Raw genomic sequence first — 72089 nt, 5'->3', positions numbered from 1 at the left:
ATCTGTGATGGCGTGAGAGAGAGAGAGAGAGGGTTTACCCTAATTCTATTTGGTCAAATATTTCGTAATGATACATTTCATTTCATGCTCCTTTATTTTGCAAGAGATCAACAGATACAAAAACACATATTTACATCAACGGTTCAAAGAAAAGGAAACATGATCGTGGCCAAAAACTCACCTAAACTAAAACCGCACACGCAATTGGCCATAGCTGTTAAAAGCTTTAGCCACGGCTAAGGACCGTAGATACTCTGCCACAGCCATAGACTGTGGCTAAAACTAACTTGTACCTGTGGCCAAAAGTCATTTTTCTTGTAGAAGAAAAGAAAAATACATCAAAAACCAAAACTCCAAAAAAATCAAAGGAGTCAAAAATTGAATCTCCCAAAAGTTCAAAAAAAAAAAAAAAAAAAAAAAAAGAGACGATATCAGAAAGAAAAACAAAAAGAAACAAAAGCAAAGTTAGAACTCCCAAAATTCAAAAGCCAAATGGCTAAATAATCACAATTCGGAAGCAAATAACAAAACGAGGTTTTTCTCTGGTTACATGTATCTTGAAGACCAGTTTCTCAACTTATCATATTTTTGTTTTTTCCTTCATTTTCTTTCTAAACCATCACCCTAGCCCTGTGACTCCTAATAAAATACCTCTAGCTTAACTAGGAATAGGATGGTGTGATAGTAAGTGGCAAGCTTGGTCAAACGACCCCGGTTTCTTTGGACGTCATTTGAGTATGTGAGGAATATAAATGCTCGCTGCATTTGAGAGAACGAAACTTGAGGGAATCTATCAGAGAGTTGTGATTACAACACACCCTTGTGAGAACCCACCTTAAGGACGCTCTCCAAAAGTCTCAGAAATGACTCTGCTTTTGCATTTCATTGCTCATGTTTTGCACATTTATCTTAAGGTGATTAAATTACTATACATATCTTATTCTAAATTCAAATGAGCTTGTCCTTATTCCCCGCTAATAATGAGATGTATGAACTTTGATAAGAGCCCAAAACTGTAGTTTTAACCCCTTAACAATAATACTTTTAGACCAATTATGCGATTAATAAATAAGAGTTAATGCTGATTACGTGCTTTTATGTATTTCAGGCATTGGAGTCAATTATGTGCAGAAATATGTCACTTTGGCGAGATAAAGGAGCAAGGGTTGGTTGCTAAGAAGTTCTGTGATTAAAGGCCAAGATTCAAGGAGAAACAACCTTTTTAAAGCCCGGTCAAAGCTGAAAAGTCAAAGTCAACGCGGGCAGAAATAACGCACAAAAGTTAGCAGAACTTCCGAAGGCCGTATCTTTGGACTCAGACCTCAGAATTGTGCATACCTTATGTCAAAACGACCAGCTCGGAAAGAACTTTCCAACGGTCCAAATCATGACCCAATCAGAGGAGTAAAGGTGGACGAAAAGTCTGTTGAAGCAAAATCTGGCTGAAAAGAGCTCTGTGGACTGAAGAAATTGGGTTTTAGGCACGATTTTCTGGCCCAAAACATGGCTCCTCAGCCCATGCACGAAAATGTGGATCTTGTCTCCTCATTTTCAACAGACAAGACTTAACTCTTAAGCAAGCAGAAAATTAGGTAGCCATTAGAGAATAGTTTTAGATCTAGATTTAGACTCCATTAATTAATTAGTTTTACTATCTTGTTTTATATTCAGTTATTGAATTATTGTTATTGCTATTCATTAGATCAATAAAGTTAATTAGTTCTTCATAATCTAGTTTCATTTTCATTAAATCATTGTAGTTTCAATTCATAGATTTAGTTATTTATCATTATTAGTTCAATTAAATCTTGCATGATTAGATAAAGATCGTAAATTTATCATCTTTATATTATGTCTTGTTTAATTTCAATGAGAAATGAAAGTTTAATGAATCAAGGCTAAACCTCCATTAGAGGGGTTTGATGAAGCCTTGATGAAAACTTGATTGTGTAGTGTAGAAATAGTTGTAAGAGTCTATTCCACTCTAGAAGGTAGTTCAATTGTATTATTCGATCTTTTCGTGCAATGACTTGGCAAGGGTGGAGGATACAACCTCATCAGGTTGCACCTTACACCCCATCCGACCAAGTGGCGCTTGACAGGTTAGCTATAGTAGATGATAAGTGGCGTGAAGCCTGGCAAATCATCATGGCGTGGCAGGACGGGAAGGAACCTCATTTCTTTATTAAAGAGGATGAGGATGATGATTAAACGGGAGTTAAGGTAAGTTTTTAGTTTTAGTTAGTGTTTGCTTATGTCCCAAACAATTTGATTCTTGTTAACCCCATAACGGGTGGAACTCATATAGAGTTGCATCTGTTTTTCTTTTTCTATATTAGTATGTTTTAACCTTGTTTTGCAGATGTTCCAGAATTTCACGCGTTTCTATGGTATTTCTCTACCCTTTTTATTTAAATACTTTGAGGACAAAGCATGCTTCTTGTTTGGGGGGGGGGGGGGCATAGAAATACGTGTAATTAAAGCATCTGTTAGAATATAGATATGTACAGTATGCACTTGTTTTATGGTAAAAATTCAAAATTTTCAAAAATATAAATAAAAAGTTATGTTATACACTTAGGAATATTGGTATTGTTTTCTTTTTCTATGCTCTAAATAATCTAGAAGTCTCACGTAGTTTTTGCATTAGAATAATTTTTAAAAACTTAGGTTAATATGTAAGTAATAATCTTTGCATCTATCTATAAATATCTTACATGAGCATCAATGATTGTTTGGCAGTAAGTTTCTTAAATTTAGGCTATAGTACTTATTCTACAAATCCTGTGAGAATATAGCCTAAAACTTTATATGAGTGAAACGTTTGAGAAATGACACAAATGAGAAGTAAAATCGGGATAGAGAAATCACACGTCCACTTGCTTGATCACTATACTATATCCTAAGCGAGAATTTAGGCCCTCTTTGGATCGATATAGCCAGAAATTCAAACCTATGAATTATTTTCCGCTAGTCGCCCTTCTGAGCCTTTCTTTAGCCTTTCATAAACCGCAAATCCTTTACCCTATTACTAAAACAAAACAAACTAAAAAAAAAATCAGCCTACCCATTCTTTGAATGAGTCTGAGAATAGAGATGAAGAATAAAAAAGAGAAAAACCTTTGAAATCAAGAATTTGTTTTTATTTATTTTTTAGTCGCTTCAGATAAGAAAAGATAGTTTCCATCCAAATAAAAATAAATAAATAAATAAAAGAAAATAAAGAGTTAGAACTCCAAAAAAAATAGAATCAAATGAGTCAAAAGCCAAAGAAAATGAAAAAAAAAATATGGCTAAGGATGGAAACAAAGTGTAGAAGCAAACGTAAAGAATAAGGTTTTCTCTAGTTACATAATATAAAGACTCTATTATCTCAGATTTGTCCATATTGAATATCCATTTCCTTCCTCCTTAAACCATCTCCTAATCCCCACAACACATAATAAAGACCTCGAGCTTAATTAGGAATAGGTTAGTGTGATAGCAAGTGGCAGATGTGTTTGATTGACTCCGGCTTCCTTGTGTGTCATTGAGATTGTAAGGTAAAGTGTGCCCACCGCATTAATCGGAGTAGCTTAAACTTGAGTGGAAAAATCAGAGTGGTTTTTGTCTTGACATTTATGTGAGGACCTACTTAAGGACACTATTCCGAGTTTTCAGAAACGGACCTGCTAGTGCATTTCATAGTATTACTTATTGTATATATGTTTATTCGTAGATGATTGATTATTATGCATATATTAGCTTAGGTTTCTACTTGATTATTCTGTATTCATTGCTAGTGAGATGTATAGATAGTTGAGGCATAAATAAGAAAACAATAGTTTTATTTCTTAGTCGTTGTAGTATAGATGAAGTTTGTAAGTACCTTCACTGGAAAACTCTCACGAGGCTATAACTCGTCCACTAGAGAATTCCTAGTGGTTTAAGGACTTGTTGCATATGGTCAATGCAATCTCACTCGGCGAAACAAGAGTAGTTAGAACTCCATTTTTGGTCACTTATTCTAATTTCTCATATTTGCTTGAGGACAAGCAAAATGCTATTTGGGGGTGGTTTGATAAGAGCCCAAAACTGTAGTTTTAACCCCTTAACAATAATACTTTTACATTAATTATGCGAGTAATAAATAAGAGTTAATGCTGATTAGATGCTTTTATGTATTTAAGGCATTGGAGTCAATTATATACAGAAATGTGTCACTTTGGCGAGATAAAGGAGCAAAGGTTGGTTGCTAAGAAGTTCTATGACTAAAGGCCAAGATTCAAGGAGAAACAGCCTTTTTAAAGCCCGGTCAAAGCTGAAAAGTCAAAGTCAACGCGGGCAGAAACAGCGCACAAAAGTCAGGTAGAACTTCCGAAGGCCGTACCTTTGGACTCAGAACCTCGAATTGTACCTACCTTATGTCAAAACGACCGGCTCGGAAAGAGCTTTCCAATGGTATAAACCTTGACCCAATTAGAGGAGTAAAAATAGACGAAAAGTCTATTAAAGAAAAATCCAGTTGAAAAGGGCTCTGTGGACTGAAGAAATTGGGTTTTTGGCTCAATTTTCAAGCCCAAAACATGGCTCCTCAGCCCATGTATGAAAATGTGGATCTTGTCTCCTCCTTTTCAACAGACAAGACTTAACTCTTAAGCAAGTAGAAAATTAGGTAGCCATTAGAGAATAGTTTTAGATCTAGATTTAGACTCCATTAATTAATTAGTTTTAATATCTTGTTTTAAATTCAGTTATTGAATTATTGTTATTGCTATTCATTAGATCAATAAAGTTAATTAGTTCTTCATTATCTAGTTTCATTTTCATTAAATCATTGTAGTTTCAATTCATAGATTTAGTTATTTATCATTATTAGTTCAATTAAATCTTGCACGATTAGATAAAGATCATAAATTTATCATCTTTATATTATGTCTTTTTTAATTTCAATGAGAAATGAAAGTTTGATGAATCAAGCCTAAACCTCCATTAGAGGGGTTTGATAAAACCTTGATTGTGTAGTGTAGAAATAGTTGTAAGAGTCTATTCCACTCTAGAAGGTAGTTGATTCACCATGAGAATGGGTTGAACTTCCTCACATGCTAGTCATTAGTTGGCCTATTGTCATGAATGATTAGGGATTAGAACGACCAATTCTTATCGTAAGAACATAATAATTGGATTACAACAATCTATGCTAGTTTATTAAGTTGGATTCAAGGTGGATTCAATCCCCCCTAATTCTTTATCTAGATTCAAACCTTAGTATTTTCGTCATTTCGTTATTCGTATCTTGTTTAGTATTTGAATTGACATCGTAGTATAATTCCCACATTACTCTCATTAACTTTGGATAGACCGATAACCATAGAAAACGCCAATACTAAAAAACTAGGAGTGGAATGAATCTTTTACTCCAAGTCTATTTCGATAGCATTCGAGAGTAGAAAAACTTTGATAAACATCACGTAAAGTTTAGTTTTAGTTTTAGTTTTAGTTTTACTTGCGTTTAAGTTTCATCATTTATTCGTAGGTAAAACTATCATTTTACTTTTATCAAATGGCGCCGCTGCCATCTTAGTTCCCGTTAGTATTGTTTTCTTTAGTATTGTTAGTCTTCCAAAGTCCCATAACCCACCCACCCTTGTTTGATTCTAACTGTGGTTGTTTGTTTCGGAACTGAATTTTTCCTCCCAGGAATACACGGAGCGCGACCCGCCCCCTACTAAGGCCAAACTCGAGCACCCCAGCTTTTTAAGCGCTGGAACTTGAGTTTTACCTCGAGCGACCGTGCGTTTTGCCAAAGCAAAACTTCGAGCCCCCGCCGGCTTGCTGGAACTTGAGTTTTACCTGAGCGCGACCCACGCCTTGCCAAAGCAAAACTCGAGCGCCCCCGCGCTGAAGCACCTGAAGCTCGAGTTGGACCTGAGCGCGACCCGCGCCCTACCTAGGTTGATTTTGAGCGCAACCCGCGCCCTCTACTCTGAACCGCCTGATTTCCACAGGGCAAATTTCCATTTCTTCAAGTTATTCAGTGTTCTAACTTGTTAAATACACTGAGCTCGTATAAACAAGACGTTATTCATAAGCGAAGCAAGGAGGCATTCAGGTACTTCTTTCTTCCACTCCTCGAATCTTCTGTCAGAGGAGTTCTTATACTAGCATATCAGGGTTATTTTGATTGTTGTCGTGTTTCTTAAATATTAGACTTAGCCTTGCATGAGATTAAGGTCAGGTAGAGAAAAAACAACTAATGTAATCTATCGTGAACGTCAACACACATACCTATCTAGTATACCACATACCACACCTCAAATAATGGCTGAAGAAAGAGAGTTTCCTCTCTCTAACTTTTACAAAGCCTCGAACGATAACCCAAAATCTTGCATCGTTCTATCAGACCTAGTGGGGGATTTTCGAATCCCCCCAAATATATTTAATTTGTTACCCGTTTTTCATGGGTTAGACCATGAAAAACCTTATCAGCACATGCGTAGGATTAACCAAGTCCTTACTACATTCCACCATCCTACGGTTGGTGCTGAACAAATTAAACTAAGGGTGTTTCCTTTTACTTTAGTCGATAAGGCGGCGTCTTGGTTAACTACCCAAGTGCCTAATTCTGTGGACTCGTGGGCCAAACTTGTTCAACTATTTATGAAACATTTTTACCCACCACTGAAGACCGATGAAATGCTTTCCAAGATTCATTTCTTTCGACAGAATCCTCATGAATCATTTTCAGAGGCTTAGAATCGTTTCACCGATCTTCTTATAGAGTGTTCACAACATAACCTCGCGAAAGACACGTTAGTTCGTGCCTTTTTCAAGGGACTGTTACACCACCACAAAGAGGTGGTTGACATAATGAATGGTGGTAGTTTCCTTAGTAAGGGAGCCTCAGAGGCTTATAAATTTTTAGAAGATCAAACAAAGCGTAAAATAACTTCGGTAGTGACGATATCCCGTTCCGCTAGTTCTTCTACAACAGTTAAGGCCGCCGGTATGTTTGAGATGAAACCCGATCTTGAACTTAAAAATTTAATCGAATCTCTCACTAAAAAGGTAGAGGCTATTTCTGTTCAACAAAAGCCTATTCCGGTCAAGAATGCAACACCAATTCATGTAATTTCTATTTGAGTCCTGAGCATCCTGACTCCTATTGTCCTCTTGCTTATGAACAACAAACATTACAACAAGATAACGTTTGTTCTATAAATACTTATCCTATTCCTAACGCCCCTTGGAGACAACATCCCAACTTCAGTTGGAGAAATAATCAACAAGTAACACCTCCAGGGTATAATAATCAAAATGTTAGGCCAGCAAACAATTACAATCCACCCATTAATTATAACAACCAAGCTCCACCACGTCAAGGACAAGGTCAGGGTAATTATAATAATTATAACAACCAAGCTCAACCACGACAAGGACAAGGTCAAGCACAAGGTTAGGGTAATTATAATAATTATAACAATAATAATTATAATGCTAATAGAGGTATCGTTTCGGTAAATAATAACTATCAAAATCCACACATTAATAATCAACGTGACATGGTTCCTGTCACACAACCTATAGCTAACACTCCTCCACAACCAAATCATTTTGATGCCTTTATGCAAACCCAGTAACAGATTTTACAAGCTATCCAACTTTCCTTACAGCAGATAGCACAAGAGAAGGTACAAACAAAAGGTGTGTTTCCAGGTCAAGCGATACCTAATCCTAAAACAACAAACACAGCTTTTGAGGTAAACGGTAATACTAGTATGGACAATGAAAACGTAGGTGAGCTAAATGTTATCACCACTCTCCGTTCTGGTAGAGTGGTTGATAACAACGTAAATATGCCTATAGTTACCCCACCAGTGGTCCCTACACCAGATATTGTACTAGATACCAATGTAGAAACTGAAGATCCTACCCCTGTAGAGGTACCAGTTAAACCACAACCTAAGAAACAGAAAGCCAAGGTTAGACATCCAGTTGATCCATATACTAAATATAGAGAGAAACCACCGTTTCCCTAGAGATTAGCTATATTGAACAAGGATACAAATTACGATGAGATTAGGGAAGTTTTCAAAAATCTAACAATAAACCTTCCTTTTCTTGAAGCAATTAAAAAGTTACCTTACCACGCTAAGTTTCTTAAAGAATTGTGCACTACTAAGCGTAAGACAAATATTCCTAAAGACGCCTTCCTAACTAAACAGTTTCCAACTTTATCAGAACATAATGGAATCGTTAAGTATAAGAACCCTGATTGTCCTACTATACAATGCACCTTAGGAGATTCCCAAACGACCACCGCTTTATTAGACCTGGAGGCGAGTGTTAACTTACTCCCATATAATCTATACAAACAAGTAGGTCTACAGAAGATGCAACCTACTAAAATGACGTTGCAATTAGCGGATCAATCTATTAAGTATCCTAAGGGGGTGGTTGAAAACATGCTTGTTAAGGTTCAGGATTTCTACTATCCTACTGATTTTGTTATCCTCGATACATAAGTCACTAACGACTCTGTTCCAATCATTTTAGGGCGTCCTTTCTTGGCTACTGCAAACGCGCTCATAAACTGTCGCGATGGTTCGATGTCTTTGTCTTTTGGCCATCTTTTTGTTAAGGTAAATGTTTTTAAAATGATGAAACAGTTACCTGATTCGTATGTAGATGGAGAGGTTAGCATGATCAAGAGCTTAGCTCAAGATTATTTTAACAACACGTTTCCAGAAAACCATATGCATAAATTCCTTTATTTTGGAAGTTCAGATTTCGCCGATGACTCCTACTCAGAGGAAGTCAACACCATCTTCGAGTCTACACCTATTGTAGACCCTTCTATTGTTCCATCTACTGAATTTGAAGACCTACTACTTAAGCAAATATTCATTACTCAAGATGAGGACCCTCCATAAGCATTTATCAACATTCCCACCACCCCGGTGCTTAAACCTCTTCCGTTTGAGTTAAATTATATTCAACTTGATCCGGATGGTAGTCACCCGGTAATAATATATTCTCTATTATCTAAGGATGAAGAGGCACGTTTGATTAGGGTGATTAGGGAACATCGTTCTGTGATTGGTTGGTCCCTAGCCGACATTAAGGGAATTGACCCTAATGTTTGCACTCATCGCATCCAATTGGAGGATAACGCAAAGACTTCTCGCGAACCTTAGTGTCGCTTGAACCCTTCCATGAAAGAGGCGGTCAGGGAAAAAGTCTTACGGTTACTCGACGCTGGCATCATATACCTAATCTCTGATAGCAAATGGGTAAGTCCCATTCATATGGTTCCTAAGAAATCAGGGATTACCATGGTACATAATGCCAAGGGTGAATATGTTGCCATGCATGGTCCTATGAAATGGAGGATCTGTATTGATTACAGGCGTTTAAATGCCATGACACAAAAGGATCATTTTTCCTTTACCCTTTATAGATCAGATGCTAGAACGTCTAACTGGTCATGCTTTTTACTGTTTTTTGGATGGCTACTCTGGCTATTTTCAAATTATTATTGATATTGATGACCAAGAAAAGACTACCTTCACATGTCCTTTTGGAACATACGCCTATAAACGAATGCCTTTTGGCCTTTGTAATGCTCCTGGTACCTTCCAGCGGTGTATGCTTCATATATTTAGTGACATGGTAGAGCGCTTCATGGAAGTATTCATAGACGATTTTTCTATCTATAGAAACTCTTTCAGTGACTGCCTATATAACCTGTCTAAGGTTTTGACACGATGTGAAGAGAAAAGTCTGGTTTTAAATTAGAAAAAATGTCATTTCATGGTGAAAAAGGAAATAGTGCTAGGTCACATTGTATCTAGTGATGGCATCGAAGTAGATAAAGCCAAACTAGATAAGATAGTGACTCTACCGATGCCACGGACTGTCCGTGATATTAGAGCCTTTCTAAGCCACGCAAGTTTTTACAGGCATTTTATCAAAGATTTTTCAAAAATAGCTAGGCCTTTGACTAATTTACTTTTAAAGGATGCCATTTTTTATTTTAATTTCATCTGTAAACAGGATTTTGAAACTTTAAAAGCTGCCTTAACCTCTGCACCCATTATACAGCCTCCTGATTGGTCTAAACCTTTCGAACTCATGTGTGATGCTAGTGATTATGTTGTTGGTGCTGTCTTGGGACAGAAACTAGATAATAAGTCTACTGTTATTTATTATGCTAGTAAAACTCTAAATGATGCTCAAAGGAATTATACAACTATTGAAAAAGAATTATTAGCTGTCGTTTATGTTTTAGATAAGTTTCGTCCTTATTTGGTCGGTTCTAAGACTCTAGTTTACACGGACCATCCAGCCCTTAGGTACCTTCTCGCAAAGAAGGATGTTAAGCAGAGATTAATCCAATGGATTCTTCTCCTGCAGGAGTTCACATTAGAAATAAAGGACAAAAGAGGGGTCGAAAATGTTGTTGCCGACCACTTATCTAGACTTACAAATGACGATGATAGTGATTCTGAGTCCATACCGAACTCTTTTCCTGATGAGCATTTGTATGCTATTTTTTCTACACCATGGTATGGTGACATTATGAATTATTTAGCGTCTAATATTATTTATGATGATTGGTCAAGAAATGAACGTAAGAAGTTCTTGGCCAGAGTTAAGTTATACTACTGGGATAAGTCGTAAGAAGTTCTTGATGATTAGTCGCTTCATATAAGAAAAGATAGTTTCCATCCAAATAAAAATAAATAAATAAATAAATAAAAGAAAATAAAGAGTTAGAACTCCAAAAAATAGAATCAAATGAGTCAAAAGCCAAAGAAAAAGAAAAAAAAATGGCTAAGGATGGAAACAAAATGTAGAAGCAAAAGTAAAGAACAAGGTTTTCTCTAGTTACATAATATGAAGACTCTATTATCTCAGATTTGTCCATATTGAATATCCATTTCCTTTCTCCTTAAACCATCTCCTAATCCCCACAACACATAATAAAGACCTCGAGCTTAATTAGGAATAGGTTAGTATGATAGCAAGTGGCAGATGTGTTTGATCGACTCCGGCTTCCTTGTGTGTCATTGAGATTGTAAGGTAAAGTGTGCCCACTGCACACTGGAGTAGCGAAACTTGAGTGGAAAAATCAGAGTGGTTTTTGTCTTGACATTTATGTGAGGACCTACTTAAGGACACTATTCCGAGTTTTCAGAAACGGACCTGCTAGTGCATTTCATAGTATTACTTATTGTATATATGTTTATTCGTAGATTATTGATTATTATGCATATATTAGCTTAGGTTTTGATTTGATTATTCTGTATTCATTGTTAGTGATCGAGATGTATAGATAGTTGAGGCATAAATAAGAAAACAATAGTTTTATTTCTTAGTCGTTGTAGTATAGATGAAGTTTGTAAGTACCTTCACTGGAAAACTCTCACAAGGCTATAACTCATCCACTAGGGAATTTCTAGTGGTTTAAGGCCTTGTTGCATATGGTCAACGCAATCTCACTCGGCGAAACAAAAGTAGTTAGAACTCCATTTTTGGTCACTTATTCTAATTTCTCATATTTGCTTGAGGACAAGCAAAATGCTATTTGGGGGTGGTTTGATAAGAGCCCAAAACTGTAGTTTTAACCCCTTAACAATAATACTTTTAGATCAATTATGCGAGTAATAAATAAGAGTTAATGCTGGTTACGTGTTTTTATGTATTTAAGGCATTGGAGTCAATTATGTACAGAAATGTGTCACTTTGGCGAGATAAATGAGCAAGGGTTAGTTGCTAAGAAGTTCTGTGATTAAAGGCCAAGATTCAAGGAGAAAGAGTGTTTTTAAAGCCCGGTCAAAGCTGAAAAGTCAAAGTCAACGCGGGCAGAAACAACGCACAAAAGTTAGCAGAACTTCCGAAGGCCGTACCTTTGGACTCAGACCTCAGAATTATACCTACCTTATGTCAAAACGACCGGCTCAGAAAGAGATTTCCAATGGTCTAAACCTTGACCCAATCAGAGGAGAAAAAATAGACGAAAAGTCTATTGAAGTAAAATCTAGTTGAAAAGGGCTCTGTGGACTAAAGAAATTGGGTTTTGGGCTCAATTTTCAAGCCCAAAACATGGCTCCTCAGCCCATGTATGAAAATGTGGATCTTGTCTCCTCCTTTTCAACAGACAAGACTTAACTCTTAAGCAAGTATAAAATTAGGTAGCCATTAGAGAATAGTTTTAGATCTAGATTTAGACTCCATTAATTAATTAGTTTTAATATCTTGTTTTAAATTCAGTTATTGAATTATTGTTATTGCTATTCATTAGATCAATAAAGTTAATTAGTTCTTCATAATCTAGTTTCATTTTCATTAAATCATTGTAGTTTCAATTCATAGATTTAGTTATTTATCATTATTAGTTCAATTAAATCTTGCACGATTAGATAAAGATCATAAATTTATCATCTTTATATTATGTCTTTTTTAATTTCAATGAGAAATGAAAGTTTGATGAATCAAGCCTAAACCTCCATTAGAGGGGTTTAATGAAACCTTGATTGTGTAGTGTAGAAATAGTTGTAAGAGTCTATTCCACTCTAGAAGGTAGTTGAATCACTATGAGAATAGGTTGAACTTCCTCACATGCTAGTCATTAGTTGGTAGAGATTGCCATGAATGATTAGGGATTAGAACGACCAATTTTTATCGTAAGAACATAAGAATTAGATTACAACAATCTATGCTAGTTTATTAAGTTGGATCAAGGGGGATTCAATCCCCCCTAATTCTTTATCTATCCAAACCTTAGTATTTCCGTCATTTCGTTATTCGTATCTTATTTAGTATTTGAATTGACATCGTAGTATAATTCCCACATTACTCTCATTAACTTTGGATAAACCAATAACCTTAGAAAACGCCAATACTAAAGAACTAGGAGTGGAACGAATCTTTTACTCCAAGTCTATTTTGATAGCATTCAAGAGTAGAAAAACTTTGATAAACATCACGTAAAGTTTAGGTTTAGTTTTACTTGCGTTTAAGTTTCATCATTTATTCGTAGGTAAAACTATCATTTTACTTTTATCAGACTTTTGAGAATAAATAAGAAAACAAGACCTTTCGTACTAAATAGAAGAAGTTTGTGAGTACCTTCATTGGAAAACTCTCACGAAGCTTAAAGCTCGTCCACTAGGAAATTCTTAGTAGTTTAAGGCCTTGTTGCATTTGGTCAATGCAATCGCACTCCACAAAACGAGATTAGTATAACTTATAATAAATTACTCATTTGTGATCTTAGTTTTTCTCTCATCCTTGCTTGAGGATAAGTAAGATGCTATTTGGTGGTGGTGATTAGCTCTTAAATGTGTGTTTTATTTGATAGAGTTATACACTAAAAGCATTACTTTTGTATTAACTCCAATTCTTTATATTTTGAATGAGAATCATATGGGCAAATGTTATGCATATTATATATGTTATTAGTTATATGCATGTGTCTAATACTTTATGTTGTAGATGATATAGTGTGAACACACAGAAGATCATATCATCAGTACCTTATAAAGTATAAGTAATCGTTCACAACCTAGATGGATTTGGACAAACCATTGGTGCGGTTGTAGTATAATCTGGTATTAGTCTATCTTGACTATAGGATTACACTAGTACACTTTGTGTGTATTGAATAGGACCAAGTGAGGTTGTTTCTCTTTATACTGACTATATAAGAGAACAAACGCCTCTGTTATTATAGATGTTTGTCCTCTTAATCCGGATATAATAATGGGCACTTACGTGCATTGTACATTGCATTAAATCATCAATGAGTGAGATTCATTTGTGAATCAACAAACTCGATGGATTGGGTAATGACATTGTATGTAAGGTGTGCTGTTGATTATAGAAGGAATCCGTGACCCGCAGGAAGTCGGGTTGATGATGTCCCCTTGAGGAGCTCAAAAAGATTGTCATGTAAACCCTGCAGGTGGATTTATTCCGACATGACAATGAGGTTGAGTAGTACTACTCAAGGACATAAGAAGTTGATTAATGTAGTTGTCAGTAACTTGACTTAATCAACGGACATTCGATATCTTAAACACGGGGAGATCAACGAGCATATAATATGGAGCCCATAAACGGTGACACGTAATTTGGAATTAGGGCGGTAGTGCAACAATGACCTTTAGTGGAATAAGCCATTTGTTAACGGACTTGGGATGTGTGTTCTGGGCGAACATGGGAAGCCCAAGCCCGTCAGGAGGCCCAACCCTAATTTCTCCTCATGGTCACTGTTGTAGCCTATAAATAGAATCCCTTCTCTCCTGGCCGAAATTCATTATTCATTTGAATTGAAAAAAGAGGCAAGGAAAGATAGATTCAAAATTGGTTCTAGCTTTGTGAGAAAGAAAGAGGTTGGTAGATCGTTTCCCACACAACGTCCAATCTATTGAAAGGAATACAACAGAAGATCAAGGGGTTGATTGTTGGTTTGGATTCATAGTTATTGGATTCTCAGAGATATCTAGAACCGGATTTACAGGTATGTTTTCTTATCCAAAACCGTGAACCCCATTAATTCCACTGCGCGTGGTTTTCACGGTTTGTAGAAATATTCATTCTGAAATAATAGTTCCTACATTATTACCCTTACATTACTGCATTACAACCTTTCTTACGCTTAATGAAAAGACAATTCATAGCTTTTATTGCCTTCTTCAGGTTATTGAGAAATTCATATCACTTATCATAAAAGTTGTGTCATAGCACCAAAATGAGCCTTAATTACGCTTATTATGAATACTAGAAGCTGCTATGAAAAAGTGCTAAAAAAGTCAAAGTCAAAGGTCAAGGACTCATAACCAAAGAGCTAAAATTCAAGTCCTCAACTCAGAAGACCAGAGATAGATGTCCTTAACACAAAAGATGGTTTTCTCTAAAACCTATCTTGATTAAGAAGAAATCAAAAAGCAAAAGGAAAAAGCAAAAGCAGAAAGCAGAAAGCAAGTGGTGAGGTGTCTCAAATATAATGAAAAATAGCAAATCAGTCAATTGCATAAAGTAGGGGTATAAGAACTAAAAGTTAGGGAGAGAGAAGGCACCTAGACTTAATCTAGTGTCATGTAGGATTTAATTTCTAGTTTTTTTTTTCATTCAAGTTATTTACTTTATTGTTCTTCATTTTCAATCTTGTTATTTGCTTTTGTTATTCAATCAATCAATCATCTTTCTTGTTGTTCTTGTTTCAATCTTTTCATTTCTTCAAGTTTGTGTTCTCCAATCATTACAACTTAAGCTTTTCAATATTATTCATAAACTAGTTAACCAATACAAGTCCTAAACTAAAGATTCTACCTTCCTTCATTCCTTCTAAAACTCCCAAATATTCAAGCTCTAAACAATTTATGGTGAACCTCACACGAGTACTGGGTAGTAATCTTTGGGCCAAATTTGGACTACTATAAAAAACTTAAGGACTGTGTACTGGGTCAGGGGGCATGCGCCCTCGAAACGAAAGTAAACAAGGGCGCGCCTCACAAGAGTAAATTGGGGGGGCGTGCACCCTCTAGATTACTCATAAGTCCTCCAAATTTCTTTGGGAGAGTCACAGTGATTCCAGGAGATGAATTCTCGATCAACTCGTATGGAACCTGTAACACAAAAATTAAAAACTCAATATTGAATCCAACAGAAAAATATATGAAAACAAGAAAAACAGAACGGAAACAACAGGGTGGGTGGGTGAATTTGGGTTGTTTCGCTTGAATGCAAATGTGGAATTCAATCTAGAAGCAATTAAGATGGCAGCGATGCCATTTGATAAAAGTAAAAACAACAATTTACTACTAATTAATACTAAATAACACTAATAAGATGCAATCATACCGTTCTTAGAATTATATCAAAGTTTCTTTTACTCTCTAGACATAATCATGCAATATACGAGTAAATATTCGTTCCACTATTAATTGTTCAAGAACATAAGCGAATTCAACAAATGGAAAACAAGGAAACAACGGTGAGAATAATGATTGTAACTTTAACTAATATGATGATATTTGGTTTGAACTTATACTAAATTAAATTAAAGAAAGTAAATAAAAACTATTTGAATATGGAGAAGATACTAAGAGAGTGAGAGTTCAAAATCCACCTTGATGTTTTCCTAACATGCCATCATAGAGTTGTTGAAAAAAAACCTAGTCTTTATATTTTCACACAATGTGCAAACATAAAGACTAAACTTTTAATGGTCCCTAATCACTTATGGTATCTCTAGTTATAACTAATTAGCATGAGAGAAAGTTTGTTCCCATTCTCATGGAAAACTCACTATTCCCTAGTCTAGGTTAACTCTCCTTATTTCTAAGTAAAGAAAAACCTAGACTTGAAGCTTTAAACAACTATTCTATACTAATAAACCAAGTCATCATCAAAACTTTATTTAAACCCCCTCTAATGGAGGTTTAGCTTTGATTTATAGGACTATCATGAATAAAAGAATAAGAAGAATACATGGAAATAATCATACTTGTATAAAAATAATAATTTGAGTGTTTGATGAAGTTGGAGGCTAAAAACATAAAACCTAAATTATATTAACTAAAAGGGGGTAATAGAGATATTATTTTGCCCTAAACCTCTTTATAAAACAAATGTTTATGTTACAATTTCGTGCATGGGATTGAGAGTTGTGTTTTGGGCCACTAAATCAAGCCCAAAACTTAAATACTTAAGTTCAAAAAGGTTTTAACTGCTGGAATTTATTGCAATACCTTTTTTGTTCACATTTACTACTCTAATTGGGTTGAGGCCTGGAGCATTATAAAACTCTTTCTGAGCCAATCGTTTTGACATAAAATAAGCCCAATTCCAAAGTTTGAGTCCAAAGATACGGCTCGTTGAAGTTCTGTTTACTTTCTGTTCTTTTTCTGCCCGAGTTGACTTTGACTTTCCAGCTTTGACTAAGCTTTAATAGGGGTTTTCTCTTTGAAACTTAGGTTTTAACCATAGAACTTCTCTAGCAATTATTTTGACTAATTTCTCTTGCAAAAGTGATGTATTTATGCACATATTTAACTTCAAGGCAGGTGCCTACTAGCAAAGTCGGTAAAACTTTTGGGTGATGATACCAGAGGTCTGGGGCTCGAACCCAACTAGCATCAAAGAGTTACTGATCTCATTTAAAGCATGCTTGCCAATAAAAAAAAAAAAAAAAAAAAACTTCAAGACCTGAAATATACAAAAGCAAGTAAATAGTAATAAACTCCTATTATTATAAACATAATTGCCTTAAATGGAATACTATTAAGGGCTTTAATTAAACTACAGTTTTGGATGCCTATCATTCTCCCAAAAAACTCAACCTATATGTATACGTAAATGCTTTATGATATCATGCATTTTACTGATCAAGCATACATGGAATGATTAATAAACAACATTATGCTTGTCTATTTACCAAACATGTTACGACTTGTTCTTCCTTTTGAGCCTAGGTCTTGGGATATCCAGTCATTAAGTTGAGTTACCATCACATATGTTAATCGTTCAACAGGTTTCAGTCCCTTGTTGTTGTTGTTTTTTTTTTGCTAACCGGGTGTCCGGGCCAGTTTACGCGCACCTCGACTAATCCCGGGGCCCTAGTTGGAAATTCGACTGGGTACTGCCTCGCCAGTGGCCTTCAGGGGAATTGAACTAGCTAGTGACCATTAGAGAACAAACCCAAGGCCGGACTAGTTGTGCTACCCCTTCCAAGGTTAGTCCCTTGCTTCATTCTTGAAGTCGTTCACACTTTTTCTTTTGCCAAAACTTTGGTAAATGAATTATAGACTCCCCCAATAACTGCACTCAATTCACAATGTATCAATGTAGTCGGTATGTGACTGTAATGAGAGGGGCACGTAACCAAGTAGCATCCTCACTCGTACTAGCCAAAGAAGTAAGCTCAGAATCCATAGTTGACAGTGCTATAATGATCCGCTTCTTGGACTTTTGAGACGCTACCTCCACAATGCTAAAGGCATGGCCACTAATGGCCTTGAGTCTCTTGAAAGGATGTTCCAATCAGCATCTATCGCTTGCCTTGCCATGCATTTGGGTAGGGCCGGCCCTGGGCCAATGTCGTCTAAGGCCTTGCATAGGCCCTTAAATATAAACTAAAACAAAAGGCCCATTAATCTAAAAAAAACCCCACTATAGTATTAAAAACCCACATAAAAAGCCCATTCTTTGAAAAAAAAAAAAATAAATAAAGGCCTCATTCTGCGGACCTTGTATTGGCCCATTCAAACGCAGGGCGACCCTGCATTTGGGTTATTAGCATTGTTCTAAAAATCGGTCTAGGCGGCCGCTTAGGCGCTAGGCGGCCAACTGACTCGCCTAGGCCCTAGTCGTTTAAAAAATCGGTGAACCGACTAGGCGGGTCTAGGCGGTCCAATTTTTTTTTTTTTTTTTTTTTTTTGATTAAATGTCGAAAAATAAAAACCCGTGTAGGCTTAAGATTTAAATGAGTTTAAAATACTTAAGTCTAATGTAAATTATGTCACTGTAACAATGAGTATGTTTTTATATGAAGTCAATATTCTTCAACTATTACATATTTTTGTAATAAGTATCTTTATTTGTGTTTATTTTTTGAATTATGGTAAATGATTTTTTCTTGTAGTATATGTGTATATTACTATATATATTAGAAAAAAAAAAAAAAAAAAAAAAAACCGCCTAGCGCTTAGCCAGTCTAGGCACTGCCTAGAAGGCCTCGGTCCGACTACCGCCTAGAGTTTTTTGAAACACTGGTTATTAGTGTACTCACAAAAAAATGCCTAATGATACTAGCATATTTATTACCCTTTTCCTTTTGGATTACTATTACCAGATAAGTAGACAACTGGAATATCAAGTCGGTAATGGGTAACAGGTCAATAGCGGCTGCTGCCCGCCTGCAGTCACAGAAATGTCCATTATTGATGTGGTCGAGGGTAGTTTGGTGAATTACCATACATGGTAAGACTCAGTAAGAGACATCTTAGCAGTGACAAAAACCTAAGTCAGACCAAAATCCGCAGAGGAGCTTTTTGCAGAGCGAGGAGAAAATGGAGCCAATAAAAATTAAAATAATAAAGCTGACTCTAAAACTGCTGAGTTTTCAGCTTCTCCTTCTTCTACTACCATCCGCTTCTGCAATAGCTGCTGATTACGTCAGACCATTACCTCGTGAAACTCTAGAATTTCATTGGCACCACAGACACCCTTCTCAACCTGAACAGGTAATTTCAATGCAACTTTTGAAAAGAATGTGCTAATATTTGTTAGCCTATTTTTTTTTACCAATCAATTACTTTAGAGTCCATTAGTTTAAGCTCTAGTGTCCATATGGTTATTTTATTTAGTGGTAGATAGTTATTTAGGTAGTGGGTAAATATTGCTACTATCTTACTATCAGTTTTAAATGGTCTATATTTGAAGCGTAGAGTACACATATAGTAGTAGAGATTAAATGGTCTATATTTGAAGCGTAGAGTACACATATAGTAGTAGAGAGTTAGTGTGATTCGTTTACACTGTTGTTTGGAATGGAAGCCTTGGTCACTCAATTGAAATGATTTTGAGGTTTTTGGGTTCCCTCGGAGTGACCCGGTTGATAAAATTAGTTTGGTCGTATTATTACTACTTAACAAACATGCTCATCAAAATGTTCAATTCAAGATGGAGCAAAAACCGATTAATTCTGCTCATACTGGCTCGTATATGATGATTGGGATAAGTAAATGGGTGGGATGATATCACAACATTAGTTAGTGAGAAGTTATCATACCCCCCATTTCGGTTTTTCCTTTAGGTGAATATTCTGAACAAGTTTTTACAGTCAGATTTTTCAAATGGACAGTCAGGACACAATATGTCCAGAACGTGGCTCTTTTCAATATTGCTCCATCATTCCCCTTTACACAGTTCTCCATGTGATCTACTGATTGTAGTTGTTTTATGTTATTATAATTATATAGTTGGTATACTCTTATTCCCATGCAATGTATTTGCAGGTTCACATCTCTTTGGCGGGCGATAAACGTATACGAGTCACATGGATTACTAAAGATGAATCATCGCCTTCATTGGTTGATTATGGAACATCGCCTGGGGTTTACACCTCTCTTTCACAAGGAGAAAGCACATCCTACAGCTACTTATTTTATACCTCGGGAAAGATACACCATACTGTCATTGGACCTTTGGAAGATAACACTACATACTTTTACCGTTGTGGAGGTCAAGGTCCTGAATTCAACCTCAAAACTCCACCCTCTGAGCTCCCAGTTACTTTTGCTGTGGCAGGTGATCTTGGCCAGACAGGCTGGACTACATCTACTCTTGATCACATAGAACAGTGCAAGTATGACATGCATTTGCTCCCTGGGGACCTTTCTTATGCTGATTACCAGCAGCACCGGTGGGACACATTTGGTGAGCTAGTGCAGCCCCTTGCAAGCACAAGACCGTGGATGGTAACGCAAGGCAACCATGAAAAGGAAAGCATTCCATTGCTAGAATCTGGGTTTCAATCATATAATGCCAGATGGAAGATGCCTTTTAAGGAGAGCGGATCAAGTTCAAATTTGTATTACTCATTTGAAGTTGCAGGAGTTCATGTTATCATGCTTGGTTCCTATGCAAGTTATGATGAGTACTCGGATCAATATAATTGGCTAAAGGTTAGTTTGTTGAATTCTCTTATCGTCATCTACTCCTACAGAAATATGTAGATTGCTTACGTTTCTTTTCAAGTGCATAGAAGCCTTCATCGTGAGTCATAAGTTCAAACTATAAAACTATACAAACTAGACGAAAATGCATCAACTCATATACATTGCTTGCAATGTGAAGAAGTAGTTTGGGGAGACCCTGTGTGACTTTTTCTTGATGAAGTTTGATGGAGTGAGAACACCCTTGTTGGAGTTTGGGTGACAATTGTTTCACTGTGAAATTTTTTATATGGCCACTGCAGAGAAAAGAACACACAGACACACATGTGGCTCATTCCACTCATAAGGAACTAGGCCCTTTTTGTGTGTCCGCTTCTTGAAAACTGCTAGGGACCATGTTCTTCAAATTTGTGATTGGGACCTTGAATTAATCATGCAACTATAAGTTATGAGCAAGAGGATGAATTCTTTTACCAAATAAATTGATGTCCATTCAGTTCACTCTCTTTACCGCAATTATCCAAAACATATCTTGTAACGAACGTCTATGAAAGTCCACATTGTCTTAGAAGTAGGATTTATTTTAGAACATAGTTATTAAATCATTGTATGTGGGTGTTTTACCGGGGGTTGAGGAGTAACAGGATAATCACCTCCCTTTGGTTCCCTCCAAAGTGAGAATCGCATGTAGCGAGCCAAGTGATTGCCTATATGACCTAGACAAAAGCAAGCACTTAAGTTGCTTCATATTACTTATTATTATCATTTTTATTATTATATGGTTATTTATTTGTCCTTCTCAGTCATTTCTTTTGTAGCCATTTTTTTTCTATATGTTCTCTTTACCTATTCGAAACATCTTTGGCTATTTTAATGATATCTAGCATACATAAGCGATGTTAAGATTACAAAGTTCTCTTTAGAAGTTGATGGTAAGACCGCAACAGTCCCATTTATTTATCTTGGCTATAGTTCAAGGAAGGTCCATTTTATCATAAAAGAAGATTTTCTTTTATTGTATAATTATTATAGCAATGCCTTTTGGCGCTTCAGCATAAAAAGGAAGACAGATAAAAAGATAAAAGTATTTCCCTCATTTCTCTTATAAGCTAATGAGGGTGTAGCTCCTTGCTACAAGATGTAGTTGTATCATATTGTTACTCTTGAGATATCAAAGAATTAATGACTTTTACTGATCGAAAAAAGAAAAATAAAACTTCCCTCACTTCATGTTTACTGATATTTTTATGCCTTTATATTTCCCTCTTTACATGTTTGAAAATTTTACTTTTAAGATACCTAAAATACTTCATATCATTTTTTTTTTTGGAAAGGAAAGCTGGGGTTAGGCAGATCCTACCTGTATGTTACTAAATAAGAATTAATCAAGTCTTACATACTGTTTCCTTGGGGCATCATCCTCTACAATCTCCTGCAAAAATTGTACTAATGGAGGATAAAAACCAACTAAAAACTTACACCTAACTTGATTAAGGGATGGCAATTTGTCAGCTGCTCTATTTGACTCCCGGACTGGCAGAGTCCTTGAATTGCTCTGACCAGATTCAGGCAATGCTTTTCTATTTCATTGATAGACGGTGCAACCTTTATTGAGTCAGTATCTAGCTCCACAGATCTGAACTTCTGCCCGATACAAAAGCTGAGACCAACTTTAATTGCTGTCAGTTCTTAAAGCAACTGAGTGCTTACTTAACATCTAATTTCCATTTAGATATCAACGGTGAAGCACTTACACAGCTCAAAGTTTCTTATGACTTTGTTGAACACGTCTCCGCCGTGGCATGTCCATCCCACTTCTCTTTTGGATGTCAGGGGGATCTGGACAGGGCCTAAAAGCTCAACCGTTACAAAATTTAGCAAAAAAATAACTCGGTCGCCGACAGGAGCTTATCTCAAATCATCCAACAACGACATGTATCTAGTGCATGGCATGTGAAAGGGCAACGAAAAAGTAGGTTTAAATTGTAGAGGGTAAGAGAAGGTACACACGTGGAGGAAAGAGGTTTTCTACTTTTTGCATTTCAAAATTCAAATTGTTGTAACTTTTTATTCATTGTCAGTTTTCCACAAAATTTATATTTTAAAATCATTCTCAATGAGACCTGTCAACAGGGACGGAGCCAGGAATCTGGATTTGGGGGGGGAGGGGGGGACAAAGTATATGAGGGGGCAGTAGTACAGTATCCTGAAAGTTTTTGGAGGGGAGAAGACTTATAGATTCAGGAATTTTTGTACTGATTGTAGTATAATTTCTTGGTTTTCAAAATGTTTTGGGAGGCGGCTGCGACTGCCCCCTTGTCTCCGTTCTTGGCTGTCAAATGAGGCCACACAGTAACAACAAATTTTGAAACATTTATTTATTTTCATCTGTAGGTGAATTGAGTTATGCTGAAAGGCATTGCTTTTGTGGGTGAGTGGTACCGAAGGCACCTCTCATGTCATGAATGGTATTGGTTGGCATGTCGTGGGGTTCTGAAGGCACCAGTGACGTCTAGAGTGGATTAGCTGTGGGCCCTAAGTTTGTGTGTGTGTTTGTGCGCACACATGTGGTTTGTGTTTATGTGTGAGTGTGTATTGTGCAATACAGTGCATGAAGCTTAGTTTGCTTTAATGTTTAAATTGAATATGTAGGCCGATCTTTCAAAAGTTGACCGACATAGAACAGCATGGCTTCTTGCACTATTCCATGTACCATGGTATAACAGTAATAAGGCACACCAAGGCGAAGGGGAGAGCATGATGGCTTCCATGGAACCTTTACTTTATGCTGCCGGAGTGGATATTGTGTTTGTTGGCCATGTACATGCTTATGAACGCTCGGTAAGTGTGTGTGTGTGTGTGGCTGGGCTGTGTGTCTGTGTTTTATAAATCTCATTTGCCTTGGATTTTATAAGCTGATTGGTTTGATGGGCAGAAACGTGTCAACGAGGGGAAACCAAATAGTTGTGGAGCTGTTCACATAACCATTGGTGATGGAGGAAACAGAGAAGGCCTAGCACAAAAGTATGCTCCTTTGTTTATTTAAGATTTTGTTTTTTTTAGTAAAAAAGAAGTGTGGCCCTGTTTTACTAACCATTTATGAGCTCTCATAGAGAGAGATCTCTGCTTTTGTGTAAAAACAATAGACAATGTCCAAATCATTTTTTGAGAAATATGTACCGGACAAAAAAAGAATAACCTCTACGATCCAATGTTCACATTTTTGTTGTTTTAAATGCAAAAAACACCCTTCTTCTTCTGGGAGAGTGGGAGCTGTGAGTAAATTGGAAACCAGTGTGTTTCTGTGTGATCTGGATTCGAATTAATTTATTTCTTAATATTCTTTAAGGAGAGGGGAAGTAAGCAAAGAATGTTTTCATGTGAAGCTATGCAGTACACATGCAGATTATTTACTTTCTCACATATTATGGATAACTTGACAGATATCTAAACCCAACACCAGAGTGGTCAGTTTTTCGTGAAGCAAGCTTTGGACATGGTGAGCTCAAGATCATGAATTCAAGTCATGCATTCTGGAGCTGGCACAGGAATGACGATGATGAGCCAGTAAGATCAGATCAGGTATGGATCACCTCCTTGCATGCTTCAGGTTGTCTCACAGACAAGGCCTATGAGTTGAGAAAGATTCTCATGTCTCCTTAGCAAGAAATTTCTAGTCAAACCTTTACTCTATTACACTGCAGTTTGTCTTCAATGTAATGCTATGTAAATATAATAGTATACATGTGTGAAGCGGTCATGTATGATTCGATTGTTGTTACTTTCAACATTGTAATCGTGTATATTCATAGTTTTGATGAGGTGAGCGGCTTCTCAAAGTCATCTTCTTGGGCATCAGCTTTCATTATTTTGTTTGTATCTAAACAAGCTCTGTTCTCTTGCATTGATAGTAAAGATGGTATTGTTATAGCAATTGTTTTGAAGAATCACGTTACTGTGTTTTCCGCTCTAGGTTTTTGTCCACGTTTGGTGCCAAAACCTTGTCAGCAGGAAAAACTTTTCTATGTAACTGGAAATAATATGCCAATCTGAATTATCTTTCCAGTTTTCCAGTAAGGGGTAGCCAAACCACAGTAAATTGGTCTAACAATTTCGTTCATAGTATGAGTAAACTGAAGCGCTGGAGCTGATTTCAATGACCTCCCGACTTGAAAAAAGAATATAGTTTTTCGATGGGAGTGCGGATATTGTCAGTGATGAGGGTTTTTTAATTGGGTTATTTAGCTTTTGGCCCCATTTTATATATGAATATTAGCGTTTGACTCTCCTAAGTTGGTTTATTCATTTTTGGTCCCAGTTCCGTTAGTTGACTCGGTCAACTTTAACTATTCAGTAGCATATTTTCAAAATAGCAACTTTACCCTTCACGTGAGTTGCGCGTGAATCTGGTAAATACTAGTTTCGTAAAATTTCGATTTTAAAGTACAATATAAATTTCATTTCAATAATATCGATTTAAAAGTCCATGTGGCAAGTATCTATGTTACAAACATTGACGGCTTTGATTAAAATGTTTGAGGATTTTACATATCAGGAGATCACTCCCCTTCTGATCACTCCCCTCCATTTGCGCTGCCACCAATGTCACCAGCTCCAACGATTTGGGCGCCAATGTCACCGCCTTCGCCTAGTAAGAATCAGTTACCAACGTCCCCTCCAGTCCACAAGACCACAACCATGTGCCAGGAAAGCCTGGTTCAGCACCTCCTTCTCATACTGGGAGTTCACCTCTTCCACCAACACATTATCATCACAGAACTCCACCATCAGCTAATCCTCCTACCAATTTGCCAACCCCATCACCATGGAAGGGTACTAGTACACCACCTCCAATTACAAACTATCAACATCATACGCACGCCTCCGCCTCCTCCAACCGATGGACATTACCACATTGCATTTCCTTTAATCTCTGCATTTGCAAGCAATGCAACAATCTTTGTTTGATTTCTTCTCTTGAGATGATCCCACTTTCATCTTGGTTGAAACCGATACCAATTTTCCAAACATAAAAAATGCATGCTTTATATCGTAAAAAAATGGCCAACAGAGAAAAGAGAAAGGGAACTCCAACACTAAGTCCCTCCATAATTGAGTTCCAGCCACAATGTGACAGGAAACAAGCAATAGAAGGTGTAGTGGGCAAATATCGTACTCACAGATATGTTTATTTCAGTATTTTAAAACTTGAGATATTGGCATAAGGGCCAATATCTCGATAGATGTCAGGGATATTTGAAACGTTTTGCAGGCATAAGGCGGGAAAGGGAATAGAAAGACAAAGGACATGTGGCGAAAGCAGATTGGGTCAAAGGCATTTGGGAAGACTATAAAAAGGCTGAATGAAGAAGAAAAAGATTTCATTCGATTCATACTACAAAAAATTGTATAAACAGGAGAGAGAGAAAGAGAAAACCAGAGAGAAAATGTAAAAGAGTTTTATCATCAATCAATAAACACATCGCTTTTCTTCAATTCTTGGAAATCTTTCATTCATATCTTCATCGTGAGTTGTGTGAACTAAGAACATTAGTTAGAATTAAGTGTTCTTGGTAATCACATTGACGCCGTCTATGTATCTAGAACAAGAAAATTTCCAATTTTCTTCTTCTAAGATCCAGAATCCAGAGTTTTCTACAGATTTGAGTGAAGGAAGTGTGATAGAAGAGTGTGAATTCGGTTACAATGGCTCCTAAGAAAAAAGCAAACAACAAAAGAATGGAGAACGATAATCAATCGTATACAAGAAACACAAGAGCTTCAGTAAGTTGAGGGGAGATGGAAGCAAATGTGGATGTGGAGGTGTCGCTTCAGGAAGTGTTGAAAAGATTGAAAGAAATAGAAAGGCAGAATGCTATTTTACTAAAGGAGAATCAAGAGATGAAGAAAGGAGAATCAATGTTGAATAAAGGATGTCCAAGTAACGTGGTTAGAGATTTTCAGGAGGAAGAAGAGGAGGAATGTAGTTCAAAATTAGGTAGTCATGATATGGGAAAGGCATCAATAAGAAATGAGAAAGGGGCAGAAGTATCGCCAGTAGCTGAAATGTCGATACCACAGCCCATCACTAAGGAAATGATACAAGAAATGATGTTAAAACAATTGGGAAATCAAGTGCTCGAGAAGACTTCAGTGTCAATAAGGAAACTGGCGGATGATGTTAGTAGGAATCCGATACATCAAAGTATCGAGATGATGCCTATTCCGCCGAAGTTTAAACTGCCTAAATTCACTCAATATGATGGGTCATCGGATCCGATGGACCATCTCTTCGCATACCGGCATCAGTTTTCGATATATAAGGGAACTGCATATCTGGATTCATTGCTATGCAAATCCTTTTCTTCAAGTCTGAAGGGGAAGGCATTGAAGTGGTTCCGTTCTTTACAAGAGAGATCAATATCATGTTATAGGGAGATTGAAGAAAAATTTCTGACCAATTATGGGCACCAACGAGTGAAACCAAAGTAGGTATCGACTTTGTTCCAACTTAAGCAAGGAAAGAAGGAATCTCTGAAAGGGTTCTTGTCGCGATTCAAGGCAAAGGCGCAGTTAGTAAAACATTTGGATGAGTAAGAAATGACAGCAGTAATGGCATTTCAGACAGGGCTCATTCCTGCATCCGATATGCACAAGTATATGCTTCGAAAGGATATTAAGACTCTGAGAGAACTCTATGATAAAGTCGAGAAAGACGTGCAAGTTGAAGAGGGTGTTCTATCAGCTTTAGTTCAACTTGTGTTACAAGTGTCTGAGGCAAGCAACTCGGCCAAAGAAGAGACCCATCATAAATCCGATAAGAGAAAGTTTAATGATTCTTACTCGAAATCTGAGGGTCAACCTTCACACAAGAAGAAATTCGAAAAGTCATTAAGACAGGAGTTGGATCCGTCCAATTATATCGCTATTAATACTACAGTGGAAGACATCTTGAGGAGGGTTGGGAAAGAGCCTTATTTCCAGCATCCAACTCACAAGCCTCGGGAGATAGCAGATAAACCCTTCTGTAATTTTCACATGGTAAAGAATCACGAGACAAACAAGTGTCTTCAATTGCTCAAGGAAGTAGATCGATTAATGAGAGATGGAAAACTCAAGGAGTTTAGAGCTGATGCTAGACCAGAGATGGCGACAGTGATGAATGATAAGCCTTTAGGGGTGATCAATATGATATATAAGGGGGTTATCCCACAGAAGAAAATCATAAGGGATAAAATTCGAAAGATATATCGATAGTCAAGGAGGTGCTGGAAGTAAATGTGGAACCAATACCAGTCGACCCTGCTCTCATGTCGGCAAGTATACCTGGAGCTATTATGTTTATAGTTGATGATCTGTCAAAGGTAATGTTACCTCATGATAATGCTCTGTTGATTACATTAAGAATATCAGGATATGATGTGTAAAAGATATTGGTGGATTGTGGTAGTTCTGTCAATATTCTGTTTTGGAAAGCGTATACAGGAATCAGATTTGATGAGTCCCATTTAAAAGAACCACAGTTTAATTTGTTTGGTTTCAATGGAACCTCAACAAGACCAGCGGGGGAAATCAAGTTGCCAGTAAGGGCAGGCCCACAGACTATTATGACTAAGTTTATAGTCATAAAGCATCATTCATATCATAATGCTATTTTGGGAAGAAAATGGATACATGCTATGAGAGCAGTTTTGAGTACTTTTTATCAAGTTATCAGATTTCCGACAGTGTATAGGCCACATGAGATAAGAGGCGACCAATCAGAATCTGAGAAGTGCAATTTTGTTACCGTGAAGGGTATGATGAAAGAGGAGAAAGTGGACACTAGGGGCGTCTCGGAAGTCGCCAGATAGCAATTAATGAAAAGTTCATCTCCAAAACCCGATAGGAAAAACCATCAGGAAGATTTTAGATTCACATCAGAGATGAAGATAGAGCCCAAGAAAATCCCAAGTAGTACAATGGAAGAAGTGCAAAAGATCAATATCGGACAAGACAATGAAAGTTGCTTCACTTTCATTGGAACAGAAATGAGTTCAGAAGTCAAAAGTGATTTGATCGAATTTCTAAAGAAAAATAAAGATATATTTGCTTGGTCAATGGCTGATCTTCCTGGTATCGACCCTTAGATATGTTCCCATAAGTTAAATATGTGATAAGGAGCAACCCCAGTTCATCAGCGGCATAGAAGGGTCAGGCCAATATACGCGCAAGTAGTACAAAATGAAATTCAGAAAATGCGAGAATGTGGAATCATCAAAGAGATTGATAATTCAGAATGGGTTGCAAACATTGTTGTGGTCCCAAAAAAGAATGGTAAAGTTCGGATATGTGTTGATTTCACAGATGTTAACAAACAATGCCCGAAGGACTATTATCCGATGCCTAGAATTGATGAACTGGTGGATATAACAGCTGGGTTCGAATTGTTGAGTTTCTGCGATGGTCATTCCGGTTATTTCCAGATTATTATGTCAGTATTAGATCAATTGAAGACATCATTTGTTGTTGAAGGGGGTCTTTACTGTTTCATTAGAATGCCATTCAGTTTGAAGAATGCAGGAGCAACGTATCAGCGATTGGTGGAAAAGATGTTCAAACATCTGATTAAGCATATTGTGGAAGTATACATAGATGACATGGTAATCAAATCAAAGAAGGCGAGTAATCATGTTCAAGATTTAGATACGGTGTTTCAAATATTCTGACAATTCTAAAGCTTAACCCCGAAAAATGTACTTTCGGTGTAAGTTTAGTGAAATTCCTCGGATATATCGTCACAAAGCGAGGAATTGATGTTAACCCAGATCAGATTCGAGCTATCCAACAGATGCCTTCACCCAGTACAAGGAAGCAAATTCAAAAGCTTACAGGCAGAATTGCAGCTTTGAATAGGTTTATATCTCGAACTTCCGATAGATGTAAACCTTTATTCAAATTGTTGAAGAAGAATACAAAGTTTGTATGGGGTGAGGAATGCGAACTCGCGTTCACCAAGTTAAAAAAGTATCTGCAAGAAGTATCAACTCTGATAAAACCAGAAGAAGGCGATATGCTATTCTTATACCTCGCCATTTCGGATTTCTCTATCAGTTAAGTACTCATCAAAGTGGAAGATGGAGCTGAGCAACCTGTGTATTTTCAATCCAAAACAATGCTCGAAGTTGAAACTCGATACTCAATGTTAGAAAAATATGCATTAGCTCTCCTATATTCTACTCAACGGCTAAAGCCTTATTTTCAATCCCATTCAGTAGTGATCATGAAAAATCTTCCTCTGAAGCAAACCTTAGCTAAGACAGCTAAGTCGAGGAGAATGGCGAAGTTGTTAGTTCTTATTGATGAGTTTGGGATTGAATATATGAATAGAGTATCAGAGAAAAGCCAAGTTCTAGCTGATTTCTTAGTAGATTTTCCTGCAGAAGATGAAGATTGGAAGGCTGAGGAAGATAATCTTCTACTGTTACAAGAGCCTAATAATGCAATGGATGAGGACGATCCTTGGTTGGCACAAACGGATGGAGGCACTTTATAGATGGATCATCAGTGCAAAAGGATGTGGTATCGGCGCTGTTCTGATAACTCCAGAAAACCAAAGACTCGAGTCAGCAGTTACTTTAGGTTTTCATGCTTCTAACAATGAAGCTGAATATGAGGCTCTAATAACAGGTTTGGAGATGGCTAAATCATTAAACGTCAAAGACTTATCGGTCTTCAGTGATTCTCAGTTGGTGATAAGCCAGATCAATGGAGGATATTATGCAAAATGTGATAACATGATAGATTATCTGTATGTGGTGAGAGTAAAGCTCAAGGATTTCAGGAAGATTATTTTTTAGCATCTCGATAGGGGAGAAAACCGACATGCTGATGCATTGGCATATGTAGCTGCTATGCTCGAAAATGAGGAAGGTCGTTTGTTGCATATCGGTGTTCATCAAACTCCAAGTATTAGTATAAAACATACAGAGGTGATGGAAATAGACACGTTAGGGGCGTCATGGTTGAGCAATTATTTGCTGTTTAAGTCAGAAGGAAAACTACCAGCAGATAAGAATAAGGCTAGAAGGGTAAAAGGAGGAGCTGAAAGATATCTATTAATTGACGATCAACTGTATTGAAAAAATCCAGGAGGACCGCATTTAAATTGTATATTGGCAGAAGATTCTCAAAAATTATTGCAGAAATGCATGAAGGGGAATGTGGGAATCATTCGGCAGGAAGATCGTTGGCAAGTAAGATTGCAAGGCAGGGATATTTCTGGCCACAAATACGGAGGGACTGTCTGCAATATGCAAAAAAGTGTATCCAATGTCAGAAGCATGGACATGCCATTCATGTGCCAGCAGAGGAGTTACACTGTGTCTCGAACCTATGGCTGTTCACTTTCTGGGGGATGGACATTATGGGTCCTCTAATACCTGGAAAAGGGAAGAAAAGATTCATGTTAGCAGTAACTAACTACTTCACTAAGTGGGTAGAAGCGATAGCCTTGCAACATGTCAAAGAGTAGGACATTATCGGTTTTCTGTTTGAAAGAGGGGTTTGTCGATACGGATTGCCATATGCTATCATATCGGATAATGGTCCTCAATTCATTGGCGGTAAAGTGAAAGATTTTTTAGAATCATACATGATTAAGCACTTTACATTGGCACCTTACTACGCTCAAGGGAATGTGCAAGCTGAAGCAACAAATAAGACCATTATGGACAACATCAAAAAGAAACTGGAGGATAAGAAAAGTTTATGGGTTGATGAGTTAAACAATGTGTTGTGGGCATACAGAACAACGCCAAGAGTAGCAACGGGGGAATCGCCATTTACTGTAGCTTATGTTATGGAAGCAGTGACTCCAGCTGAGATGGTAGTATCGACATCAAGGACAATGCTTGTAAAAAAAGGGTTGAATGACCAGGGGATGCAGGCAGAAGTCTTGAATTTGGAAGAGAGAAGCGAGCAAACAAGAATGAAGATTGATTCTTATCACAGGCAGCTCAAAAAAGCATTCAATAAGAAAGTTAAAGAAAGAAATTTCCAAGAAGGTGACCTAGTGCTGAAAGAGGTTACACAGGCGACAAAAGAAAAAGGAGCTGGAAAGTTATCGGCCAATTGGGAAGGCCCATACATTGTCCACAAGGTGGGGATAAATGGAGCGTATTATCTAAAGAAGGCTGATGGTGAATTGCTAGAAAAGCCTCAGAATGTCGATAATCTGAAGGTATTCTATCAATAATGTATTTTTCAAATTTTATGGGGAAATGAGCTGTGTAGCAGGAATTTTCAATTCAATACAAATGGATTCAATTTTCAAATTTCAATTTTTGTTTGAAAATATATGGTGTTATCATATAATAAAAAGTCCTGGTATCGATAGAAATATTGATATCATGCATATCGTCAAAAAGTCCTGATATCAGAAACAATGGCAGATATCAGGCATAAGAAGTCTTGGTATCGATAGAAATATTGACATCAGGCATATCAGCAAAAAGTTCTGATATCATAAACAGAGGTAGATATCAGGCATAAGAAGCCCTGGTATCAATAGAAATATTGATATTAGGCATATCGTCAAAAAGTCCTGATATCATAAACAATGGCAGATATTAGGCATAAGAAGCCCTGGTGTCAACAGACGTGTTGGTATCAGGCATATTGTCAAAAATCCTAGTATCGACAGAAATGTTGATATTGGGCGTAAGAAGTCCTGATATCGACAGACGTGTTGGTATCGGGCATATTGTCAAAAAGTCCTGATATCAAAAACAGCGGCAGATATCAGGCATAAGAAGTCCTGAGGTTGACAGAAATGTTGATCTCAGGCGTATTTTCAAAAAGTCCTGATATCAAAAACAGGGGTAGATATCAGGCATGAAAAGTTCTGAGAAGGGCAGAAATGATAATATCAGGCAAGATATCAGCAAAGGATGATGCATTAAAGATCATTCGATAATAAAGGTATGTTGCAATGCTTTATGCTTATTAATAATAACAAAGGTAAAATTTGATTTTCTTTTGATACTAGTCTAAGTATCAGCAAGTCTAAGTATTAGCGATACTCTCCTTTTTTGTTGAGGGTATCGAAAATATGATTTTATGTTGAAACAAGGCTAAGTATCGCTGATATTCTAGTCTAAGTATCAACGATACTCTCCTTTTTTGTTGAGGGTATCGAAAATAGGATTTTTTGATGATACAAGGCTAAGTATTGTTGATATTCTAGTTTAAGTATCAGCAAGTCTAAGTATCAGCGATACTCTCCTTTTTTGTTAAGGGTATCGAAAATAGGATTTTTTTGATGATACAAGGCTAAGTATCGTTGATATTCTAGTTTAAGTATCAGCAAGTCTAAGTATCAGCGATACTCTCCTTTTTTGTTGAAGGTATCAAAAATATGATTTTCTGTTGATACAAGGCTAAGTATCGTTGTTACTCTAGTCTAAGTATCAACAAGTCTAAGTATCAGTGATACTCTCCCTTTTTTGTTGAGGGTATCGAAAATATGATTTTCTTTGGATGCAAGTATGAGTATATCTGCTTAATATATATAAGTACCAATAATGGCAAAAGGTCATGGTGAAAAACCATGGGAATTTAGAAATTATAGCAATCAAAAGTATCACTTGTTTGGAGAATACAACATTTAAGTTAAAAAGATTATAGTCTAAAGGGGAGGATTGTTGAGAAGGGCATCGACATCAGCCAGATTAGTATCAATGTTTTGAGCAGCATCAGGAGTAATCCGCGAGATGGTAGTGTCAGTCACATCAGGATTAGAGGGTGCTATATTTCCTTCTTCATCATCATAAATCATCCCATTTTCCACAAGAACCTTACGTGGAACAAAAGGTTTACATATATCCAGCTTGTCGCCTAGGGAATTTATTGCAGCCATGACAGTGTTGTACTCAGCATTAGTAGCTTCAGAGGCTTCTTCATATTTCTTTCTTTCGGAATCAAAGTCTTCAAGCATTTTCTTCACAACTTCTGCATGTTCAGCCAGTTTATCAGATAAAGTCTTCTAAGCTTTTTCAGATTGCAGCTTCATATCAGTCTTCAATTGATGGATTTCCTTCTTGAAGTCGATATTCTCTCGGGTTAATCTATCGAATTCTAATTGCTGAGAGTTCATGTTTTTCTAAGACGCCCGATCTCGCACTCTTGTTTATGAAGCAGATCAAATTGAGCCATGGGCAAGCACTTTCGCCTATAAAGATATCAAAAACAGATAAACACAAAGTAAAAGGCGAAATCAGTATGTAATGGGAGAAGACAAGACATGAGTACCTTCTCCATGTGATCGCAATATTGGGTAAGGCATTCAGTAGGGTCCACTTTGATAGCATCTAGCTTGTCTTTGGGAAGGATACAGCTACTAGACAGTGCGACACCTAACTCATTCTTATTAGTATTGTCAAAAAGCGAGGCTGTTAAAGGGACATCACTGCCATCAGTAAAGCGGAACACAGGACTAAAGATTTGGCTAGCATCGGCTGACGGCATAGAATTACGGTTTTGACCATCCGCAAGTCCACTCTCACCCCATGGATGGGTTTTTCTTTTCTTAGAATGAACAGTAGTAGTCGAAGGAGGGATGGAGGTGGTTTGTTGAGAAGAAGTAGGAGGCTTGTCCTTAGTAGTAGTAGAAGTATGCTTATCAGGAATGGAAGAAGGGGCAGATTGGTTGTCGGCAGTAGTTGGTGCCGAGGTGGGTTCAGATGCTTTCTTTTCCCTTTTTCAGATAAGTAGCGACCAGCGTTGGGATTCATCGGCATTCGAGGAGCCATATTTGTATACAATAAAAATGCTGATTAAATATATTTTGTAAAATCGGATATTCATAAAAGTCAAGAACCTCTTCTTTAATCTAAGGAAAAAGATTGGGAGTCATGGCACAATCGTTATATAAATAGTCAAAGAAACTTTCGGGAAGTTTAAGAGGCAGTTCATGCAAGGAAAAGGAGGATATGAGAAAGGAAAGATCGTCTGTGGGATTTTCTAAAGGAGATTGAGTGGGAATTGGTGACTAACCCATCTTTTGAAGAGCTCGATGTTTGAGTACATAAAGAGGTGCGCGATAGTTTGAGATATCAGGAAGAGGAACAATGACTTTGGGATTCCTTTCTTTATCAGCCCCAATTTTAGTATTGACATCTACTTCAGTCCCTTCTAAAATCTTCAGTACTCTGTTTGAATTCCCACGGCTTTTCGCAAAATGAGGAAGAAGAACTGAACAGGCACAAAGAAGACTAAGGTTAGGTAGGAATTCCGATATTCTTAAGATAGAAAACAAATCAAAATGAGGATATACATGAAGAGTTGAAGACTTGATGTTTCAAAGGAGGATTTGCTGGGATATCGGTGCTTTCCCAATTACCCATAACAACAATCGAATACTTGGTCCACTGTTTGTCGCTATTACGATTTTTACAAAGAATACCCCTAATGTTTCTATGGGTATGTTTTTTGGGATAAAAATATCTGATAATCTTTTCACAAAATCTATAGTGCATAAGAATATCGGATAGTCTAATCCGGTCAGCTTCATATCTATCAGGGAAAAGGTGGTTATTGTAATAATTACAGACAAACATTAACCTCCAGAAATTACCCATTCCCTGACCAGGGGAAATATTCAGGTAATTTAGCACTTCACGATCGAGATTGGATAAAGGAAATCTCAATCCAACGGCAAATTGGCCAACAGTAACAATGATACCTTCTTTGGTACCACTCTGACATTCGGTAAAAGTCCGAGTACCAGCATAATGTTGAAGATAAAGGGAAGTGGGAATTTGATAGGCGGTTTGAACTAAAGCTAGGTTTGGTTGCTTGATGAAAAAACCGCTAAGTCCGTCCCTCCATCGACTGGTATCTTCAATAGTATCACGTTCGGATTCAGAGGCACTGGCTTCAAAAGGATGGCAAGGAATACCTTCTACAACATAGGTTATTTCCCAAGAAATATGAGGCCAAGATAGGTTGGTCGAAGTAGAAGCAAAGTTTTGACTGTGGGTTCTATCGTCGGGAAGTGTATCGTCAGAAAGGATAGCATCTGATATGGTATCATCAGAATGGAGGCTAGCATCGGAGATGGTATCTTCACTTGCCATTGAAATGACTATACACAAAGAAATGATGATAAAGGTATTTTTAATATCATTTTTTCAAGATTTATAACATATTACTAGCAACATGATATTAGAGCATCGGAAATGTCGATATAAAAGTTGAAGCATCGGAAGTACCGAGGTAGGGATATATATCGGAATAATATAATATGGAAATATCGAAAATATCGTAATCACTGAATATATATCGAGAGGCAAATAAATTTGTGTATAAAAAGATACGAACTTTTACTGGATTTTCAGTCTAAGATAGCAATGTATATCATGGCATAAGTATTAACACACAAACACATATAGATTTATGGGATTCGGAGTTCAAAACCAAAATTTAGAGTAAATTGTAGTAAATATGGTTAGTAATATGATTACTTCAATGCATGGTATAAAAAGCTTAACAAAGTGCAGGAAAGAAGAAGCGTACCTGCTGGGTTGCAAGGGGTAGTTTTTCAAAGGAGCGAGTTTAAATTGCTGGTAAAGGGAAGACGATGAGACCAAAGTTTTGTTGGAGAAGAAGTGTATCCAAGAAGCTAAAGACTGAGAGACGATTCGTTTTTAAGGTTTGTAGTGTTAAATACTGGATCGGGTGGTTATTTGGGCCCGACAGTTTTCAAATCCGTTTTCTGATATAACCGCTTCTCGAAAAGTTGAAATGTCAAATGAAATTTCAAAATTTCGAGAGGGGGCGATGTAATGGGCAAATATTGTACTCATAGATATGTTTATTTCAGTATTTTAAAACTTGAGATATTGGCATAAGGGCCAATATCTCGATAGATGTCAGGGATATTTGAAACGTTTTGCAGGCATAAGGCGGGAAGGGGAATAGAAAGACAAAGGACACGTGGCAAAAGCAGATTGGGTCAAAGGCATTTGGGAAGCCTATAAAAAGGCTGGATGAGGAAGAAAAAGATTTCATTCGATTCATACTACAAAAAATTGTATAAATAGGAGAGAGAAAGAGAAAACCATAGAGAAATTGTAAAAAAGTTTTATCATCAATCAATAAACACATCTCTTTTCTTCAATTCTTGGAAATCTTTCATTCATATTTTCATCGTGAGTTGTGTGAACTAAGAACATTAGTTAGAATTAAGTGTTCTTGGCAATCACAGAAGGGTGTGCCAACACCTCCCTTTGTGGAGCCCAACAAATCATCCTTCTGCGAGAGGCCACTCTTGTTTCAAACCCAACAGGGAACACATCAGTACCCCCCATCAATGATATCCGATTGCACTACCCATAGAAAAGGTTGGCCGGAAAGTTCAAGCCCAAGTGCTAATTCTTCGATTTGCCACTTGTGGAACACCGTTATGCTACCAAAGGCCACATAGATGACTGAGCGGGGTGGTTGCTGATCGAGCTAGCTTAGGCAAGTCGAGTCCTCTGGCCAAAATTGAGCAAGTCGGCTAGTTACTAATAACCCTTGGATCCCAACCGTTGGTAAGCGTTTGACCCCATTCATTGATCAGGAAACAGGGCTCTAGAACAGAAAAAGGAAATAAACAGGAGAGAGAGAGGCCGAGAGTAGGACACAACTTGAGCATAAACTTTTGGAAAGAGAGGCCGAAACTAAAACAAGTGATAAACTTTTGGAGGCCGAAACTTTTGAACTGTTTTTGATAAAAACACGTGTCCATTACACTTAAGTTAGTGGACCACTTTCTTAATGGCATATTGGGAAATATTGTTAAGGGGTATTTGAGCCATTACGAAAATATGAGAAGTTCATTTCACAGTCAGCATAAAATTGACTGTGTCAACTGACAGAACTGGGGCCAAAAATGAATAAACCAACTTAGGAGAGCCAAACGCTAATATCTATATATAAAGTGGGGCCAAAAGCTAAATAACCCTTTTTAATTTGTGTTTAGGGGGGAGGGAACCACAAGGTTCATATGCGAAAATTAATAGGAAAGTGCATTATATTATCCTATTCCCATGTAATTGCACGAGTTAATACCCGTGCCTTCGGCATGGATTCCATAAAGAAACATTATTGATAATGTGATTTAAAATTCCACATACATTGACCATTTTCCTAATTGTAAGGGAAACAAAAAAAATGATAAGTAGGCCAACTTGATGAGTAAGTCTAATTAATGTGTGCCAAAAGAGAAAAAAATGATTCAATGGTGTAGATCAAGTCACTCTAATCATTTTTGTGCCAAATTAATTGAAACCATTTTGAAGTAGGATAGTAATGTCTAACATTTTGAAGGGGGAAATGTACTATACAAAATGATTCGAAAACGTAATAATAACTAAATTATTCGTGTAGGAATTGTGGTAAGCGACTATCGGGGTGGTGTTAACTCTGTGATGTACAACAACTTTATCTATATCGTCCCCACAGTTCGAATATCATTAAGTATCCGCCTTTTTTTTTAGGGTTTTCTCCAATGGTGAGTTTTGGTTTTAGGTGTGACTTGTAGATGTAGTCATAAAGATATAGAAAAGCTTTATGTTTTGAGGTGCTTTGAGTAGTATAAATTAGAAATCTGTCTTTATAAGATGTTGTGGTTGTCTTGTTTGTAATTTTATAGGTGTTTGACAGACTATCCATTTCTGCAAAAAAAAAAAATAATAATAATAAATAAAATAAAATAAATAAATAAATAAGGAATATTAATTATAGTGGAAGCAACATAGTTGCATAGGGAAATGATGTATACAATATACAAAGGAATGATTTATCAAGTTGAGGTCAAACAAAAAAAGCAAGTAAATATTGTACAAACCTGACTATTTTTATTAAGTATGGTATGAATTATATATATATAGTAATGTTCTTTCAATTGATAAGGTATCTATAATTGTGCGCAAAATGTATGATAAGAAGGAAAAAGACATAAGAAAATGGAAAACCATGGCTTTGTTAGGATGAAGAAAGTTTTTGAATTGATTATGTTGGGATTGTGATGAAATGCATCTAATTTCTGCAAAACAATATATAAAATAAAAGTTAGATTGAATGGGAAGATGCTTTACAGTAGTAGGAAAAAAAATTTAATAGAGAACCATACCTTTCAGACCAATTCACTTGATTTTTTGTGGACCATGCGATTTATAGAGGTGGACAAAATGTAACGATATAATTAAAAGTGTAACCCCATGTCAAATAAGTTACTATTACCATCAGTACAATTGACCAAGTTTCATTATACTTAAGAATTATAACAACTTGAAGGGTTGGTTTTGGAAGGTGGAGTATTGTTTGTTGCAGGTACGCCAGTAAGCTTGGAAGTGAAAAAACCCCTATGTATTTAACTTGATGAGTCAATTTGGTAGTTGTGACTATTTGTTTTGTTTCTGGTAAAAGACAGTTCAATAAATTTAAGGGCCAACAATAAAATTTTAAAGACATCCTGAATTTTTAAAGTTGTAATAACCTGTTCGACTGGTGGGACAATACTGTATGTAGTGGTTCTTTGCTGGTGAGGGGATAAAGTAGTGTATGATATGAAAGCCTAGAAGAATAAATTAGCAAAACTCATATGCACATCAAAGTAAAGTACACACAGAAAAGGTACCTTTCGCTAGAAATATTTAAGCAATCATCATTCATTCCCGTGTTTAAGTTAAAGGAATAATGCCAACACCATATTCAAAACAGAAAGTTTTAAACATACAGAAAACTGTAAATGTAGACGACTCGAGCAAATAGTAAACTGAAAAGCAGACGACATCATAATAAGCAAAATGAGTTCCAACTTCGAAGCACGAAATCCCAAACCGTGAAGTAGGAAGGAAATGACAGGATTATGTAGTTGCCTAGCACACATGTCCTGCATCATGGAGAAGACAGTCATGTGACTTTATGATGATTCATTTTTAAACGATAAACCAAAAAAAACTTTACTGGATTGGACCAAAGGGTTGAATAAGTGTTGACCTACTATTGAACCCTTGATTTTTTTTGCTTGGTGGAGTTCAAATTCCATATCTTGGCTTGAAACCTCTTTTCCAGTTACTGCATCTTCTAAATCGGTGTTTTCCACTTTTTTTGTCCTGTATTTAACCACAATAAGTTTAATGAAGGTGAAACAATACTGTTTTTTAAATAAAGGGAACAGAAGTATACCTCATCAAGCACTTTTTTTGTAAATGTGTAGATAACAAAAGATTGGTTTTCCTTCGTATTCTGATTGAAATAATTGATTTTCACTTGGAAGATGTACTCTCTTCCAGCAACTTGTTGCAATGGTTCCTGAACGATTTGTCGGCCGTTTTTTTTGAATTTTGAAGCATTTTTTTTTTAAATTGGTGAGAAGAATGATTTTTAGTATTTAAAAGCAAAAATTGTGATATGAAAAGTTATAGGGCATTGCCTTCTTATAGGAGTCCACCAATTCTTTAACTGACTTTTGAATTAGGTATTCAGCATCTCGATCAAATGCAACAAATTGAGTAACCCCTGACAAATCTTCCACATCCATTCTTAACATGTGGAAAATATTTTAAAAGTTTTACACCCCAAATAAAAATATTTTAAAAGTTTATCTTGCAAAAGGAAAAATTCGATAAGGGATTAATGATTGACCTCTCATTACAGCTTCTGATTTCAAGGTTACAGTCTGGGAAAACACGCTCAACAACCTTCTTGTTGCAGTTCTTGTTGCTGCATGAAGTATAATACCAATTTGTGTCGAAGGCACAATGACATTTCCTTTTACCTGTCATTGTGAACTTTATTTAAACAACTTGTGATCAACCCACACTTAGGCTTGGGCCTCAAGAGGAAGTTTTTTTATTCACTTGTCATAGAGACCTTTCTTCAAACACCTTGTGCTCAAACTAATAGCCCTCTACTACAAGTTCTTTTCTTATACTTCTCACTCGTTTAGTTTTCACTCAGAGACTCCATCAGCACATCTCAGTTCTCTCACTCTCTCTCTCTCAAAAATTAAATTATAAGCTTTGTAATAGGTTGGGCAAAAAAACTATGGGCCTAAGGCCCATAGCAACACCAAAAATGTTCGCAACATACATACCATATTCTTGGGAGGCAAGGGTCATCAAGTGACCTAAAAAATGGGACGCATTCTTCCTGCATACAGAATTACAGACTGTAATTTACCGACTCTCCCTGAAAAAAGTCTACCTGAATGCTGACTCTAAGAGCTTTAAAATCCTCTTCAAATGCAGATTGTAAAAGCTTTTTGTAATAATTATCTATTTCAAAAGAAACCATCTCCTTATGACAGAGCAGTGTGCAGTGTTCTACAAAATACAATCAGGTGGATGTATTGCAACGACACATTGTTTTAGATCCCATTGTGCAAGCCTCCTTAAACATTACATATATTACTCCAAGCAAAATTGAACATGAATATTACAGCAGTGTTCAGAATAAAACCCAAAAGCCAAACTAATAGCATACTCAAATCTGACACTGACACATTCTTCTTTAAATATAGCTACGACCATATGCATGACCGCGTCAGCGTAATCTATTCAGCCACCCCATAATCAATTATCTTGCATCTTCAATAAGCAGCACATTAAACCGGCTACACCTTGGCCAAAGACCCTGCAAATATACAAAAACATATCTCTACTTCAGTCATTAATAGTCCTACTGGAATTGAATTTTGATTTATATTCGAACCAAACACATCTTTTAGTTCTTATTAACACTGTGGCACATGCCAAGTGGCTAGATCTGAATTCACGACTAAAATGGAATTGAACGCACTAAGGTTTGATTGGGTTTGCAGTCTTACCGTCATAGCTGGTCAATCTCAAACAAATTGTCACGTACCATAAAACTCGTCTCCTGAATAGTGAATTCATGGCAATTAATTTTGCTTTGTTTATTTCATCGAGCTATAGAAGACCTGCAGAGAAACCCTGAAATTGGACACTGTTAAGAAGAGAACACAATTGATAAATTGTGTCATACCTTTGTAAACGTCTATGCTTTTCATGTTGCACCTTTTTCTTTCCCTTTGTTCGTTATTTAACTTGTTTGAAGAGATAGATACAGTATAAGTACCCAAGATGATCATTGTCGTTAATACAATGCACATAAAAACATTTTTTAATAAAACACAGTCATCATCAATAATATATATTAAAGGAAAAAACAACAATCCATACAGTTTCATGGATTTGCTGTACAAATTTCAAGAGAGAAAGAGATTCAACTGCACAAACAAATTGCACACTCAATCGAGATGAGTTAATAACTAATATAAATCCATTCAATACCACTTAGTAATTATCGTATTTTAACTGCACACATAAAGCCATTGACACGTCCTACATATTATGTGATGCTACTTTGCGTGTAATACTCCACCTTAAAATATTTCTCATTTGAGCGTGCAGACAATGTCTAAAACCTATAGTTCACATAATAACCTATAATTCAGGAGAAGGAGTCCCAAATCAAGCTATTTCCACATCATGTCATCATCTTCTAATAGAAATCTTTCCAAGCCTTACTGGTGTTCGGTACAACCAATTCCCAACTGAATACTAAGAAATAACCCTACTAAAAGCTTAATCAGCCCCAAAGTGAAATCATTACACCATTCAAATCATCTACCTCACACTTTCAACTTTCAAGACGTCAACATACACTTTGAAACCCTTAACCATTGTCGTATTTGTTTCACACACAAAATCTACTGCCATCTATGTGATTTAAAACTTAGCTAAGAAAAATCTACATATTTTATTACGGATTCATGACTAAAAATAAAAGGTATTTCACATGAACTCCAAAAACTATTTTTTCAAAATGATAATCGGCCAAATTGAGGTTCTTTAGTGCACTCAGAAATGACCATGCTAATGTTGACACCACAACAAAACTCGCCGCAGTGAAATAGGACACCACATAGCAATTTGTTACTTATTGGCTACCTTAGAAGTGGGATACCCTTAAGCTCAGCTCCACTATGTACCATCCTTGATTTGTATTCAAAATCCTTGTTCCCAAAAAGAACCTCACTATATCATTGATAGCCTTTTTAATAATTTGTAAATGGACCCTTTTTTTTTTGTGAAAAGGCATTCAATGAGTTGTATTATAAGTACATCCGAGAGGCTAAAAAACTATGTCTTTCATTACCAAATACCAAGGGGAGGTCCCAAAACAACTACGCGAAATGTCATTAGCAAAGCCCGTGGATTGCAAACAATAGAGCAGAGAAATGTCAAGCTAAATAAAATTATTGTAAAACTTCAGGCAAACCGATAGTAATATTCAAAGTTTAGAGTTTGTATGAAGCTAAAGTTTAGACAAATAGGATGGCCGCAAATAATTGTGGGACGCGAGAGCCAGCTAAAAAACCAAGATTAAAGGGGTCTCGAGCATTAAATGCAAAGAGTTTAGCAACAATAATTTCAAGCTACCGTTACTGAAAGAACATAGCTACATCTATGATAGGGGAACATACTAACCATGTGCCAATCACTACAGGACCGGTCTGATGTTGAGCCTTTCAAAGAAGCTGAAGTTACAAAAAATGCGTTTGAAGTAAAGATATTCAGGTGGACTAAGAATAAAACTTATAAAGAGAAAGAGGAAAACCTTGGTCGGAACAGTAAGACACGGCTTCATCTTCATCAACAACCACTTCAACATTGTTCTGCGACAAAGAAAATGAACAAAACTTTAATAAACCCCCCCCTAATCTACAGAATCTAGTTACCCTATCATAGATGTAGTTACCTTGAATGGTAGGTCTGAGTTTAGTTCTTCGTGATCTTCACTTTCATCAACATCAATGAAACATATAGAACTCGTCTTTTCCCCCCTTGACAGGAAACTATAATAGCAAAACAGCTCAAATCATATAAAGTAACAAATAACACGTGGCAGTATTGAGGGTCAGGAAAAGAGATTCGCAAATTCATGAAAGAGAAGAGTGGATAATGTTTTTTTTCATCAGAAAAAGAGTTCTTCACAACACATACCGACAAAGGAAAGAGAGAACGAGAGAACGCTTACCTGAGTGAAGCTTCCAATAAGAACTGATCAGGAGAGATGCTTTCCATCTCTTGGAGAGAGAGTTGAATTAGAGAGATGGGAGACCGAAGGATTTTGGAACGAAAAATTCTAGAGTGAATGACAGTACAACACGGTGTGAGGAAGAAGAAGAGGTAAGAGGCGAAAGATTTTTTTTGTTTAATTTCACAAATAAAACTCCTAATTAATTCCTAATCCTACTCACTCTGTGGATTGTTGACCCTCGATTTATACCCCCTGAAATCGAATCCCAAATGCGAGTTAGGAATCTATAAACGAAAGGCATTAATGAAATTGATAGGTAGTTGAATAGTTGCAAATGCAATTTAGTTACCTATACCATTCTGATATGTTCCATGATAATAATAGTAAAAAATTTGTACCAATTCCATTTTCAAATTTTTTTACTTTAACAAAATGATAAACGTAGTATCAAATTGGATAAATTACATGCCTGCCAATCAGCTTCAATTGTGTTAAGATCATTGCCGAATGAACCCGAAATCACCCATATTTGTGATGCATGGTGTCCACACGTTTAAGCTTGCTTTTGCTCTGTAGTACTATTGTCCCAATACACACCCAACTGCATGCTGTATTATCAGATGAACATAGTTACATAAACGTAAGTATAATTTAATTCCATGCTAAGATCAAACAGAAGAATGAAGGCCACAGTTGGAAGCTTCAATTGCATAGATAGAGAGACCACTTATGCAATAGCACTTTTCTTTGAGACACGATACTTCATATTGAAACTGTAAAAGGAGAGTTTGTAGTTCTTGTATGTTGGCAGAAATACAAATGATATTAATGTTTCACAAATTAAGTACAGAAGACCCAACTACCACAATGAACGTGTAATAGCGTTCAATAAGCAATCACCATACTCTTTTTTTCTCTCTGTTTGTGTCTGTTATCTTGTTTTCTAAAGCTTCATTGCTTAATTTCTTATATTTTATTATATGATAATGGAACTTGTCCAATCAATTTCTCAGTCATAACATTTGCATTCAATGGATTACTCTATAAACGTTTTTTAAGAGATACGTACACTTTTATTGTGGGTGGGAAGTTACTAAAAATTGATGAGCAAAAGCATTTTAGCCATTAAGAAAAGAGGAATTTAATTGAAGTGGTACGTACACTTTAATTTGGTCATTGAGCTTGGTTGAATTTCATGGAAAAACCTTCATGAAAGATTATGTACTAACCTCATGGTCACTACTTGATGAATCACGTCTAACCGGCCTTGCTTAATTTGCTTCCAAATTAAATCTTTGCACAGAACTTGCTCTTAATATATCTTATTCTGTTATTCTTCTAATGGGAATTGTTCCTTCAGGACATAATTCACCATAAAGTGACCATAACTACAAACTTTCAGCCTTACCATTCGTCGCGTTGTAGCCATTTGGTCTTCTGGTGGATCCTACAAAGCAGAGATAAGGAAAAACTTTAGGCTCTTAACAGTATGTTCTCTTCCATGTTTCTTGCATTAAGAGAAAATCCAAGCACCAATATCCATTACCAAAGGTTTCTGTCCTTGTAAATAAGGGTGATCAAAAGCTAGTTGTTGGTGAGATACAACACAATCTATTATATTGCCATCAGGACTCTACAGCAACAGCAAATTGATGAACTCTCTAGCCAAAGCAGAAAAAGGATGTTAAGAAACAAAAAAGCCTACTTGAATTGTCTTGACTGGAAGCTTGTTAATCTTCTTTAGATGGGCTCTTACTCTCTTTAGCTTGGTTGAGACGATTGATTATTTGTGGGAGAACTCAATTTGAAGAGAGAGAGAATGATGGCTGATTTTATTTTATTTTCTGTTTGCAAAAGAGGGGAGACGTAAAATGGAGAATTGAGAGGGGCGAAAGAAGTTTGGGGAAACGAAGGGTTTTTTTGTTTAATTTTACAATTAATAGTCTAATTAATTCCTAATCCACATGGCAGAATGGTGGCCTTTATACCTCCTGATATCGAATCCTAGCCGCGAGTCAGAAAGCGAGCTGTTTTGTTAAGTTGATTTCTCATTATCCTATTTCCATGTAATTCTGAGTCTTATTAGGTCTTCGTGCTAGATTTGCAAGTGTTCTATACTGTTGGCTTTATCCCTCACATGAGGAGGAAAGAATTTTAGCTTGCATGGGAAAGCTTGAGCGCACTTGCGCTCAGGTTTGGCTTGCTCGGAGCGCGACCTGTGCTCAGGCCTTTGATGGACTTCCAGTAGAGTGAGAGCACCCTGTGCCCTACTTTGTTTTGCCTGAGGCGCAACTTGCGCTCAGGTCTATTTTTCATGGGTTTCGCTACAGTAATCGCGAAATTTGTGTTTTTGATATAAAAACAAAATCAAGGTTTTGGAAAAACCTAACCAGAGAAGAACCAAAGAACAAAAGAGAGAAACCCAATCTTGAAAGCAATCAAGATTGAGAGATAACCTTTACAGAGAGACAACCCTGTAAAAAGAGAGGAGTGATCTAGTAAGGTGAGAGACTGAAAAGAGAGATTGTAATCTTCCTTCCCACTTTATAAAGAACTAGCTCTTGTGGAAGTAGGCACCATTGGCCGAACCACGGTAAATCTTTGTGTTGTGGTTTGCTTTTACTGCTTTACATTATTATCTGTTGTTAATAGTTGTTTAGCGAGTTGGGCATGTTAGTATAGGTTATAGTTGATATTTATAATTTGTCTGGAGTTGAATTGTGTTCAAATACAAGTTATCTGTGTAGAGGGGGAATCGATTGGTATTGATATAATCCCTAACAAGTGGTATCAGAGCCTTGGTTAGAATAGCCTAGGGTGTTATCCGAATCTTGGTCAGAAGGTGTTTGACGAAATTCCTGAGAGAAGATTTGAGGTTAAATAACTTGTAGAGATGGACCATTCTGTGAACACTCGCATGATGAGTTTGAATAGGAAGAACTACACCATCTGGAAAGCTAAGATGGAAGACTTGCTATACTGCAAGGACTTGACACTTCCCATTGAGAATGAGGGAGTAAAACCAGAAAAGACTGATGAGGCTGAGTTGAAAAAGCTTGACAGAAAAGCGATTGGATACATTCGACAGTGGATTGACGACAGTGTCTTTCACCATGTGTCTCAAGAGACTACAGCCTTCAGTCTATGGAAGAAACTCGAAGACCTTTATGAGAGGAAGTCGGGCGGAAACAAAGTGCTGGTCGTTAAGAAGTTTGCAGACATGAAGTACCAAGAAGATTCTTCAATGTCTGAGCATCTTAATGAAGTACAGAATATCATCAATCAGATGCATTTGATGAAGATCAATTTGGGAGACGAAGTTGAGGCTTTGTTTCTATTAGGCTCTCTACCCGAAAGTTGGGAGACATTAGCATTTTCTCTACACGGAGCAGCCAAGGATGGAATTGTTACCATGGAGATGGCTACCATGTCTTTGTTGAATGAGGAGACTAGAAGGAGTGCAAGAAGCAGCTCCTCTCACTCGATCAGAGATCCTTTTCACAGAGAAACGGGGAAGAGGTAGAAACAAAAAACCATCTCGTTCTAGAGGTGATGACAGAAGTAAATCTAGGGGTGAAGTAAGAACTCCTAAGGCAGAGAGGCAATATTACTATTGTGCCACCAAAGGCCACTTTAGATATGAGTGCAGAACACTGAAGAGGGATGAGAAGAATAACTGTGTACATGAAGACATGGTGCAGAGGAACGAAAACACAGGCAGAGATACTACCGCACTAGTCGACGACCTAGTGGGAATTGTGTCAGATTGTAGTGTGTGTTGTCTTAGTACCTCATGTCAGGATACAGAGTGGGTGATAGATACAGGAGCATCCTATCATGTCACACTGCACAGGGGATTCTTCACTACCTACAGTTGTGGTGAAGTAAGGATGGGTAACAGTGGCATCTCGAAGATTATAGGCATTGGAGATATTCATGTAGAAACTAATGTCGGCTACACTTTGGCACTCAAGGATGTAAGACATGTCCCTGACATATAGTTAAGCCTAATTTCGGCTGGGAAATTAGATGACGATGGCTTTGTAAACTCGTTTGGTAACGGGGTATGGAAACTGAGCAGAGGTTCCATTGTAGCAGCCAGGGGAAAGAAAACTTGCTCTCTCTATAAAACACGAGCTAGTTTGTGTAAAGCGTAAGTGAATCGCGCGTAAGAAGAAGCTTCCTCTAAACCGTGGCACAAGAGACGTGGTCATATGGGCATAAAAGGGATGGAAGTTCTTGCTAAGCAAAAGGCCGTGCGGCACATTAAAGGTACACATTTAAATACATGTACTCACTGTTTGGTAGGAAAGCAACACAGGTGTCTTTCCAAAGATTCCCGCTCCGCACGAAAAGGACACCGCCCTTGAACTAGTGCACACAGCACTTATGTGGTCCTATGAGAGTAAAGTCCCACCGGGGAGCTTCGTGACTTCTTGACATTCATTGATGATCGTCAAAGAAAGATATGGGCCTATAGTCCGAAGACCAAGGATGAAGTACTTGGCGTGTTTGAGAAATTCCACGGCATGGTGGAAAGAGAGACGGAAGTTGTTGAAATGTATTCGCCGATAATGGGGTGAATACATAGGGCCATTTGAAGAGTATTGCCGAGTCATGGGATTAAGCCATGAGCGGACCGTTCCCAAGACACCGCAACGTAATGGAATAATAGAAGAGAGAATGAACCGCACCATTGTAGAGAGGATGAGATGCATGTTGTCTCACTCTAAGCTACCTAGAACCTCTTGGGTAGAAGTAATGCGTCATGTATGCGCATGTGATCAACCTATCACCAAAGAAAGCCTCTAAATAGTGATTATCCGGAGAGTATGGTCGGGCAAAGATGTTGATTATGGATACTTGAGGGTATTTGGGTGCGGGGCATTTGTGCATATTCCGGGATGAGAGATCAAGCTTGATGACAAAGCCAAGCGGTGCATTTTCCTGGTTATGGAGATGAAAAGTTTGGTTACAAACTCTATGATCCGATTAACAAGAAGGTAATCCGAAGTCGAGATGTTGTGTTCTTAGAAGACCAAACCATAGCAGACTTTGAGGAGGGTGAGAAGCTACAGGCTTTCACCAATGATCTTGTTGATTCATAACCAGAAGTTCCTACTGTGGAACGTGCAGAAGGGATTGAGAATGTAGAGAACCATGAGTTTGAAGCTCATGATGAGAATCCTATTGCTCATGATGGGATAGAACCTATTGGTATAGAAGATGTAGATGAGATGCATGAACCACCACCAGAGCAAGCAGAAGTGTATCCTCTTGAGGCACCAGCAGATGGGGTAAGGAGGTCTGACAAAGGGAGACTAGCTTCAACCAGGTATCCACCACATACGTACGTGCTACTATCGGATGGTGGAGAACCTATGTACTATCAAGAGGCACTTGAAGGTACAGACAAAGAAAAGTGGTTGAAGGTCATGCATGACGAGATGGATTCTTTGCATAAGAATCACACTTATGAGTTAGTTGAGAAACCGTAAGGACGAAAAATTCTCAAGAATAAGTGAATATACAAAGGCAAGCATGAGGAGAACAATCCTCACCCAAGGCACAAAGCTTGCCTTGTTGTGAAGGGATTCGGTCAAAGAAAAGGGATTGACTTTGATGAGATTTTCTCTCCTGTAGAGAAGATGACTTCTATCCGGGTGGTATTCGGTATGACCGCAAGTATGAACCTAGAGGTTGAGCAGCTAGATGTTAAGACAACTTTTCTTCATGGAGACCTTGAAGAAGATGTCTACATGGACCAGCCAGAGGGGTTTGAGGTCAAAGGCAAGGAGCACCTAGTATGCAAGCTGATAAAGAGCTTGTATGGGTTGAAGCAAGCACCGAGACAGTGGTACATAAAGTTTCACTCCTTTATGGCGAAGCAAGAATACAAGAAGTCTGCTTTCGATCATTGTGTGTTTGTTCAGAGATTTCCAGATGGGGATTTCATAGTGCTATTGTTGTATGTGGATGATATGTTGATAGTTGGCCCAAACATCAACAAGATATCCAAGCTGAAGAAAGACTTGAGTAAGTCCTTTGAGATGAAGGATTTGGGTCAAGCAAAGCAGATACTTGGGATCGCGGATCACCGTGATGAAAAGAGTGGGAAGTTGTGGCTTTCTTAAGAAAGCTACATTGAAAGGTGTTGAAAAGATTCAACATGGATCAAGCCGGGCGCGGTCGGTTATCCGCTTGGTGGCGGCCCGCATGACCAAAGAGATGTGTCCAAAGGGTGAGCATGAAAGCGAGTCGTGGAAAAAGATTCCTTATACATCCGCGATGGGCGCAGCCTTTAATGTATGCAATGGTGTGTACAAGACCGGATATTGCTTTCGCCGTTGGTGTTGTAAGCGATTTATTTCAAAATCGGGGAAAGAGCATTGGGAAGGTGTTAAGTGGATATTGAGATATCTCAAGGGCATTTCCAAATCGGTATTTGTGCTTTGGTGGAAGTAAGCCCTTACTTGAAGGCTACACCGATGCGCATACATGGCGGTGATGTTGACTAATGAAGTCCACCTCCGGTTATCCGGTTACTTTTGCGGGGGCGGTTTCTTGACAATCAAAGTTGCAAAAGTGTGTTGCCCTCTCCACCATAGGCAGGCATATTACGACCACCGAAGTGTTGCAAAAGAGTTGCTATGGATGAAGAGGTTCTTCGACGAACTAGGGCTAAAGCGTAAACAGGTTTGTAGTTCTATGTGACGGATCGAGGCCATCCATCCATTTGAGCAAGAATCTGAAGTTTCCATTCTAGATCCAAGCACATACACGTGCGTTATCATTGGATTAGAGAAGTACTCGAAGACAAACATTTGTGTATTGAGAAGATCCATACTGACAAGAACGGGTCGGATATGATGACCAAAGTCTTACCGAAAGGTAAGTTTGATGTTTGTTGTGCTATTGCCTGAATGACAGCGCACTCCTCCTGTTGATTTGGAAATTGCATGGAGAAAGCCCCCCCTCACTGTTCGGGAGGGGGAGATTGTTAGCTTTATCCCTCACATGAGGAAAGAATTTCAGGTTGCATGGGAAAGCTTGAGCGAACCTGCGCTCAGGTTTGGCTTGCTTTCGGGCGTGACTGACTTATTTCGGGCCTTTGATGGACTTCGGTAGAGTGAAGCGCACCCCTCGCACCTACTTTGGTCTTGCCTCGAGGCGCAACTTCTACCGTGTCTATTTTTCGTGGGCTTCGCTACGGTAACCGCGAAATTTGTGTTTTTGATATAAAAACAAAATCAAGGTTTTGGAAAAACCTAACCAGAGAAGAACCAAAGAACAAAAGAGAGAAACCCAATCTTGAAAGCAAGATTGAGAGATAACCTTTACAGAGAGACAATCCTGTAAAGAGAGAGGAGTGATCTAGTAAGGTGAGAGACTGAAAGGAGAGATTGTAATCTTCCTTCCCACTTTATAAAGAACTAGCTCTTGTGGAAGTAGGCACTATTGGCCGAACTACGGTAAATCTTTGTGTTGTGGTTTGCTTTTACTGCTTTATATTATGATCTGTTGTTAATAGTTGTTTAGCGAGTTGGACATGTTAGTATAGGTTGTAGTTGATATTTATAATTTGTCTGGAGTTTAATTGTGTTCAAATACAAATTATCTGTGTAGAGGGAAAATCGATTGGTATTGATATAATCTCCAACATATACTTCTATGTTTAATCCCCTGTTTTAGAAAAGGGGTTGATAATCGCTTCAACAATTTATGTCATCGCACCATTTATTTTAGCAGTTTTAACTTTTAAAGATGTGCTGACAAGTATGCTGATTTTAAAGTATGCTAATTTTGCTAAATAAATATTTTCATCTGGAAACATTGTGATACCGAAAGGTTTTTGGACTTACAAAGCCCGGACATAGTAGTTCAATAGAAGTTCACTTGCACAAGCAAGCTTTTGATGAAAAGTATTGAATTTGGTATAGAAACATGTAGTCACGTCTAGAGCATATCCCGAGTGGGTTAGCAACAAGTCAACAACAAGAATGCCTTCATGCCGATCCCTATCATTTCATGGTAGATATGTTTAGGCGAATCGACCTCTTCTGATTGGGTCCGTTGAACAGCTAAGCAACAAGACCAATATATCCATTTATCCTAATCAACTAGTTCTAGTTAATTAAGCACGGGTTTGAGCCCCATTACCTAATCCATTACTTTGAAATGCCACTGGTTTATAACATGGTGTCATGTGAGAAAGTGACCATTCACCTTTCAGTTTGGAGGTTTTATGGTTGTCCACCTTCTATGCTCACCTCATAATATTCCTTTCTCTTCTCGTGCTCAATACATTATCATCTAACATTTTCAATTTCCCCTTCTTTGGTTGTCTGTTCACTTCTTTCTTAGTGCTTTTCATATTTCATATAATTTATGTTGTCTCAGTTCTTAAACAACATTTAAAAGAAGGAAAAGAATCAAAGAGAGTGCATCTTTTGTTTTCCAACTGCTATCCACTTTGACCAACACAACATTTTCCTAATAATTATTTCATCCTTCTTCTAATTGACGAGGCTAATGATCCAAAACCCAGCATGTTCACCTTTGCTTAAGTTTTCTTCAGAAAAGTGGTCTTGGATTTTGAAGGCAGCTTACTGAATACCAAGCCTTTTTAAAAAGGTTTAAGTGGCGCTATTGTTGCTTTTGAGTGTATGCAATGGGAATAAGGATCAAAGGCATTTGTAAGGGATTTAGATTCATCTCTCAAATATTTGGTAGCATTTCTATCTTCTGGATTATTTCTGTCTATCTACACATATGGATATTTTTGCTCACATTAAAAACTCGTTGGTTGTAGTCAGCAAGGAGCGTGAATTGGAGATTGGGTACCCAACGGAAGTTAAGCATGTGGCACATATTGGATGGGAAAGCCAATGTAATACGCCAAGTTGGGTAAGTGATCCCCTCTGCTTACTCCAGGCGAGGACATACACAATATTGTTCTAACTAAACAACTCCCTGCATCAAGTACAATTGCTGTAGATACATTATTATCATTCCATGCACGTTGAGGCACTCGAGTGTTTTAAAAAATGAGTGGCTAGCTTGACCAAAAATCTATTCGAATTGGGGCGTATTTGTTCCATCACAGAAAAGTCTTAGGGAAAGAAAAGATAAGGAATCGAGTAATGGCACTGGACCACTTTTTCTATTGTTTTCTGATATTTGTTTTGCTAGGAAACTCAAAACAAAAAAAATCGATTCTCTAGTTCTAATTTTTCCGTTTTTACAATGTAGATGAATGACTTCAACACCTCTTCGAATTTCTCAACAAGGTCTCTGAGTAACTTAGGTGATGAACCTAGGGATCACTACAATGTTCCCGTTTCTACGTGGTCCTCTCAAGGTTAATTTATTCTATTTTTTTTTTTCATTTTTTATTGCCAAAATTGTCGCTACACTATCCTTTCATTCCTGGGTACGGCGTCGTTCATGCTTTTGAAATATGGTTATTCTCGAAAAAAATAAGTCATTCATGCTTTTTATTTTAGTTATTTTATCTGAATTCCCCGTTTGAATATCTATCTATACTATAGAAGTGCCAACATGTGGGTTTAGGTTTGGTTTCGCTTGATTTCCATAGATTTTTCTTAATTAGTCGAATAATTTGATATTGATTTATTTTATTTAAGGGAGGAGGAAATGCACGCTACAAATTCACTTCAAGTGCTTCTTTGAACAACAAATCATTCTCTTAAATATAAATTTATTGGGAGCCAGCACATTATTGTCCATAACTTTCTGCAATATTTTTAGAAGCTTAATAGTTTATGATGCCAAAAATCTGAACGTGATTAAAGGAAAACATATAAAACGGTGGTCTTTTGCCCTATAAGCGTCTTTGTGTTTCTCCATCTTCACCATTATTACGTTATTGGTTGCTTGCCCCACCTTAAAGGCACCATATCCAAGTCATACTGTAGAAGATAATCTAGTTACGTCAGCACATGCATGTTTTCCCTTTGACCAATAGTAAACCAAGGCAGATGTAGGTAAATTAACTAAACAATAATCTACCCATTGAGAAAATTAACATGAACCTTTTTCTTCACTTGTATACTATCCTGCCAAATCGGATCACATAAAATGTTTTGACATGGTCATGCCGGTATTTGAAGCTTGAGAAATTAATGCAGTGTGTTGTAGGATCTCTAAAGGTATCGAGTCGGTGCTCCTTGCATACAAGGCAACGATCACCATCAGAATGCAAATGAATCATATGATGATAACAAAGGATAGTACGATACTCCATTGGGGGCACTGGGGACATGTATTGATCAATTACCTCCATGGGAATAGCAAGTAAGAATCTATTGTATGTACCGATTATAAGATTCCAATTACCTCTCACAACCACTAACAATCTTGATGTAGTATGCTTCCGCCAGAATTTCTTGTGGTTTTTGGGTGATGTTTAGCATTCACGGCTAGAGAGTTGACGTCAAAACCATGTAGACAGAGATGTAGCTAGCATTCTCAAAGATCTCACCCATATATAGGCATATATAATATAAGAACTTCTAAGAATGTAGTTATAGAACGTACTAGTTTGAAGACGAGAGGCAACAAATGCAAATGTGTAGACATTGGTCTCACAATAAATGCCTAAGGCTAAGTCGAATGGTGTGGCAAAACACTAAATATCACGGAAATTCTGATCCAATGGTGAGTCAAAACGCTAATGCGCAAATGCTATCGGTATAAGTTTACCTATCTATAGTGCCAGTTTTAACGAGATAGCGTCAAGTTTGTTGGAATCTCTTGTGTATTTCTAAATACTAGTGTGTGTGTGCAAAGTGGAGGAGATGAATAAATTGTGTTCTCTCCACTTTAGTGCACAGTAGATAGTCCCACATTGGTTATCCACCACATCGGGTAGGGTTCGGGCCTAGGCTTGGGTTTACTGTTGTGGGTAGTGGTTTGACCAATAGCCTAAACTTGTTTTGCCTTTTTCTTGAGCAACAAGTTTCAGTGTTCTATTAGGAGTTGGTCTCTCTTCCTCCTAACATCTATAAATAGGACTGTGAGTCCATAGAGAGAATAGACTTGATCGAAAACTCAACTTCGAGAAACGTAAAACTCAAACCAAATTTTCTTCTTCTCTTCTTCCCGTCACCGCCGAGAGAGTTATATTGCTGTTCTAGAGGGTAGTCCGTTCTAGTGCAAAGTCAGGCTGCTGTTAACCATTGAATCCTGTGAGGAAGACGCCACTGTTGCCTTTCTGCACCATTGGAAGGGGCGAAATCTTTCTTTAAGATTGTTAGAATAGTTGTATGAACACAGCAACTAAAGTAGAACATAAGGAACAATAGCAATGAAGAAACAAGGACAGCAGTAACTGGGAATAACCAAGGCGTGGATTAGGCTGTCCTTAAGGAGAACAAAAGAGAGTGCTTTAATACGACAATCAAAAGATAAGTCTTTTACTTTGAGTTATTGTTTGTGTTATTGGGTTATGACTTTAGAAATTTTTTAATAATTTTGTTTTTGGTAGGGAAACCAATTAAAGATTGAATATTTATTGATCTTTTGTTGTTTATCAAACCCTATATGGTTGTAGACCTTTCTCCTACGTTTGTGGGAGTCAAATATGAGATTTCTATAAAAAAAAAAACGTCAAAGTTCGTCTTTTTGACAGCTACGTCACTCGTTACGGAAACTGCTATAACTTTCAGCTCAGAGCTCGGTTTTGCAATCCGCTTCTTGTGTTGGATAGCTGATTCAAAGAGCTTTCCAGTGGTATAAGGCTTGATACCCAATTCGTCCTAAGCTGGTTTAGAATTACAGTTCTTTTGAACTGTTTTTCTAGAAGGAGGAAAATATGGTAATCCGATTTTTCAATCGGTTAGGTATCGTATTCTTTCACTCTTTGCAATTCTTTTGGTTTAATTATATGGTGATATTCTTGCCTTGAGTTGCATGCTAGTTTTTTTAGGAGGGAAATCCCTAAGCTTAAACTTCTTTAATAACCTAGTCAACAAATTATACGTGTTTATCACTGAGGAATTAATTGGTTTGACTAGAAGTAGTTTGATATTAATTTTCTTTGTACATATGTTAATGTATGTAGATGGTCTAAGAGACACCTTAAGATAGTTAATATCAACCACACTCAATTCTTGGATAGTAATTATAATGTATTCAATGCATAATTGCTTACCTTTATTGAGTGAGCATGTTGTTAGACGATGGTTATAATTGTACTGTTGTAAAAATACATGTTAGATGAAGTAACTTGTAGCTTATATTTAATATAGCATATGTTAAAGTTGTGTAGCATGCTAGTTTTGGATATTAATCATCGTGGATTTACTTTAAACTTGATAATAGTTTATTGGTAAATTTTTCTAGTTGAAGACATTAATGGGTTGAGCCATTAGATGTTGTGGTAGAACTTGAGGTCTTGTTGATAGGGTATTCTATCTTACTTGAGCTCATGTAAAAAGAGGAGGTGGAGTCCTCAGTTGTTTTGCATATTCAGTGGCTAGATTTGCTTGAATATCGATATACTTTTGTTGTGAAGGTACAATTAAAGTTTACTTTTCCCCGAACCTATGATATGATATTTACCATGTTTGGCATGAATGTATTATTTAACATTGACATGAAGTTTAACCATGTCATATATTATTAAGTAATGAGCATCGTTGTCTACGAGAGGAAACAATATGGAAAACAATCAATATCCTCTTAAACCTAATTTAGTCAAGGAGATGTAAGTAATGGTTTGTCTTCTTAGACAATATCCTCCAAACACTATTTTAGACAAGGAGATGTAACGCCATGTAGATTGTCTTATTAGGCATTATCCTCCTATGACTATGGATAAATAGCCAAGGTGATGTACAAGTGCGTGGATTGTCTCCCTATGACAGTTGGAATGTTGAATGATGAAAAGAAGGATGATAATGATATGATATTATCTCGGGTAAAACCCTTTTCATCTAATTCTTTTATTCTTTAAGATTCATTAGAATCTTTTGTGGATTTCCTTTCATATAGATAACATGAACATAATATGACTATGTTTAATATGATCCAGATTCATAGACTTGAGTAAAGTATATTCTTGTCATAAGAGTGCATTTTATTGTTGTTGTTTCTTTTAGTGTTTGTAGCGGTATAATGTATTTTGCATGTAAGTTTGATTAGGTTGAGTAACTATTGAACTGTGGGGGGTGGTGACCCATATGCATAACACTTTTTTACCATAGTTCATCTCACAAGATAATTGGAAAGACACCAACTACAAAGTATGGAAAGGTCTTGGGCCTATCCAAAAATGCTTCAAAATGTGGGGTGTCTTGCCAAGGTTATTGTGAATGAATCTAAAAGAAGTCTTTTTGAAACCTAGAATTATCTAGTAGATGTTCATCGGTGAAACTCATAATAGTGATGTTTGTTTTCAAATGTCATGAGTGATAACAATTTTGTAGATACCATACTATTATTGAATGTCTTATATGCTAATTTTATTTGAGGTTGTGCTTTCCGAGAAATCGGCATAGAGTGGTTGAATGTTCATAATGAACTACATAAGATAATCCCATTATTTCTCGCACAAGAAATTTGGAAGACTATCAATGAGTATTTTCACCATTCACTCGTGATGATGTTTATATGTTTCTTGAGGAAGATTCAATTCATTAACCTATAAGGAAGTTGTCCGTTCTATGAGAAGTGTCCTTTTGAATGATACAACTCCTCTAAACTGGACTCTTGATTTATTGGGGGATCTATAGGTTGAATTGGATCTTTAAGAGAAAACTAAAACGTGATAGTTGTATTGCAAAATACAATGCTAATAATAATAGTCAAGGGGTTTCAATCAGAGACAAGATTTATACTATTTTGAAACCTTGCTCATATAACTAGAATTTCTTCTACAGAATTCTAAAGACTCTAGTTGAGTAGTTGTGCGGAACTACAATACCAAGTAGTACCAGGTGATGAGCTAAAGGTATACAATTTAATTAAATCTTTGTATGAGTTGATTCAAGCGCCTATAAATGACATGAGCAATTCAACAACATATTACTGTCATATGGATGTCAAAGTACCGTTGTTGATAAAAAATGTGTACTTTCTTTAGAGTAAAGCAAGACATATATGTTAATCTCTCTTTGTTTAGATGATTTAATATCATGAGTGCTAGCATTGAGAATGTGTATGAGACAGAGAAATTCCTATTTGAAACACATCATAAACCGTCATTGAAAATGATAGTTTATTATGTTATTAAACTCATTTCTGTAATTGCTGTTATCAAGATGTTGACGTTTGAATATGGTTGAAGGCCACATCGCATCTTTAAATCGACCGCCGATGGTATAGGGAAATTTTGGGCACTACTGAATTGAATGACCGTGAATATAGGAATTAAAACTCATGTTGGTCTCATTATATTGTTATAAAGACTTAGTAGAAATATTTTTCATTGAAAAGTATGGGTATTATGATAGTAAGCATGTGTTAACACCTTTTGTGGCAAATATCCATCTTATGAAAAATAATCTCCTTGTGTTTTTTCATACTAAATATGTCAATATCATTGGTAGCCAATTGTACTTGATGGATAATGTATGTGAGACATGACATTGCCTACATTAATGGCATACTGAGCTGATAACCCATTGTGTCCTTATAAGGAACTTTGATGTATATTGTCAGATTATCCAAGTACTATAGCAGAGCCATTGATTATGGATTGATATTTAGTAGATTTCCATCATTGTTAGAAGGGTAATATGTTATAAACCGGATCCAAAGAATGTTTATGTGTTTACCTTTGGTGGAAATTGAGTGTCTTGGATATCATCCAAGCTAATCGCCTTTAGAAAAGGCATGTGATGATCTTTGAGTGGGTTAGCAACCTCTTGGCAAATCTTCCCAGCCGGCTCTAAACAGCCTCCCCGATGTGTATATGCTTTGCAACCGCCTCATTCTGATAGCTAAGACATGTTATCTTATGTGAAATGGGAAAAGAATACATGTAAGTTGAGATATAACTTAATCAAGCAGCTGCTAGAGATTATGTTAGGTTGGACTTAGTTTGGCCACATGTCTAACCGCACCACTTCTTTGGAGGCAAGTGGTTATACGTCGAGGGGGATGGGACTTTTGCCTTAGATAGAGAGCGACACTGACGTCAACCCCACCTATGTGATTGGAGATCCCATGAATTAGGTTCAAAGGGAAAAACAAGTCACCTCGTTGCTCTGGTATGCTATTGTCTTTCTTTGAGACGTCCCACCCTATGACTAGATATCATTTTTTGTATACTTTGTATAACTTGAATTGCAATGAGAAAGGATGAGTTATTTTACTCTTATTGGAATCCATAGTCTATTTTTTATAATGAGATAGTGTATTTTAACTGCAATATACACTTGATGGATATCCACCTACGTGAATGTATAACTGGGTCGGTTTTTATGAGTATTCAGGCAAGTACTCTAGAGCATTCATGGAACACAAAAATGAGGGACAAAAAGCAACAATCACCGAGAATAGGCATATAATGAAAGAGCAATGTGGGTGCATGTCCTCTATTTTATCGCAGGGAATGTTGGTTCAAAGATTTTTAATCCACCACTTTCACGCATTATAAAGACATGTTACCCTATGACCGGGTTCAAACCCGTAAAGCACCAATTATCATATACATTATTTTTTCGATTCTCTCGGCATTTTCGTTAACCCATTTCTTTTGTAATATCCTATTCCAAAATAGTGGGGACTATTAGTATTTTGAAATAGTGGGGGATTGTTGGAATCTCTTGTGTATTTCTAAATACTAGTGTGTGTGTAAAAAGTGGAGGAGATGAACAAATTGTGTTCTCTCCACTTTAGTGCATAATAGATAGTCCCACATTGGTTATCCACCACATCGGGTGGTTCGGGCTTTAGCTTGGGCTTCTTGTTGTGGGTAGTGGTTTGACCAATAGCCTAAACTTGTTTTGCCTTTTTCTTGAGCGAAGAAGTTTCAAAATGTTCTATTAGAGTTGGTCTCTCTTCCTCCTAACCTCTATAAATAGGACTGTGAGTCCATAGAGAATAGACTTGATCGAAACTCAACTCGAGAAACGAAAACTCAAACCAGCCATTTTCTTCTTCTTCTTCTTCTTCTGTCGGCCGCCGAGAGAGTTATATTGTCGTTCTAGAGGGTAGTCCGTTCTAGTGTAAAATCAGTCGCCAAGTAACCATTGAATCCTCGTGAGGAAGACGCCACCGTTGCCTTTCTCGCACCATTGGAAGGGGCGGAATCTTTCCTTAAGCGACGACCTAATCCCTTTTGGTTATTCCTACCACTACCGCCCTTGTTTCTTCATTGCTACTGTTCCTTATGTTCTACTTTAGTTGCTGTGTTCATACAACTATTCTAACAAAGTTTACACGCCAGTATGAGTGGCGGGTAGAAGAAATATAAGCCACACGTCACACTGTGTGGCGGCTAGATTTTTTTTTTAAAATCTTTTTTCCCACACGCCTTTGAGAATGGCGGCTGGAGAGAGGAGAGTCCAAAAAAAAAAAAAAAAAATTACTTCCTCTAGGCCATTGGTACTGGCGGCTGTCAAAAAAACTATTGGTTTTGGAAACGCTAACCTGCTAACCTGCTAACTCTATCCACTATACTATTGTGGTTTGGTGGGATAACACACCAAACCATTGGACTTAGCCTAACCCACCAAGACATAATGGGAGTGTCCACAAATACCACTAAAGATCACCAAATCTAGGCCCATCAGAGACTATAGTATCTCGAAGAGCATTGCAAAGACATTGATAAAAAAAAAACATCTGTTATTTCGTTGAAATAAGTGGGTGGGCAAGTGGGAAAGCTAGATGCTTCACCAAGTTACCTGACCCTCTACTAAGGACGTGATATATTTGAAGGGGATATATTTGAAGGGAAGAGACTGGGGTTGGAGTGACAAACATACCTACACTTATGGAGAAACGATCATCTCCATTTTAGTTTGGACAAAAGATCTCCGTTTTAGCTACATTAAGTACAAGCCCAAACGAAATTCCTTCTTCTTCAATAATATGAATTGCTGCAGCCCCTTGTTATGTATCTCCAATCATTGTCCTATCATCTAAGTACTAGGCTTGGAGCGATGAGTGATACTCATATTGAATCTTTGAAATCAGTGGGTGCAAGGCCAATGCAAACAGGAAGGGCCAATAAGGTCACCTATTTGATTTCCAGGTAACCATATAAGGCCAATGCAATCAGTGGGTAGAAGGCTTAAACCTTTATTTGTGTTGCATTAGCTGCAAAGTTGGCATTTGATCACTATTTGCATAAGACATTTTGATATGTGAATATGCCATAGCTAGTAGCTCTTCTCCATCTCTGCTTTAAATACCATGGTGTGTTCGTTCCAATAAAAAGTAATACTGCTACTTAAGAATCTGACACTGTCCAGACTCCAGACATGTATCTATCCATGTTGTCACCAACTTTGAACTTGAATGCCTAGTTATATTAGTGGTAGTAGACTTAGATATGCCGAGTTGTTTATGTGTATTTTGTGGTGAACTGTGAACTCCAGCTCCGAACTATTTGTCTGTAACCCGGCCCATTTGGCTAATGTCACACCTTGGATTGGTTTGGTTCCACATATTATTGAAAGCTGTCCTAGATCCTGGTTAAATTGTAACGAGTAACGATCCACAACCACTAACCAACAGTCAATAATGCCCCCACTTTGACACCTGGAGGCCCACGCTCAAAGACTGCCTATCCATGGGTGAGGGGCCAGTTTTCTCAAAAGGCCTTGACATGAGCACTTTACCCTTATACTCTTCTGCCCGTATAAACCAAAACATGCCTTGGTCACTTGGTGAAATCTTAATATGATAGGATTCATATAACCCTTGGAAGAAAATTTGAGTTGGCAGTTTCTCGCAAAGCTCTAAGTGATGCTTAAGTTTGAACACATTATTGACTTTCTCCGCTTGTGGTAATTGAATGGAAGGACTAGGACAATCTTTTGACACAATTCTTGATCATGTTCTTTTATGTACTTATATTAATTTACTTGTTTATGTGTCCCTCTCAGATTTTGAACAGTCGATGGCACGTTTGCCAGCTTCAGATAATTTCAAAGAGTCTCCACCTAATGGCCTCCCAAAAGTTCCAAAGAAGTACAAGCGGAAAAAGACCAAGTCACTCCTTTAACGAGAAATCTCCATCGTCGTCATTGAGAATCTTTAGATAGACGTAATAAAAAAGCTCTAGTTGCTAAAATGGAAATAGTAACTCAAAACTAAAGAGTAACATCTTACATGCGGAATGTATTTGATATTGAGATGATACAAAATTGCCAAATGGAAGAATACTTAATGACGTGAATCACTTCATGCATTCGAGAGCAATACTTGACTTTCATTTTCATATTATGTATAGTTATTCATATTTTCATCTCTAATCATGTAAACCAATAAACTACAAGAAAATGGTTTTTTTCCCACGGTCATGAACCTTTGCTACTTTGGCCACAATTATTGACAGTAGGAAATAGGTTTTAGTTCGTAAGCATACTTAAATACCATTACCCACACTTTACCAGTTACTTGGGCCGTGGGTGGCAGCCACGAGTAAAACCGTCGGGTAAGACTTTTTTTTGCTGTAGATTCACATCCATATGTAGAACAGGAAAAGAAAATTCGAAGATATACCCTCGCTCGATCAATTATTCTTCTTCTTCCCCACCACTTACCTTCGCCTCCCACCCCCCACTTACATTTTTTATCTCTCTCTCTCATCTCGAAAAGGTAAGGAAAACAAAAAATTTGTTTCAAGCATCGATTTTTGTTTTAGGGTTTTATTTGACAAAATTAGGAGAACAGAAGGTGATTGTACGACATCTCGTTAAACTTGATTATCTTATCTAGGCGCTAAAAAAGAGGATAACCGAAAAAGCCAGTAAAAGGAAGAAAGGGGGAAACCCACCAACTTCTCCCACTCGCGCTAGATCTCTCTGATTGATTTCAATTTCAAGGGGAAAGAAAACAACAAGCAGGAAGTTCTTAGCTTGATTGTTTGAAATGTGCTATTGTTTAAAGATGTTCTCTCTCTCTCTTTTTCTGCAGTTGCAGGCATCACGTAGTGCTAGTTCCTTGAAGTATTAGACTAAGAGTTTCATTAGTCATCGGAAAAACTTTGCTTCTAAGGTTAGACATTTTGAGGACTTCTCATATTTGCTTAAATTGAGTTTAAAGTGTATTTAATGTACTCCACAATTTGTTTTTATTCCATAATCTTGACTATAAGAGCTTGAAGTTTTGTACGTCCATTTAAGAAATGTGTTATTCTTGTTTGGTGTACAGGTTTTGTGTTGCAGAACTCGTCCATTATCTCTTTCATCATCATTGGTAAGTTTTTTTTGCCATTAACATAAGACTTCAACAATATGTCAATGTAAGTGATTGGGAGGAGGGATCCCAACCTCCAATCCATACCCCATTTAGGAAAATGCTATAGGAGGCACGTCCGGGATACATTATTACCTATTAATGGTGTATCATCCCACTATAAAAGTACATAGCTGATAGTCCTTATAAAGAGGGCAATATACCCAAATAAAGTAATAATTGACAGCCACATATCCTTTGTTCCTTGTAGTCTGTAGATATGGTCAGATGTAATCGATATCGAGATCACAATACACAGAGAGAAATAGTTATTGAGAAAATTATGGTTTATTTACTGCCACGGATTGCTCATCTCTTTCCAGAGTAAGCAAGCCAGAGGGAGACTAATTTGTTCAGTTGCAACACAACCCTAACTGGCCGAGGTTGAAGAGAACAAAATGGATACCCCCAAGGAGATATTCCTGAAGGATTATAAGATGCCTGATTACTACTTTGATAAGGTATGTGAACTTTCTTCCAGTTACTCAAATATGTGAATTACTAGTCTAGTGAAGAGCATGTTGCATTCATAAAGCATTTTGATGTGGATGTATTATCTGTTAGTATTAATAAGAGTTCTTGTGCTCATCATGCGAAAGCTAGTCGTGTCGATATCTTGTCATACACTTTGTCTTTTTTGACATCCTGCTTGTTGTTGCCAGGGATGAGCTCAAATTTGCCACGGATATTCGTTTTCCAACAATGGTATGTCCTCCTCCCACTCCAGCTACAAGATTTAATTAAACAAAATAGTTCTTTTTCTTGATTTCAATATCTTTCACGCCCATTTTTTGAATAAGGGTTTCAATTTTCTTCCCCTTTGTAACTGCTTCCCTTTAATTTCTTGTTGTTAATTTGATTAAGCTTTGAGACCGAGTATTAGGATTTTGAAACGAAATAGTCTTTTAGGGTTTATTATGGGAACGCCTCTTCTTTCTAATTCTCTTTGTTTAGCCTATCTCTCCATTTGGAATCGTAGGGAAGTATTATTGAGTGCCTCCTCAATAATATAATGCAGTACAATATAAGTTATGTTGACGATTATCAAGAAATAATTGTGAAGGAAGGGTAAAGAAGTAAGCTAGGCGCTTTTAAACCCTTCTGCCATAGGGAGTAGGCACCAGTACAAATTCTGGTGGGGTTTACAATAAGACTGCTTTGAAAAGAGAAAAAAGTCTTGGCTTCATTACTTTTTGTATAAGTTGGCTTAGGGAAATAAAGAGACACAAGGTCGGCTAGTCTGGTGCCCTCTTTTACAAAACTGTCTTTTCAAATTTGTAATTACAAAATGTTATATACATTATTTTACTACGTTCGCATTATTTGGGGTCACGGAGTTTTAGATGTGTATATTTGGATATGGAGTATAAGAATGTTTTGATACGATAAGAATGAACAAATAACTCCAGCTGCACACACACACACACACACATATATATATATATATATATATATATATATATATATATATATATATATATATATATATATATAAAACGGATATGGAGCATGGCTGGCCGGCCAATAGTCTGAAAGTTTGGAGGAGGAGCTAATTTCTGATCATGATATGATGCCTTGTTCAGTCTCTGGACTTTCTATACCTTTACCATCTGGCTGGTAATTTATGCAACTTATTATTTTATTCCATATATATATATATATATATATATAATCTATTGCTAATGAATAATGACAGAGTCATCATTTTTTATGAAGATATGAATAGACCAAATAATGTGTGATATATCTTTTCTTCTATATTTGAAACTTTATTGATTGATATTATTTCAAGTCTGTATTAGATTTGCTTGCCCTTTTTTCTCTATGTAAGTTAAAATGTATAATAAACATAATATAAAAAGAATGGTGTAAAGAGGTGCCTTATGGAGTCCCTCAATTACAAGCTAATATATCTTGAGTAAGGCGCTGATCATTTATTTGCGCATCATTACAAATCAGCAATATTTGCCTGCCTGATTCTTTGTTTTCGTTGTAGCAGCTGAATATAAAGGCTTGTCTTTCACCTCTATTACGTTACACGATGCAAAGGCAAAGCACTATATTTTGGAAGGTCCATTCATGTATAAAAACATACAGAGAACTGCTTTCATGTTCAAACAGTAAAGACTACCAAAAATCTGATATGGGGGAAAGAGGTAAGTTGTCTTTTTCTGTTTCTTTTTATTTTCTCCGTTGTTATTCAATTTATTTTACTCACTTAGTGATCCAATTTGTCTATGATCTTCTTCTGCTCCAAGTAAAGGCGGGTTATTTTACTACGTTCAAATGCTATAATAAAGTACACACATGGCACCACTTTTACACATGTAATGCTGTCCAACTTTATGCCATGTCAGCTTCAGGTGCATAATATCTAGATTTGCTATCCTAGATATTTTCAAGATTCCGAGAAAAAATATTTGTCTCAAAATTTACTTTTTGATTACGTTATGCTTGTACTTTTATTTTGTTAGTTTATAGTGAACTTTTTTTTTTTAATCTTATCTTGTCTTAAGTAGATTCTTTTGCTTTTTGTTTACTTGCGAAAGTCTTCTGTAGAAAAAGTATAGATTTCGAGAATATTTCGTTGTGTATTGGTGAAAAACTTAAATATTTCACGCCTAATTAATATAGAAACTCAATAATGTAAACTGCCAATATTATAGACGTAGATCATAGGAGTCAGGTTATTGTCCAATGCAAACCATATTTTCTTTTGTTATCTATTATGATACTAGTCTTACTTTTTTTCTGAGCTTATAGCATGTCTCATATATGCACTTTTGCATGAGTTGAAGTGCTATTACTTTTGTTTACAACTTTTGGACTTGTTTCATGATGAGTTGAAGTGCGATTTCTTGCAAGGTTTTTACCACTTTGTTTTCATGTTAGCTAGGGTTCGATTTTCTTGTTGGATATAATCAAGAAGTGCAGCAAGAGTCTTGGTTGCTTAGGCTTATTCTTTTTCTAGTAGCATGAATTGTATTTGCTTAGGCTTTTACTAGGAAAAGTGAAGCAAGCATTGTGGTTACTAGGAAAACTCAACTAAACTAATACAATCTATCGCATGACATCGGTCAACTTCATCTCACTCTTCTTCCCATAAGAGTTTCCTCGCATCCAACTTGAAAAGTTCTTCTACATGGACAAAGAGTAAGAATGATCTGTTTGACGATTATGGAGGAATGGATTTAGGAAGCCATTCTCTGACTATTGGAAGATTATATGCTTGGGAAAATAAGTTTTGTGAGGAGGTTAAGGTATGCAATTTCAATGCAATAGAGCATTATTATCATGAAACTCTTTTGGTGTGTCTGGTGATCTTTGTTGCATGGGATACACATTGCCTTTGCAGTCTATATTGATATGAAACTGATGATAGGAATCATGAAGTGCGTGAAGGGTTAGACTTGTATCGTGAAGGCTGGATGATGAAGATGGGCGTGTTCAAGTCTATGTTCTTATTTTAGAGTCAAACGCAATTTATACTTTACTTTTTTCAATTGACTGATTTGTTATGGAAATGGTGACTTTGAGGTGTAGGATGGTTATGTGAGTTTTGTTAGGTGATTGGTACGTCTATGTTGATTGCGGGTGAACTGACCGAAGAATTAAAATATCAATATTTTTTTTTAAAAAAAAAAAAGAACTTTGCCACGGTCTAGAACCGTCGCCAAAACATCATTTCCCACGGACCCAAACCGTAGGCAAAAGTAACATTTTCCCACGGTCCAAAACCGTAGGAAAAACTGACTTTTCCCCACGGTCATGACTGTGGGCAAATCATTCCCGACGCACAAAAAGCCCACGGTCCAAAACCGTGGGAAAAACCATGGTTTTGGACCGTGGCATAAAACCTGTTTTCTTGTAGTGAAGTTAATCTGCAACCACTTTTACCGCTAGATAAATGTTGGATGGTCCTGGTTGTTCTTTCCTTGTTCACACCATGTTCCAAAATTATTAAGTATGTGATGGTTTTTCTTGTTTTTCATATTTCTTGTAAATATGTTTACATTAGCCACATTCTAAATCCATCTTATTAGGACTAGCATTCTGGGCACGCTCGTGAAACCTATTCTGGCACGCGTGATGCGCCTGCTGTTTTTTACACTTATCGAAGAATTGAAAAAACGAATTCTTATCGAAGCTCGAATTTTATTCGAATATTTTCTGTATCGAATTTTTGCCGTATTACGAATTGCTAACTATGTCACTAACCTACTATTTTAGACTAAATATGTTAAAATTGTCTGGATTTAAAAAAAAAAAAAAAATGTAATTTCTGAAAATTTGTCCGGAATTTCTGATGAAATTGTCGAAATTTCGGATAAAATTGTTGAAAGTTCGGATGGCATGGGTTGTAATAATAATGTGAAAATCAGAAAAACGAAAAAACGACATATGAATTCTACTATAACAACTGGGGGCGCTACACGGAAATTGAAAAGAGTCTAAGTGCATGGAGAACCCACTCGCACAATTTACAAAAATCAATACCGAAATGAGAAAGGTTATTGAGAAGAGCAATAAATATATGCGGAGAGAATAGTAAGAAGAATTGCACACCTGATATTGAGGGAGTAATATTAGGAGGGGGTGATATTGAGGGAGGAAGAGTCGGTGAGTCGGTGATTGTTTTTCCTTATATCTCATGCATGAGCAAATCTTCTGGAAAAAAAAAAAAAAAAATAGGCGAGGGAAAAATCGGAAACAGTGAGAAATAAGCAAGGGCAAAACTGGAAACAAGAAAAATGATGTATGAAAATACTGTAACTTGGGGCGTGTTCTTTAAAAGGAGAGAGATAATGCTGACCGCCCCTAGCTATTATGCAGAATAGGTCCGGATCGACCCAACTTGAGGCCTAAGGTGGAGCTCAAAATGTGGCCTTCTTCTCAAACAATTAGTTAGCTACAAAACACTCTTCAAAGTAAAAGTAAACTAATTGTTCTAGCAATTGTTCTAGCAATGGAATGAGTTGTCGAGAACAATTGGAGGAGGATATGGTTGGAAAGTGATTCGATGCTGGCAATTCTCTCTTTTAGGAAAGGTTCTATTCCATGGAACTTAACAACAAGATGGAAGAGAGCAGCTTAAAAACTCGATCACTAGTACATCTCACATACATTGCGAGAGGCCAATTTTGGTGCGGATGCAGCTACAAAGAAGGGAGCTACTATGATTATGGGAGAAACAATTTGGAGCACAAGCAGACCCATATTCATCACTAGTATAGAATGTCCTCACCGGACCTACTATAGATTTGATTAGGCTGTCTATAGTCTTAAGTTTAATGTGGCATGTACCCTCAATGTTACATTATTTAATTATTATTAATAATATCCCTACTTTTGTGCAAAAAAAAAAAAACTAAAATAAAGAAGATAGGCCTATGAGTACTATAGAGGCCTATCGTTTAAGAATATTGTACGTCTAATAAATTAATACTAGATGTAAGCTGATAAGCACCCAAAACTGTAGTTTAAAGCCTTTAATAGTATTTTATTTAGGCCAATTATGTTTATAATAATGAGAGTTTATTACTGTTTACTTGTTTTTGTGTATTTCAGGTCTTCGGGTCAAATATGTGAAGAAATACATCACTTTTGAAAGAGAAATGAGTCAAATTGATTGCTAGAGAAGTTATATGGTTAAAGCCCAAGTTTCAAGAAGAAAAAGTCTTTTAAAGTCTAATCAAAGTCAACTGGGCAGAAAAAAAATAGAACTTCAACAGGCTGTATCTTTGGACTCAGACCTCGGAATTGGGCCTATTTTATGTCAAAACTACCGGCTCGAAAAGAGCTTTCTAATGGTCTAAGCCTCGACCCAATTAGAGCAGTAAGAAAAAAAAAATGCATAGAAAGTTAACGAACTATACACGAAATCAAACATTGGTATATAAATTTTTTTGAACAAATTTGGATAACGAAGTGTACCACGTTTTGCAATGTTGGGTTCTGTTTCACTTCTGTCCATTTTTTTTCACATGTCAAGTTTTTTTTTTTTTTCTCTAATTATGTGTCACTTATTTTCCTATGTGGCGATCTAGTGGCAATCTGACACATGAAAAAACTTGACACGTATGAAAAAATTGGACGGAAGTGAAACAGAACCCAACGTTGCAAAACGTGGTACACTTCTTTACCCAAATTTGCTAAAAAAAAAGTTTATAAACCAATGTTTGATTTCGTGTATAGTTCGTTACCCATCTATGCATTTAACCCGAGCAGTAAAAGTGGACGAAAATGGCATTGCAATAAATTCCAGTAGTGAGAACCCTTTTGGACTTAAGTATTTAGGTTTTGGGCTTGATTTAGTGGCCTTAGGGTTCTTATTGTAGCCTCCAACCTCCATTAAAGTATCAAGTTCTTATTTTTATACAAGTATTATTATTTTCATGTCTTATTCTTATTATTTTATTCATGATAGTCCCATGAATTCAAAGCTAAACCTAAATTAGAGGGGGTTTGAATAAAGCTTTGATGAAGATTTGATTTATTAGTATAGAGTAGTTGTTTAGAGCTTCAAGTCTAGGTTTTTCTCTACTTACAAATAAGGAGAGTTAACCTAGACTAGATAATAGTGAGTTTGCCATGAGAATGAGAACAAACTTTCTTTCATGCTAATTAGTTATGACTAGAGATACCATAAGTGATTGGGTTATTTAGGTTTTGGTCCTACTATTAATAGCGAAATTAGACTTTGGTCATATTTTTCAAATTTATTAGACTTTGCTCTTATTTTTTTCCTTGACTGTGAGTCAATATAGTTTACCCTGGTCAAGCTGCTTATTATTTCAAAATGGCCATAATACCCTTCCTTGTGCATGTCACTTGTTTTTATATATGTTGATGTTTTAAGTTCGCCACGTGTCGATATAGGATTTGGTTACAGAGAACTAAAAAATCAGACCGTCAATTTGTTGTTGTGCACATCTCGAGGAGTTGGTGAATAAGGAGGGTAAATTTGAAAAGTAGGACCAAAGCCTAATTTCGCTATTAATAGTAGGGCCAAAGCCTAAATAACCCCTCTTAAAACCCCAATAAGTCAATGATCAAATCAAACAAGCACTTGATTGACAGTGTTTGATATTAAAAATTCAGTAATAAATGGAAGAGAGTAAAAAGAGACTAGATTGGTGCGGCATCGTTCGAGGTCCAAGCAGTTGGCAGCAACGAGTTGATTAGAAGGGAGATAGATCGCTCTGAAAATAGTAGCAACACTGTCATCGTATCCAACTTCTTCCAATAACTTGTAATCATTTGAATTTGCTGAGTAACTTGTCTTTCCATTACCACCCATCCTTCTTTTGTTTCAACTAGTAGATTATGGGCTATTGATTGATGATTAAATGTGTGCTGTAAATATGGGACAATTCGGTGTTGAAGTTTGCTAAGTTGTTATGTTTGTATTTACATTATGTAATTCGATTAAATTGATTGTGTTAGAAGATATTTGAACAAGATTTGTACAGTAAAAAAAAAATGAGAAAGCTGAAGGTTCTCTGAATCTGAAGATAGATTGAATAACATCTTGCTATTAATAGACTAAAAATTTAGGGTTATTTAGATTTTGGTCCTACTATTAATAGCGAAATTAGGCTTTGGTCCTACACTGAAGGGTAATGTTGCCATTTTGAAAATACAAACATATTGAAGCAGATTGACCAAGGTCAACTATTTTGACTCATAGTTAACAAACAGAAGTAGGACCAAAGCCTAATTTCGCTATTAATAATAGGACCAAAGCCTAAATAACTCTAAGTGATTAGGGTCCATTAAAAGTCTAGTATTTTTCTTTATATTTGCACCTTGTGTGAAAATATAAAGACTAGGGTTTTCTCAACAAATTTATGCTAGCATATTAATAAATCGAAAAGTGGATTTTAATCTCTCTAACTTTCATCTATTAGATTCACATATTATATTATTTAGTTAAGTTAGAATAAGTTAATCATCATAGTTAAATTCTCATATCATTATTACTCTCACCTTGTTTCTTTATAATTTAAACAATGAATTCTATTTAGTCTTGTTAGTTTAAGAGTGGAACAAATATTTACTAGATCTATATTACTTGATAGTAGAGAGAGAGAATAGAGTATTGATCTAAGCACGGGTTTATTTGATTAGTTGTTTATGTTTATGCATATATAGTTAATTATGTAAATTCATACTATCAAATGGCACCGTTGCCATCTTAAATATATCAAGACAAAGACTTGATTGTTTGAATTGAAAGGACAATCCCCCATTCTTAACCCACCCACCCTTTTAATTATTTCATTCTTGTTTTTCGCATTTTTGTTACTTTTTAACTTGATTTCTTACTGTTGATTTTTTTCAGATGGCTGGTTGGGGCATACGACTAAAGAAAAGTTGTTCATACATTTGTTAAATTCATCCATGTAAGTTTCAATTTGATTGGTTAAAGTTACGGGGGGCGGGGCGCATGCCCTCTATTTTGCCTTGAACAAGGGGCTCGCGCCCTCCCTTGACAATGCGGAGTCACAGTGCAGAACACTACGGTAAATATATTTGTAAATTTTAGAAAATTCGGAATTTTTGCAAGCACAATCTATAAGGTATTAGTGATTTACTGGAATTGTTTTATATTTTTCCTAGTTGTTTTACCTAGTGAAGTAATACCATATTTACAGTGCTGCATTTCAGCTTCCAAACCGTAAGTGTCTTGCAAAATAGATGAGTAGGGTTACTTCGACACTTCCAAAAATTCTAAAACTTTTACAGAAGTATCTTTGATGAGTCGGTAGGTTATTGTGAAAAGTTAAAGGCTGTTTAAACTGTTTTGACCACCTAACTAATTGATTGTTTCCAGTGTATTTCTGCGGTGTTTCAACACTTAATTTCTGGAACAACAGCCAGTAAAGA

General features: G+C 36.8%; 2 protein-coding genes, 1 long non-coding RNA gene and 1 pseudogene across 7 annotated transcripts; 2 read left to right on the top strand and 2 right to left on the bottom strand.

Annotated features, from left to right (window-relative positions):
- The first annotated feature begins 18833 nt into the window (after positions 1-18833).
- On the top strand, positions 18834-24600 carry PAP18 (purple acid phosphatase 18). Its single transcript, XM_086557250.1, has 5 exons — positions 18834-19232; positions 20007-20675; positions 23319-23507; positions 23602-23690; positions 24110-24600. The coding sequence occupies exons 1-5, from the start codon at positions 19059-19061 to the stop codon at positions 24327-24329; spliced, it is 1341 nt and encodes a 446-aa protein (XP_086413376.1). The 5' UTR covers positions 18834-19058; the 3' UTR covers positions 24330-24600.
- Positions 24601-41081: 16481 nt separating this feature from the next.
- On the bottom strand, positions 41082-42048 carry LOC147504217 (uncharacterized). The gene is made up of 2 exons (XR_015220359.1): positions 41524-42048; positions 41082-41330 (listed from the first exon to the last, which is right to left on the bottom strand). It is a non-coding gene; the product is annotated as an uncharacterized LOC147504217 (long non-coding RNA).
- A 1927-nt stretch (positions 42049-43975) lies between these two features.
- On the bottom strand, positions 43976-46079 carry LOC147504216 (protein neprosin-like; annotated as a pseudogene).
- Positions 46080-51928: 5849 nt separating this feature from the next.
- LOC147504215 (CRIB domain-containing protein RIC11-like) lies at positions 51929-62162 on the top strand. 5 transcript variants are annotated; one of them, XM_086557248.1, is made up of 5 exons: positions 51929-52459; positions 52576-52670; positions 53016-53124; positions 53915-54080; positions 61847-62162. In XM_086557248.1, the coding sequence occupies exons 1-5, from the start codon at positions 52435-52437 to the stop codon at positions 61851-61853; spliced, it is 402 nt and encodes a 133-aa protein (XP_086413374.1). In that variant the 5' UTR covers positions 51929-52434; the 3' UTR covers positions 61854-62162. The 5 variants fall into 5 exon arrangements, 4 of the variants coding, with proteins under 4 accessions (XP_086413374.1, XP_086413372.1, XP_086413373.1 ...); XM_086557246.1 differs by having other exon boundaries at positions 51949-52492; XM_086557247.1 differs by having other exon boundaries at positions 51952-52492; positions 53936-54080.
- The last annotated feature ends 9927 nt before the right edge of the window (positions 62163-72089 follow it).

The sequence above is a fragment of the Coptis chinensis genome, chromosome 4, assembly GCF_015680905.1.
Source record: "Coptis chinensis isolate HL-2020 chromosome 4, ASM1568090v1, whole genome shotgun sequence".
In the NCBI taxonomy this organism is placed as follows: Eukaryota; Viridiplantae; Streptophyta; class Magnoliopsida; order Ranunculales; family Ranunculaceae; genus Coptis; species Coptis chinensis.
The sequence above is the reverse complement of the archived record's forward strand: the minus strand, read 5'-3'. Positions and strand labels throughout refer to the sequence as shown.

Excerpts from the sequence above, each read along its gene's own strand:
- PAP18 (XM_086557250.1), top strand. The coding sequence starts at position 19,059 with ATGGAGCCAATAAAAATTAAAATAATAAAGCTGACTCTAAAACTGCTG. Across the intron at positions 20,676-23,318 it reads ATCAATATAATTGGCTAAAG|GCCGATCTTTCAAAAGTTGA; the intron begins GTTAGTTTGTTG and ends TTGAATATGTAG. Across the intron at positions 23,691-24,109 it reads AGAGAAGGCCTAGCACAAAA|ATATCTAAACCCAACACCAG; the intron begins GTATGCTCCTTT and ends ATAACTTGACAG.
- LOC147504215 (XM_086557246.1), top strand. The coding sequence starts at position 52,435 with ATGGGAATAAGGATCAAAGGCATTTGTAAGGGATTTAGATTCATCTCT. Across the intron at positions 52,493-52,575 it reads ATTCATCTCTCAAATATTTG|TCAGCAAGGAGCGTGAATTG; the intron begins GTAGCATTTCTA and ends CGTTGGTTGTAG. Across the intron at positions 53,125-53,914 it reads TTCTACGTGGTCCTCTCAAG|TGTGTTGTAGGATCTCTAAA; the intron begins GTTAATTTATTC and ends AAATTAATGCAG.